The 72089-nt window shown below is 40.8% G+C and overlaps 1 protein-coding gene and 2 long non-coding RNA genes across 3 annotated transcripts; 1 reads left to right on the top strand and 2 right to left on the bottom strand.

Moving 5' to 3' along the window:
• Positions 1-39992: 39992 nt before the first annotated feature.
• LOC130434606 (uncharacterized) lies at positions 39993-40694 on the top strand. Its single transcript, XR_008908697.1, has 3 exons — positions 39993-40037; positions 40158-40228; positions 40500-40694. It is a non-coding gene; the product is annotated as an uncharacterized LOC130434606 (long non-coding RNA).
• A 5597-nt stretch (positions 40695-46291) lies between these two features.
• On the bottom strand, positions 46292-49834 carry LOC130407181 (uncharacterized). Its single transcript, XM_056729903.1, has 7 exons — positions 49793-49834; positions 48908-49036; positions 47113-47173; positions 46909-46999; positions 46619-46824; positions 46439-46532; positions 46292-46352 (listed from the first exon to the last, which is right to left on the bottom strand). The coding sequence occupies exons 1-7, from the start codon at positions 49832-49834 to the stop codon at positions 46292-46294; spliced, it is 684 nt and encodes a 227-aa protein (XP_056585881.1).
• Positions 49835-50577: 743 nt separating this feature from the next.
• LOC130434603 (uncharacterized) lies at positions 50578-59577 on the bottom strand. The gene is made up of 3 exons (XR_008908695.1): positions 59522-59577; positions 50713-50772; positions 50578-50622 (listed from the first exon to the last, which is right to left on the bottom strand). It is a non-coding gene; the product is annotated as an uncharacterized LOC130434603 (long non-coding RNA).
• Between the last annotated feature and the right edge of the window lie 12512 nt (positions 59578-72089).

The raw sequence follows: 72089 nt of genomic DNA, 5'->3' as shown, positions 1-72089 counted from the left end.
GAGTTCCGTCCCAATGCGTGCGCGCGCACAGACACGTGCGCTCCGCTCACACACAGGTAAGCGCAGTCTCACCAGCGGACAGAGAGCTCGTGTCGGACAATATGGCTAGGTACAGAAATGACGGACGCCCTGCCCCTGACGAGCAGCAACAGTCCAGTCACCACCGGATGAAAGGTTTTTCTCCAAGCTCGGCTTCGTTCCATCCGCACCACGAAACAGAATGAACCATTCACATCATCAGACTACTTCTGTATTTTAGATTGAGCAGTGCGTCTACATAACTGGGCTGTACATATCACGCGCACTCAGGGAAATTTATGGTGAGTATAATTTGCCGATAACTTCTAATATCTTCATATAGCGCTAAACAAACTTCATTTTAACCCTTTCCGCTCCGTAAACGCTGAGTCTCCCGCCAAAGACGCGTCGCAAAAAAGAAAGACCTGCAGACAACACCAGGAGAAGGGAAATTAATGGAAACTTTTACTGTAACGCTTAAGTAAACGAAATGCAGCAGTAATAAACTATATTCAGCTGTGGCTTTAGCTAGGTTTGTGACATTATAACCATAACGTCTTCTATCCACATTTAGCATTAATGATATAAATAATATCAATTTCATGAACAAGCAGCATGTTAAGAGCATTACATAAGGAATCATGTTTTAATTGGAGATTATTTAGAATCAGTTCTATTACAAGTTCTATATACAATTTATTTGAAGAAGTATTGTCCGGAAAATAGGGGAAACACTGCAAACCCCATTTACTGAAAAAAAAACCTTCCAGACCCCCCCGCGCCGCGTATGGCTGTCACCTTTTTCACCTCTTCAGAGTTTCCAAGTACATTGTTCGATGGTATTTGTCATAAGCTTTACACTCTAAAACTGAAATGTCATTAAAAAAGACTATTGCATTGGAGATATTCATATTGTACATGGTACATGGCCTTACTAGATGAAAAAGTGAACATTCCTTATTCAAAAATAACATTCACTGTAATTTTTAAATTACAGAGCTGCTGTACTTGTTGTCATGCAACAGTTACAGTTGAAAGAAAAAGTGTGAACCCTTTGGGCTTACTTGGATTTCTTCATAAATTGGTCATAAAATGTGTTCTGATCTTCATCTAAGTCACAACAATAGAGAAACACAGTCTGCTTAAACTAATACCGCACAAACATTATACGTTTTCATGTTTTTATTGAACACAACATGTAAACATTCCTATTGCAGGGTGGAAAAATTATGTGAACCTTTGGGTTTAATAACTGGTTGACCCTCCTTTGGCAGCAATAGCCTCAACCAAACGTTTCCTATAGTTGCAGATCAGACCTGCACAACAGTCAGGAGAAATTTTGGACCATTCCTCTTTACAAAAGTGTTTCAGTTCAGCTTCTGTTGAAGCCATTCTGTTGTTGATTTACTTCTATGCTTTGGGTCGTTGTCCTGTTGCATCGTCCATCCTCTGTTAAGCTTCAGTTGGCGGACTGATGGTCTTAAGTTTTCCTGCAAAATCTTGTTATCTTGATAAACTTTGGAACTCATTTTTCCATCGATGACAGTAATCCGTCCAGGGCCTGAGGCAGCAAAGCAGCCCCAAACCATGATGCCCCCTCCACCATATTTCACAGTTGGGATGAGGTTTTGATGTTGGTGTGCTGTGCCTTTTGTTCTCCACACATAGCGTTGTGTGTTCTTTCCAAACAACTCAATTTTGGTTTCATCTGTCCACAGAATGTTTTGCCAGTAGTGCTGTGGAACATCCAGGTGCTCTTTTGCAAACTTCAAACGTGCTGCAAAGTTTTTTTTGGACAGCAGTGGCTTCCTCCGTGGTGTCCTCCCATGAAGTCCATTCTTGTTTAATGTTTTCCTTATTGTAGATTTGTCAACAAAAATGTTAGCATGTGCCAGAGATTTCTGTAAGTGTTTAGCTTACACTCTAGGATTCTTCTTCACCTCATTGAGCATTCTGCGCTGTGCTCTTGCAGTCATCTTTACAGGACGACCACGGCTAGGGAGTGTAGCAACAGTGCTGAACTTTCTCCATTTGTAGACAATCTGTCTTACCGTGGACACATGGACATCAAGGCTTTTAGATATACTTTTGTAGCCCTTTCCAGCTTTTTGTAAGTCAACAATTCTTGATCGTTGGTCTTCTGAGAGCTCTTTTGTGCGAGGCATGGTTCACATCAGACAACGCTTCTTCAGAACAGCAAACTCAAACCTGGTGTGTTTTTTATTGGACAGGCCAGCTTTAATCAACACATCCAATCTCATCACATTGATTGGACCCCAGGTTGGCTGAAGTCATTAGCCTAGGGTTTCACATACTTTTTCCACCCTGCACTATGAATGTTTACATGTTGTGTTCAATAAAAACATGAAAACGTATAATGTTTGTGCGGTATTAGTTTAAGCAGACTGTGTTTCTCTATTGTTGTGACTTAGATGAAGATCAGAACACATTTTATGACCAATTTATGAAGAAATCCAAATAAGCCCAAAGGGTTCACATACTTTTTCTTTCAACTGTATTTTAACTGTTTTCCTGGACACAAGAAGGTGTTTCAGTTTTTTAACACTAAACAAATGCTCAAAAGAATACAACCAATAGAACATTTATAACCGTATCAAAATGTTGATTGAATCTTAATTTAATTATACATGTACGATTTTGTGGTTACCTTCACACAGAGCATGTATTGTATAGCACACCTTACAATGTACGCTGATGGTTATGTTACCTCAAGCACACAGTGTGCCCTGATGGCACGCGTACATAAATGTCAGGTGTTTTTTAAGCGTCAGTTGGCTTTAGTTTTGTTTTTGTGTTCTGCACCTTTACCGGTTTTTGTCTCATTCTGCATGTTGAATCAAGTCCAGAGGTTGTCAGAGAGAAAAAGAACACTCTTGTTCAGCTTAGGGAATGAGCACACAAGAAAAAAAAAAACTGATGTAAGCAAACAAGTGAAGTCAGTGTAGGATCCATTAAGTGTGGGTTCTCCTTATCTGTATCTTTTTTTGACAAGAAAAATAACAAGGGCTGATAATGCCAGTGCAGACAGACATTTTGTGGCCATGACTGAAAAACCAATACAAATCTATCTGGTGATAAATGCAGCGGCTATGCAACATGTCTAGAGAGTGTAACTGCACCGTTTTAACTGTACTATGGCGTATCCGCGGTGAAAAGCAAATGTTCCTGTAGCAAATAGTAGCAAGGGATTTATACATTACTGTAGCAAGGTGTGTAACACTCAATCCTGGAATGCTATGTCTTTGTCACGCTCTGAATGATTCTCTGTGTCTCAGTCCAAAGCCGCGGCAACGTATTTTGAGCAGGGGGTGCTATAATACTTTATGCTAGGGCGGAAGTTATGACTGTGCTTTGGGTGAGCCGCTTAAGTTTAATTTTAATAAATAACGGAAGAAAACAATTGTCGCTGCCGAGAATAAAGATGAATGCCAATGTGATTATAAGATACAGCATAAAAACAAACACATAAACGCATGTTATATGCGAAACTACAAGCTTCGCGTTAGCAGTTAACGTACCCTGTACATTTAAAACCTACGCAACTTCTCCCCATCTCTTTTCCTTATCTATGCGGTTGTGGTATGTTTTTGAGGATGCATTATAAAGACGACCATGTTGTTGCCACAAGTTGTTCCTCCATCTCCGCTGTACAAGGTACCCTTGCAAGAGCTTTTGCTGTCGACATTTTTGAAGGTCTGTCAGTCATCTCCGTCATCTTGCAGATGTGTCTCTCATTGTCTGTAGTGCAATTACCAACGTCATCAACCCGATTTAAAATCCCAAATATCAAACATGTTTGATATGATCGGGGCGGCAAAGATTTGATCTGTAAACCCCTCACATTACGTGATAATCTGGGCCGAACCTCGGGACCGATCAAGGTTCTGGGCCCGATTTTTTCAAAGATTCTCAGGAGGGGAAATCGGGACGAAATCTGGCCGAGAATCCTCTAATCTGAGCAAGGTTTAAGTTTAATGTCATGGACTTCATGTGCCATCCTCCTACGAGATCCTGCAGATTTGACTGATCATCCCAGCTCTGGCAATCTCCATCAACAATCAAAAAGATGGGCCTCGTGTTATTTTAGTTCTCATATTAACTTTTTGTTTATTTTTGTCTTTCTTCCTGTAAAGCTGCTTTGAAACACTGCAACATTGAAAAAAGTGCTATGTAAATAAAATTAAAGTGAATAGTTCCTTTTCACTGTAGAAGTGGGTTATTTGCTGTGTTTAAAATCGAAAGTGCTATAAAGAAGTCTAATTCTTTGGAAATCTGCTTACATCGCTGTTTAGTGATGTGGAACCAACCTAAGGAAGTGTTGACATAGTGCTTGCAAATAATTTGTGTGCCCATACAGAAATTATGTTACAGGTGTGTTTGGATTAAATACATTCTTCTTTGTTCATAGAGCATGAAATATGTACATTTGTGTCTATAAATTAATAGAGAACCTCACGGGGCGGTTTCCTAGACAGGGATTAAATTAAGTCAAGATAAGGTCTTAGTTAAAGGAGGACATTTAAGTCGTTTTTACAAACATACCTCACATAAAACATTACTTGTGTGCATTCTGAGAAAAAAAATGGAACTGTTGTGTTTTAAGATGTGTCAGAAAAAGCTGTTTTCAGTTTAGACACCTCTACCACTTATTTTAGTCTAGAACTAGTCTTCAGACCTGTACGTGTGAAATGAAATATTAATTAATCCATTTGGTAGTTTGTAAGTCATAATATACAATGCAATTTATAATTTTCTTTATGACACATTTCTTTTCATCCCCTCGCATCATCTTGGATCTGAAAATGAGCAACGCCTGGTTGTTACATCACAGTGAGGCAGCAAATCGCATGCAAAAACCTTTACTCATTCGGTTCCCCTGTGGTGGAATGAACTGCAAGCTTACACTCGAACTGCAGCATCCTTCACAACTTTCAAAAAACAACTCCAAACATACCTGTTCCACACTTATTTGACCAACAAATAACTGTCTGTCTAAAAAATCTTGTGGTTCATTATCTCCTTTGCATATTACAATGTCAGCTAACTTGATGGTGTCACAATCGCTCTTCACCTCACAGTCATACATCACAAGTGCACTACATTTCCCATAATCCCTATGTCATATAACTTCATACAGTTATATATAAATAATAACTTTATTAGAACACAGCGTGTGTTAGGCTCACATGTCACATACACTCGGCTACAGGATCATACCCTCACTTAATATCCGTATGTGACGTATAACCCTGTTACGCTAAACAATTTGGGTAATGTAGTGAATTCCACGTCTTCCCTTCTTTCCAACTATTCCACCTGCACAGCACAGGGGGCAGCAGGCTCTCTGTCCGCTGTATTGTGTTGCTATTGAGAGTGGACGCTTGCAGCTCGAATCTTACAACTTCTTCTACGCCTGGAGTTCGTCTCCTGACCATTACTTTGATGTATATTATGCTACTTACGTTTTCTTATATTATTAAATAAAATAATTTTTTTTTTGCAAAGATTGGCACGTCTGGTCTCCCTCTTTGTTGCAGGTTTGAACCGGCTGTAACAAATGGGGGGGGGGGGTCGTCTGTAGGTTTCAAAACAAATGCGTTAATCGTCTCTGCTTTGTAGTTTTGTTTGGTTAATTCAATAGTAATGTTTTGGAATAAGTGATTAGGTAGAAGCAGACGTAATAATTTGGTTACATATAATAATGGCTAGTTGACATTTCATGGGTATGTTCTAAATGGTAGATTGCAAGATGAGGTTTGATTCGGTCTCCTATCGGCTTTAGCTGGTTAATTATTTTAGTTTGTTGTTTTTATGCAGGGTCCTGGGTTGAGTACACTGCCGTAGTTTGTGAATTGGGCAGAATTGATAATTTCACTCCCAGTGGTATTTGGGTGTTTAAAGACACTGGGCTCTGGGGAGTTGCATGAATATTATAGGTTTTGTAAGCAGTGTTGCCACAGTTACTTTGAAAAAGTAATCTGATTACTGATTACTCCTTTAAAAAGTAATTTAGTTACTAACTAAGTTAAATAAAAAGTTACTTTATCAGTTACATTCAACAGCTGCCGACAACACCCCCGCTCATCATGAAAATGACAACCTGTTTTGCCAACACTCACTTTATTGGAAGTTTATTTTTAACACTAATGTCAACAATTTATCTCCTGACATTTTAAGTTGAACTTAAAAACAATTTCCTGATAAAATACATGTTTTTATATTAGTGATGTGTCGTTCGCGAACGAGCCAGCTCTGAGAGCTGATTCTTTATAGCTATAGAAAAGAGCCGACTCCCATCGGGGAGAGCCGAATCTTAAGCCACAGGTAGGATGGGACTTTATTTGGATGGATACACCATGCGGCCAATCACATGTTAGGACAGATTAGGATAATAACATTATGTGAAAAGGAACGGCGAAGACGATCTGATTATGGTGAGTGTAGTGGTACAGGCCATGTACAGAGTGACAGAGAGAGGCGGGGGAGCCAGATTTAAGTGTAAGTGTGTTGTAAGAAATGAGCGAAATACAAAAAAGAAGATATCAGCCCATCAAAGCTGGGGCATTTAATATTTCTAAATGCCAACCTGCAATAAAGAAGTGACTTAAAGGGATAGTTCACTCAAAAATAAAAAAAAATGTTATAATTTACTCACCCTCAGGTTGTTTCAAAAGAAACAGAAAAATATATATTTGTAAGAATGTTAGCAATTTTCAGATCTGTGACACGATCCACTTCCATAGTAGTTTTTTTATATTTTGTTTTTTTTAACACAAAGTAGGATATTTAGGAGAATTTGGGAAAACAAACAGTTCTGGGGACCTTTGACTACCTTTTACTATTGATTCTACTGTAGTAGGGATCTTGTTCATTATTGCAAGAAACAAGGGCGAGTCAACCATGTTTAAGGGCAGTACTTGTTTAAGTTTGTGTCGCTGCGTGGTAGGGGCTATCACATGTCAATTGTCCTCATGCTGAAAACGTGTCTTGTCATATATGTGACTTCACTCCCTGACACGCAAGAAGAAAGCAAAAAATCGATTTCTTTAGTAAGGAAAATGACAAAAAATAGTAACGCACTGTGACTTGGATAAGTATCTTTAATTTGATCACTGGTCTGGAAATAGTGCCTTAGATTACTCGATACTGAAAAATGAGGTCATATAAGGGTAACCCATTACTAAGTAACGCGTTACCGGCATCACTGTTGGTAAGTGTAGTGGGAGGGGGTTTAGGAAGGGGAAGGAATTGATTCTCATCAGTATTGATTGAGGAATTTGTTAAAGGTCCGTCAGAGGAGTTATTAAACTTGTTACCAAAAGGTCAATTGTGGGATCTCATACAACATTGAGATTGGAGAGTTGGAAAAACATGAGTTAAAGAATGAGTTAAAAACTATTTTAAGAACTAAGTTGTCTGAGAATAACACTTTGTCCGTTTCAGAGAAGTTGAGTCAGGTGGAAGAGGTAAAGAAATCGGCGTACCTTTTTAAAGTCTTTCATTTGACCAAAAAGGAGAGATTTTGGGTATGCCAAAATAGCATGACAGGGAAATGGCAAAAGTAGCTTGGGATAGTGAATTTGAATTGGAAAAGTAAAAAATGGACGATATACTTAAACAAAGGGAAATTTAATTATTCCAGTTTAAACAACTCAACAGTTGGAATTAGAAAAACAGGCCCGAGAGTTTGAATTACAGATTCAACGGTTAAAGTTAATTAGTGAACGGAAAGTAGCTCCACAAGGTGCATCATTAAATGAAATTTTATTGCGTCAATTTGATAGGTAGGTAATTAAAAATTGCTTCATAAATTTAACAAATGCGATCCCAATGTTTTTTTCTCGTTGTGCGCAAGTATTGCAGAGGAAGGTAACTGGCCTATGTGAGATCGCACGCCTTACTGTCAATTTGTCAAAGTGCAAATTTGCCCAGGCCACTGTAAACTATTTGGGTAAGGAGGTGGGACATGGTAGAGTACAACCTCTTCAACCTAAGAATGACCTGTTCCTCCTCCAGTCTCTGAATTAGCATGACCTTGTCAAAAACCTTCTTCTTTGTTAAGAGATTGACACAGTCTAAATTGTGCAAAGAAAAAACATATCATGACATACCAGTATACTTATATGTTAATAAATAACCTGTAGTGTACCATGTACCTTGCCTTGACACAGCTGACACAGAGCGCATTGAAACGACGACACGTAGCTTAACTCATCCGACGACTTGGCACTTTCTCCACGCAATGCATAAAAAACACATAAATAGCGTTTCCCGTTCGTTTGAACAAGTAAAACCAAAAACTGAGCAAAACAGAAAATAAACCGCGTGCGAGTAATTGACTGAAAGTTTACGCGATTAGACACTTAACAAAGTTACAAAACGATACTACTGTGCATCATGGGTCTACGCTAATTTTTAGCACTCAAAACTACACAAAGATCACAGAAACTTTTCCATAGCACACCTTCTCTTTGCTATTTCTTCTCTGAACACTTTACGTCTCTCTTACGCAGAAATAAAAATGGCGGCGACTGTAGCAAAAACCAAAATAAAAGTCTTTTATAAAAAACAATTATTGTAGGTCCCCTACATTCCCCCCTACTAAACCCTGCCATACCTCGGACTTGCATTCAGCAGCTCAGTCCCTGAAGACAAAGACAGAGAATAGTAGGTTCAATTATTATCCTTGCACAACATCAATATGGCATTGACAGCATGTGAGGTAACAACATACACAGCAACGAAAATAATCATCTCAAGAATGAAACATTCATAAACATTCACATTGAAAGAAACTTTCAACAAGTTTATAGGTTCATAAAATTACTTCAAGACATAATCAGTTCAATACCTAACATTCAAGGCACCCCTGTTAAGACACACAGAACGTCTAAGCTCAGGAATACTTTCGGTTTCACTTTCAGCATCAGAAACCGCTGAATTATCTGACTGATGTATATTTTCTGACTGAGTTACTGACTCATCATTGGACACTACAACATCATGTTCCCTAATGCCCGTGTCTAACTCATCCCCATCTCTTCTACACCCTGTGCTTGTGTGTGTAGCAGTTGTAAGTGTACCTCTTGGGATTACAAGAACATCTGGATCTGAATCAGTGTGTTCCTGCTCTGTGTGTTCTTTAACTTTACGCTTAGATGTGCAGGTTTGTGACTGTATCTGAAAGGTGCAATGTTTAAGTTGGTCTCTGTGTACAACTTTACATTTTCCTCCTTCTTCTGGGCGAATAGTGAAGACGGGAGTATCATCATGGTTCTGTTTCACTACAATGTACGGTTGAGATTCCCAGTGATCCTGTATCTTACATCTTCCTCTGTGTGAATGGTTCCATAACATGACACGATCTCCAGATCTCATAAGTCCTTTAAGGGTTCTGCGATCAAAAGCTCTCTTTCTCTGTCGAGAAGCTTCTTGTGCTGTCTTCTCGGCCACTTGCACAGCTACTTTCAACTTGTTGTGATGCTTTTTTACCCAGTCATCAAGGTTGTCAATGTCACTATCCTCCAAGTCTCTTCCATTAAAGATGTCCAGGGGCATACGAGCATCTCTTCCGAACATTAAGTAGAAAGGTGCATAGCCCTTTGAAGTGTGGGTCCGGCTATTATAGGCCACAACCAATTCAGGAAGATACTGCTTCCAGTTATTTTTCATATCTGGAGGTAACGTCCTTAACATGTCATGCATGGTTCTGTTAAATCTTTCACACTGGGAGTTACCTTGGGGGTGGTACAGAGTGGTGCGACTCTTTCCAATTCCATAGACTTGGCACATTTCTTTGATTACCTTTGCTTCAAAGCACCGACCTTGGTCAGAATGTAATCTCGCCGGACAGCCATAGTGGGCGAACCACTGCTCTACAAGAGCTTTGGCTATAGTATGAGCAGTCTGATTCTTAGTTGGCACCGCAACTGTGAAGCGAGTGAACATGTCAGTTAAGACAAGGACATTTTCATATCCACCAACGGATTCCTCCAAAACAGTATAATCCATGGCTAAAACTTCCAGAGGTGCAGACACATTAGTGCATGTCATAGGGGCACGATGTTTGGGAAACACGTCCTTCGCAAGGGCACATCTCTTACATGGCTGGACCCAGTCTTGGACATCTTTGGTCATTGTCCGCCAGTAATAATTTCTTCTCAACCTCTCCAGTGTGCTTCTTTCTCCGAAATGCCCTCAATGATCATGTTGACTTTCGTACACTTTGTATCGCAAGGATTCCGGAATAACCAGTTGACAAATCTCTTCACTGTCTCTTGGGTCAAGTACAGTTTGAAGCATCACACCCTTTTCAAGACGGAGTCGCTGAAATGGTCTAGTAAGTTTTTTAAACTCCGGATTCATGGTTCGCTGGTCAACCAGACTCAAGTTCTTCTTGTACAGTACCGCACGGTAGACAGGGGCAATGTTTGGGTCGCTCTTTTGTAGCTCTTCTATACCACTCCAACCATAACTTGGGACATTACCGGTCACAGTCATTTGAATTAAAGCTTGGACTTTTGGCTGCTTTTCAGCGACAGGCCACAAACACGCACAAACTTCGTCAGCATTCATCTTGATGAAATCTTTAGCAGACTCCTCTTCCTCTGGGTCTTCACAGGTGGGGATCCTAGACAGCACGTCAGCATTAGTATTTAGATGTCCAGGTTTGTAGTACACTTCAAAATAAAAACTCTGCAAGTTGAGCTAGCCACCGGTGTTCGACGGCTCCCAAATTTGCCGTTTCCAAGTATCGCAGAGGGTTATGGTCTGTGATCACAGAGAACTTGTAGTAGATCAAATATTCTTTGAACTTCTCAGTGATCGCCTATTTCAAAGCAAGTAGCTCTAACTTAAAAGAACTATAGTTTCTGTCATTCCTTTCTGATCCACGAAGTCCTCGACTCGCATACACAATCACACGTTCAACTCCTTCCTGACGCTGACTTAATACAGCTCCCGAACCCAGCATACTTCCCTCAGTGGTGAGCACAAAAGGCTGGCTGAAATCGGGGTAAGCGAGAATTGGTGCGCACATCAAGCAGCGTTTGAGTTTAGTGAGTGCAGTCTGGCATTCGGTGATCCAGTTAAAGGGTCCCTTTACCAACCAAAGCATGAAGGGGCCGTGCTAACTGTGCAAACCCGGGAACAAACCTCCTGTAGTAGCTCAGGAATCCCAGGACTTGTCTCAACTCTCTGACATCCTTGGGCACAGACCATTCTTCCAAGGCTCGAGTCTTCTCATGATCAACTTGTATTCCTTTGGGTGAAACCAGGTGTCCTAGAAATTTCACTTCCGGCTTTAAAAGAAAACACTTGCTAGGCTTAAGCTTCAGTCCATGTTGTCTCAATCGATTAAACACAATTTCCAGTCTTTGACAATGGCTCTCGAAATTCTTAGAGAATACAATGATGTCATCCAGGTAGATGAGCAATATGTCAAACGTCAAATCACCGAGCACTACTCCCATCAGTCGCTGAAATGTTGCAGGAGCATTGCAGAGTCCGATTGGCATCCTGGTCCACTCAAACAACCCAAAGGGAGTGGTGACAGCCGTCTTAACTCCTCGCTCATGGCCACCTGAAAATATCCAGAAGTAAGATCTAGTGTAGAGAACAGCTGGGCATTTCCCAAGGCATCTAGTGATTCCTCCACCCTAGGGAGCTGGTAAGCATCTTTGCAGGTCACTTTATTCAACCGTCGATAGTCGCAACACAAGTGTACGGTGCCATCTTTCTTGATCACGATTACAGCCGGCGATGCCCATGGGCTGCAACTTTCTTTAAGGATTCCTTGTGACACTAAATCTCGGACATGTCTTTTCACTTCTTGGAACACATGGGGTGCAATCCTACGGTGTCTTTGCTTAATGGGAGGAGCGTCTGCTGCGGGAACTCTGTGCGTAACAGTCGTGGTATATCCAAAGTCACCTTCCGCTGCTGAAAACATGTCACTGTGCTTTGTCAGTAGACTTTGTTATCTTTCACGCTGAGCCACTTTAAGGTTTTCAAGGATTACCTGCACTGGTACTGAAAAATCGCAGGACTTACCTGATCAGTGATTGAGTGCAATATCTATTTCATGTCTGCACAAAGCGAACACTGTTTAATCAGACATTGCGAGCCAGAAGTAAGTTAACACCCTGGAAGTTGTTGTAATTGACACATAGATGCATGCAGAATAAGTCACAACAGTGTTTAACGATATTCACATGAGCGGTGGAAACGCATCCGCTCCGCCAACAAAATTGCCTGCGTTTTGGCAATAACTACATGTTTTCCCTTAAAATTGAACTAGACAAACGTGATGGCCGCGTATCGTGCGAATCCATAATTGTGAACTTTTGGTGACACTATCATTCACTGCGATTCTCATCAAGTGCTTGCTGTTTGCACTCTGCTTGCTAAACTCATCAACAGGGTTCTCAAAATTAATTTCAAGCAGTTCACATAAACCGTATCTCACTGATAAGTCTGAGAAGTGAGGAGATACATTTCCAACACTGTACATTTAATCTACGAGGGTGTTCCCTGCCGAATTCATGGATTTTGAGAGTTATACAATGAAATGTGTTCAGGTAATCGTGTGATCCTTCTGCAAGCATAGTAGGTCAGTCCTTTAATCATATGCGAGCGATCATAATAGTGAGAGATGACGTAGTGGTAAGCTATATAGCCAAAATTTTACATAATACAATGCAGTCACAATGTATATCTGCTTGTTAACACTTGCTCATTCATTCTGAATCACACAAACGAGACGTGTTGTGGCGAATCGGCCTTCCATCGCAGAAAGAAATCTCAGAGACAAGGGTTCCAGGTGCCAAGAGTTTAAACTTTATTTGCCCGGACAAACAAAGTGGGATATTCAGAGTTCATCTGAAGGGATCCCACGAATACATATCTGACTCCATCTTTTATACATTGTTTTCCAGTTGTTATCACAGTTTAAACCAATCATGTGTGCATGACATCGTCTTCTTCCAATCAGGTTTCATATGACATCACTTTTTCATTAGCCCGTCCCTCTGCGCTCATAGTTCCGTCCTACCATATTTAGATTTAATGGTTGCGTGAGCCTCTCAAAAACAAGTGCCTCTTTATCTTGACACTTTCCTGGGGGTTTCGGACGATACATGATTTAACCATGTTTTTATTAAAGATGAGCTCATGGTTTAGCGATAATGAGCTACCGGTGTCCTCGGTTGTATGCCATTTAATTAAACTTCTCTACAAAAGTGTGTGGGGAGTTCGTCTTAGTGTTAAAAGATATTTGGTGTGTGTGCAGATGTTCAAGTGTTCAGACTCTTGTTAAAATGAACTCACTGTTTAGAGATACCAGCGTCCTTGACTCTATGAGACAAACCAATCTTCCTTATTAAAACTTATTTGTGGTGTACGTGCAGCTAAGATAAAATGCTTGTTGTTCATGCAGGTGTTCATGAGCTCATACTTATACACGAGGCCCAATATTGTTTCCTAAGAATACATGAAACCTATAACTAACTAAATGTATTATTTTATATAAGAAAACTCAACACTATAATAGAAAAACCACCATATAATCCCCCCTTTGAGGCTGACAAGCCTCACACTCCAACAAAATGGTATCTGTAAAAAGGAAATTATATAGTAATATAAATTGTAATATCTAAAATGTAACAAAAATTCCATAGTGCTCAAATTGATTAATAATTTTCGTGTGCATTCAGTTAATGATAAAATAGTTAAGATAACTTACTATGTAAGTTGACATGATACGTAGGTTCAAATACTTAGGTTACGAGCAAGCAATATACATGTAACAATAAAAAAAATCCTTCCAGCATCTATAAATACTTCATAAAAGGAGTATTTCAGTTCTTAACCCTGTCTTAGACATCAATTTTGACCTCCTTTAGTCAATATTAGCATAAATGTGATCGTTATTCATGCAATGTTGTGATACATCATAAACAATAATCTGACTGGGAACAGTGGCTGCAGCTGTTCGTTGAAATAACTTAATGCATAGCGTCAATATAATGCATGCAATAAAGCAAGCCTCAATCAACATCAAATTTTTCATGTTATTAAACACACTTGTCATCCTGTCCCAATTCAATTCTTCTCAGTCAACCTCAGTTTTGGTGAAAGTCTCAATCATTAAAGAGATGATCTTCCTTCCTTGCCGATGAGATGTTCCTTGTTCTCTGGAATATAGGTACCACAGGTTTCTCCAATTACTGCACAAAGTCCTCCTTTCACTGCTCTGAACTGGTCCAAGATCAGGCGATTTTGCAAAACTGTCCGTCGTATTCCACGTAGCTCCTCTTTGATGGCTTTCATTAAAATTTTGTTGTCTTCATAAACTCAAATCTGGTGATCTCAACTTCATTCATTAAAGAGCTGTCTCCTAACATTGGACTAAAATCAGCTGAGACTTTCTCCTCCACAGTCCAGATGTGATGATTCTTTGGCACAGAGCTACCAGGAAAATCAAACAGTCCTCTTCGTGTCTTCTGTTGTCATGTCATTATTTCATGTGGTATGATGATAACTCCACCATTTAACTTTATTAGGGAACACAGTCCTGTCCAGTTCCTCTGTATAAGTACAATCAGTACCCACACAGCCAGTAGTTGTCTTCAATGATTCCAGTGCCGCTTTCGTCCAGAACATCTATATTATTTTTCTGCCCATCGCTCCTGTTCTTGCTCTTTTCTCAGACATCTCAGACATGCCTCTCTGGTATTGCGGTTGGTTTTCGTCTCCTCATAGACATGTGAACACTTTTGTCACATGGTTCTTACCAAGTGATGACATCTTGTAGACTAGTTCCAGTAGATTCTTGCCGTTCGATTCGTCAGTCTCCACCACATATTCATTTCATGAGGATGTGGAGGACCAGGGTGGTCCATCAATGTGTCAAAGGTAGCGCTTAATCCATCGTTGATCTATCGTTTCCTTCGAATTGTTGATCCTTTGCTCAGAACAGAAGTGTAGTGTCACTCAGTTTGTCAACGTTCTTTCCGGTGTCAATCGTTTCATCAAGCTTCACAGTGTCATTTGATGCAGTTCAATTCAGGGTTACATTGACCAGTTGTTTGCTAGTCGTGTCAGTAAATCTGGTTCTCTCTAAGAAAGTAGTTATATTCTGTTGTCGGAATAGTCATTCGATGTGGTCGGGAAGACTTGTCAAGATGCTTGGGTCCTTCGCGTTACATCGCCTTATACATGCCCTGGGACCCACTCAAACTGGCCCAGATGAAAACCGTCTGGACGATGCTGTCTTCAGATATAACACTCACTGGCGCCACCCCTTGCTGCTATTTAGATCAGGTTCTGCTGCTCACTTGTTTGGCAACTTCTCATAATTCGGGAAGATACAATGACAAATACACATATGTGCACCCGGTGCACTCACATAACAGTTTTGATTATATCAATAAAATAATAAATGGAAATTACATGCTATATGTTTTAGATGCAAAAACAATAAACAAAATAAAACAAAACAAAATAAAATTCACACATGTTCACCAAGTGCACTCTCATAATAGTGTTTGATTATAGAGCACTAATGATTAACTGAAACATCAAACATTGAAACGTGTTGATGTCAAAATAATAAAAAGTAAAACAAAAATCAATCTAACTACCTGCCTAACAATGTCTAAGGTAATATCTAAAACTATTCCCACGCATGATTATACAATTCTAAGCTCTTCTCCCTTGCTGTCCAAAAAAAATTTGTAATTCATGGGACACTTGTCTTTCTCATCCTGTTCCTCATATTTGCTTATAACAGCTAACATATTCAACATATTTTCTTCAGTGTTGTATTATGCACTTAATTCCGTTCTCAACATCATCTGTTTATCTGTAGCTGTCACCACCATAGCTCTTATAACTGGTAAAAGACAGCAAAATATTACAGAAAATCTAATAAATCCTCTTGCTTCAAAAACTCCTATCTTAATCAGCCATGAAGTCCATGATCCAAAGATCTAGTCCAGCCATGTTCCAATTTCTTTTTCTGAGCCAACATTGACTGTCATGTCATCTCTTAAGTTTCTCAATTTTTCCATAGCTTTTGTGAACGACCCATAAGGGGCAATATTTTTTCAAATTTATTTACAACAGTCCTCTCCAAATATTATGCATACGCCTCTTTTTTCTGCTAAAAGTCAATTCAGTCCTTGTCTATTTTGTCAGGCCATTTTACTTGTTGGTGCCAAGCATTTTTGGCCTTAAATTCTTATCCCTACATACTCAAAAATAATCTGCTATGGGCACACCCTGCTTTTCATATCGTAAGATGGTATGCTAATGTTTGATTCTCACAATTTTCCCAACCTATGATTTTTAAATGGTCAGTTATTGTGGCTGAGGCAAACCTGTTATTCAAATATCTTGCTGTTATTTTTTCAGCAAACATTTCTGTATTAAGATGCCAAATCGTTACACAATTTCCTGGGAACAAGCCCATCTGTGCCTCATTATATTTACTTATTACTTATTTTGTTCAACATTTATTTATCCAGAAATCATTTAATTGAAATTAAGAATCTTTTACAATCGCATATGGTACACGAATGGTTAAGTTTCATTTTCTGCAATTTGTCGTCAATATGATTGGTTTTGCCTTCTCACTTAAACATTAGTTGTTAACTCTATAAGGATAGCTGAGTATAGTTTAATGTTATGACAACCGATTGTTTCATATTCATTTATTATATACATATTTTACATGCATTTTTCCAATTGATCTAAAGATATTGCCTCTTTCTAAACGTTAGTGATTAGTTCTGCTGTTTAGGGGAATATAAAATATATATCAGGAACATGATATCAATTTAAAACTAACTAAAGTAAGTCACTTAAAAATGTTCTCAATTTCTTTTGTTTATATCATTTATAATGATTTCAGTATGCTATATCTAAACCATAAATGTGCTCATATTAAATTTATCCATACTCTAGATGCCTTTAAACGTACAGTAATACTGAGTGGCTAATTGCATATTCTTTTCTATGAAAACTGATCTTTCTGTGGACCGCAATAGACATTGTTCTTCATTGCTGTCACTGTTATCGACACAGTGTATAAAACTATTTAAAATAAAAAAATATTTATTGTTTAAAGTCAAACGGCGCTAAACTTTAGTAACCCAGTCTATTGTAAACCACTATATTAAACACTCTCAACAAATAAGACTGACAGCTGCCCAAAGATGATTTAATCAACAGTTGGACACTTTTGCCTGACTGGACAGTCAATTCAAAGACATCAGGTCTTGGAGCTGTGAGGCCAAAGAATAATGGATAGCACTCACTTTTTCAACAAAAATGTAGTAAATTTCTCACAGAGCTCAGCTGACAGCTCCCTAAAAATCTGCAACTTTTGATTAATTACAGAATCTATTGTAAAAAATAAAATCCTAGATCTATGAAAGCATAGAGATCAGGTCAGAAAAATATTTTATATTAAAAATTTGATAAAAAAGTCCTGACGTGAAACATGACGTCCCAATATTTATCAATACCTTTATCACATAATAAATTAGATCAAGTGGACTCACCATTTACTTTCATCATTAATTTCAGTCGGTTACTGTCTTTCATACTCCTTCAGCTCCCAACAGGATGTTTCAGTTTGGTGGTGTCCACTTGACAGTTGAGAAGCCGATTGTTAGTAAAGCTGACTCAGGAGCAATTGGTCATGCAACCGTTCCAAAAAATGTCCTTCATAAGAGCCTCTTAAATAACATTGTAACACGATTCAAGTATGGAAGGAAGGAGTCGGGAACCGGAAGACATTTAAACAAACATTTAATAAAGTAATAATAGCCGGCGGCCCCTCACGGACGACCGCCGGCGCAATAACATTAACATAAACATAAATACAAACACAAGTTCGGGCCCGGTCCTCTCTCCTCGACGGTCCGGTCGCTCGGTCCTTTTATATGCTCCCATCTCCTACGTGATTCGAGGCCGGTGTGCGCACAGCTGGCGCTAATTCACAATTACTCACCGGACTCGAACCACGGTCTCGCCCCGCCTACTCTACTACATACCCCCATCACCCCTCACAGGCCGGGGGGTACCCCCGCGACTGTGCAAGCTCCCTCCCCCTCCCTCGGGGGGGGGGGGGTGGGGGGTATGCAGCGACGAGACGAGACAACGGAGACGGGAGCCCTCGGAGCGACCGGAAAGAGAGAGGGGAGAGAGGAAAAAAAAAATCCGGTTCCCCGACATGCTGCCGCTCGTTCCTCAACCAGCCGAGAGGCTCTTCCTCGCGGTGCTATGCGGTGGTGCTGGACGTTCGATGGACGGCCCGATCCTCCTCCGCCTCCTGGCGGTTGGCGATGGCTCCTCCGTGTTAGGGCACCGGGGCAGCGAGTCAGTCCGCCGTTTCCTGCTCCTCACCATCATGGCTGTTGGCAGCAGGATTCCGGCTCACGGCCAACGGCGCTGACTCCTCCCCTCCCTTTTGGACGGCCGCCATCCCACCTCGGCCCAGGAGCACGGCAGCGAGCTCTCTGTCCCATCCGAATCTTCGCTCCAGAACCACCGCCTCGGGCAGCCACTGGCGGATCGCTCGTCCGCGCTGCCCGAACTCCTCAGCACCGCGATGCCCCTCAGCAGCGAGGGCTCTCCGACAGCATGTCTCTCCTTCCTCCCGGGTTTCGGCACCAATGTAACACGATTCAAGTATGGAAGGAAGGAGTCGGGAACCGGAAGACATTTAAACAAACATTTAATAAAGTAATAATAGCCGGCGGCCCCTCACGGACGACCGCCGGCGCAATAACATTAACATAAACATAAATACAAACACAAGTTCGGGCCCGGTCCTCTCTCCTCGACGGTCCGGTCGCTCGGTCCTTTTATATGCTCCCATCTCCTACGTGATTCGAGGCCGGTGTGCGCACAGCTGGCGCTAATTCACAATTACTCACCGGACTCGAACCACGGTCTCGCCCCGCCTACTCTACTACAAACATAATGACATTAGTCTCCCTGTTCAATACAGTGTCTAGTTTTTAAATTTGTTGGTTTACATATGATGGTTCATTAAATAGAGATTTAGAAAGCGCACCTCTTAGATACGTTTACATAATAAGTGTTTGATTATTATTTAGACCATTATGATTACTAAATATGGGCTGTGGAGATTATTTATAAAAATAAAAACAAAATGTTCTCTTCCTTTGCCTATGTTTGTGTTCAAATCCAACCCATTATTATTTCAGGTAATCTTTAAATATCTAATTTTATCCTAATATATAGTAGTTATACTTCAAAGATCACACAACTAGATCAACTAATTCAAAGATCATTATCACTAGTGAAGCCCATAATTCATTTCCGACTTAATATTAATCATATTAAGCATTATTCATTAATTATATTATAATCTTATGATAATAAATGTGAACCTTCTTTCCTGTTGGCCACATATAAATGAAAAGGTTTCTAATAATCTAGATTTGCTTAGTGCTAGAACCCTCTGCAACTCTCTTTTTCTTAAGTTCAGCTTCATCTCGCTCTTCCTGTGTTGTAAAACACAGTGTACAATATATTCTAAAAATTGTTCATGTGGTTTATAGTTTAGTCCTACTACGTCTTCCCGTTTGGCTTTTACTGGCGGTGGGTCAACAATGTCATCTATGAATATTGCTGCCATAACCTGGTCTTCTTCAGTGTTTTTCTCCAGCTCTTGTTTAATTGTCATTGCACATAGGTGGCTTGATTCTCTTTATCTGTCATATGATCTCCCTTCAGTGCTTTTTGATCTATGCCGGTTGGGTATTCTCTTCTTAGGGCTTGCCACATGTCCTGTCTGTGTTTGTCAAATAGTTCTGCATCTAACTCTGGGGAGTCAATTGCATGGCTCAGTCTTAAGACTTTCAGCAATTCATTTAGTTTAGATGCACCCAGGCATTTAGCTAGCAAAGCTTTAATGTCTCCCAGAGCTAGTAGTTTCCCAGTCGTCTCTTCTTCCAGGACCCGTATCCATCTTCCAGCTCCCTCATTTAGATCAGGTAATCGAGCGATCAATCCATCCAAGTCCAGTGTGGCCCAAGGCACGTAATGTGGTTGTCGATCTCTTTTAATTGGTTGTTTGTAGCAAAGGTTGCTGATGCTGATCTTCTCAGTCTCTCTTCTCTGAGCCATGCTGGCTGTGGCTGTTTCTTATCAATGTCTTCTAAACAGATGTTGTCAGACATCCATTTGTATTCTCTCCTTGGGCAACCTTCTACTATTCTTGCTTCTTCCTGTTGTTTGGTCACCAGATGTCTCCCTCTGCTGTTGTTATCTGGTATTTCTTTTCTTCTATGCTGTCTTGACGTTTCGTCAATGTTACTTGAGATATGTCTATTTTCCAGACTGGGCAGAGTTGCGTCATCTTGCATGGACCCCGCCTCCGACATGACATCTGGCACCTTGCTTTATCTTATGTTTTTTCTTCTCAGTACTATGGATGTTTTGTCCGGCTCTCGAGCTGTTTGTTCATATCTCTGTCTTCTAGCCGCCTCTAGCTCTACAGATACCCCAGCATAAATTGATTTATAGGCGGGTTTAGCATTCCACTCTGCTTTCCCTCTCTTGTGGTACTCTGGCGTGACGAAACATTTCTCCTGCCGCCTCTCAGCGAATATCTCTCTTAGAAGTTCATCATCCCTCGACTCCTCTCTTTCTCCCCCTTGGAGGTCCAGCTCTCCTGTAAACTTAAATTCTCCTTTGACCAAAGGCATTTGATTATTCAGCTCATTATCTTCCACAATCAATGGCAGCTGGCTCCTTGATAATTCATATGGGGGTGGACTCATGGCCTTCCTCAATTTTTCGCTGACTATCTCCTCATCCTCTTTCAGTAGCTCCCTTGCTTTCTTCATGTTCTTGAAAAATTTAATACATCTTGTTTCCTTCTTCTCTTAACTTCTCTCTTCGTGCTTTTGTCCCTTGGTTTATGATTTCTTATCAACCCTTCCATTTCATCACACACTGTCATATCAAACGTACCACTTACTGGCCATAAATTCTTTTTTTTTTTTTTCTTTCTGCCCATTCCATTCCATTTTCTACCGCTTATCCGAACTACCTCGGGTCACGGGGAGCCTGTGCCTATCTCAGGAGTCATCGGGCATCAAGGCAGGATACACCCTGGATGGAGTGCCAACCCATCGCAGGGCACACACACTCACTCACGCACTCACACCCTACGGACAATTTTTCCAGAGATGCCAATCATCCTACCATGCATGTCTTTGGACCAGGGGAGGAAACCGGAGTACCCGGAGGAAACCCCCGAGGCACGGGCAGAACATGCAAACTCCACACACACAAGTCGGAAGCGGGAATCGAACCCCCAACCCTGGAGGTGTGAGTGTTCAATGTAACGGCCTGAAACTTTACTGGCTCTATTCCTCTCTGCTCGTTGGTTGTAAACAATATCTTACTTTCCCAATTTACGTATCTTGTTTCTGCATAAACCTGTATTTCTGGGTGACTGATTAATCTGTAGTTTCTCCCTCCACCTCGTGGATAACCTTATATTACTCCTTGCAATAATTAGGGTTCTACCAGGTTGTGGATTGGGATTTTTATGATCAGTGAGACATGCTGTAACGCAGTGCCTAGATTGCCAAATCTATTAATTCTATGGAAGCAAACTCCTAAGTAGTTTCTCAATATCTCTACTTTACAACACTTGCATACTTTATCTCTCCAATTTACGTATGGCCACTCTTGCTCAATTTGTTCTAAATTCTGAACTCCCACTAATTCGTTCAAGAAATAATTTTTCTTTTCTTCTGTCAGTGGCTTCTTAATGCCTGCTAAATCCCTATAAAATGATTCTCTCCAGAAATGATCACTAACTCCCTTTGTCTCAGTCAATATTCTGGCTACTCTTATTCTCTCAAAACATGATTGTAAGCTTTCCTCATCTAGCAGTTCAATTCTAGCCATATGTTTTTTAAAACATCAGTGGAACATGAAAATAATTCACAATCCAGCAATGCTTTTCACTTTTCACTTTTCACTCAATGTAAAACAGTTCTTTTCACAGCAGCACTCTGGTCTCATACGCTCACAGCACGCAGAATACTCACACACTCCAGAGGCCCTTCTGCTGTCTAATAAATCACTTCTCACAGATTCCAGCACACACACACTCAGGCCTTATGGTCTGAGATTTTGATTTTTTCTGGGTACATTCTAACGACTTTATACCATAAAAGTATCTCACAATTTTTAAAACACATTTATAATCAGCAAAATATATCTTCTATTTTTCCGTTTGACAATGCTCTTCGTGCTTTACTCAATGCAGCTCTCTTTTTTTTTTTTTTTCGGCTGCCGTTAAGTCTCATGTGCTCACTGTGAGCCAAACACACACACACTCTATGTCCTTCAAATCTTTATCTGACTCCACTCCTATCTTCTACACAAACACTCTTGCTTCTCTCGTGTTCTCAAATAGTTTTTCTATTAAACCCAAATGCACACTTTATTTTGCATTCATGTTTTTTCTCAAATACTTTTATTACCACATGAAACTTTGACACAGACAAACTGTAAAAACTTGCACCTAGTCTCGAAACGCATGCCTCTTTAAACATCAAAAACCTAACACTCCTTCTTCTCATACATTTTACTGGACAGACATTATACTGCAATTTTTATTTGTTCCATGTCCTTTTTCCCATTCACACATATGCACTCTCTCTCTCATTCACTTTTTCATACGCACACACTTGCGGGGCCTCCTAGCCTCCCACTCTTGCACACACACTCACAACCTCTTCTTCACACACACACACACACACACACACAGACACACACACACAGAGTCTCACAGGCTGAAGTTTTTTCTCTCTGTCCCTCACTCTCAGTTTCTATCGTCACAATACAATATACAACAACATAAAAACATATCACAGTGCATTCATACCCCCCACGTGACCTGTTTCCTTACAGGATTTTAATTTGCTCACACACATTATATGTATATACTTTACGTCCCGTTACCTGACAGGACCCCGCGTCCCTACGCGACACACCCACTGTGTGACTCACTTCCCAAAGTAAGATTTACTCCCGCGTCCCAACGCGACACACCCACTGTGCGACTCACTTCCCAAAGTAAGATTTACTCCCGTGTCCCAACGCGACACACCCACTGTGCGACTCACTTCCCAAAGTAAGATTTACTCCCGCGTCCCAACGCGACACACCCACTGTGCGACTCACTTCCCAAAGTAAGATTTACTCCCGCGTCCCAACGCGACACACCCACTGTGCGACTCACTTCCCAAAGTAAGATTTACTCTCCGTCTGCTCCACTGGCAGGACACCTATATACAATCTCTCATACACACATACACTTTTTCATACACACAATCACCCACACATTTCTTGAGATTTGGATACCCTTAAGACTTGGCAAACTAGTGCAATTTCTAACATTAAATTTTGTTCAATTTAGGAGAGGCTTTAAGAGGACCAACGACATTCAGAGTTTACCTTTAGCTGACCGCACAAAACTTATACTATAAAGCAAATATGCTCACCTTTTTTAGGGCCCTTTTTTGTGCGATCAGCTTGTCTGGTTCACCCGTCACAGCCGTCAGCCTCCTCCCCTCTAACCTGGATCACGTCTCGGGGTCACCAAATATGTTGTGGCGAATCGGCCTTCCATCGCAGAAAGAAATCTCAGAGACAAGGGTTCCAGGTGCCAAGAGTTTAAACTTTATTTGCCCGGACAAACTTATTAAAACTTATTTGTGGTGTACGTGCAGCTAAGATAAAATGCTTGTTGTTCATGCAGGTGTTCATGAGCTCATACTTATACACAAGGCCCAATATTGTTTCCTAAGAATACATGAAACCTATAACTAACTAAATGTATTATTTTATATAAGAAAACTCAACACTATAATAGAAAAACCACCATAGACGTTGAATAGTTCATCCGCGTATCTACGTCACTAGACAAACCGCCTACATTTTGCTGAGACTAGGGCTGCAACAAACGATTATTTTGATAGTCGACTAATCTAACGATTATTAGATCGATTAATCGACTAATCTGCTATTATTTCAATGACTAATCAGTACGTTTTTAATGATTATTCAGCTTTTGCAACTAGTTAAAACATTGAGTTAATTAGAGATAATTTAAATAATGAATAAAATCAATTCAGCTTTTGAAATTTGCTTTAATGAACTTGAACCAACTGGTTACTCTCTTTAAGTTTGCTGATTATGTCAAACTCGAATCACACAAATACTCCTTCTCTAAAAACTTTTAAATACAAATAAAAATAAATAAATCAGGTACATTAAAGGCATTTTTTATGTAAACAAATCTCTTGACAGAAGCATTAAGCAGCATTTATATGAAAACAGTTCAGTTTAACTCTATCCCCATCAGCCTTTTAAAAAAAAGTTGCCAGCCTACGCCAGCGTTTTTTTACATTTTAACCAAGCTTTGATGGCTCACAATACATTTTCTGTAAAGAATATATGGACAAACAATATGTCCAATGAAAGAACACAGTCTCTGCTTTTAAACAAAGGAAACCGTATTCTTTAATCTTGATTTGTTCTTTTTTATCACTCCTTAGATGTGGGTAGGTTTCTTAAAAAATGCATCACTTTGATTAAAAGATAATTTTGAGTCAATTAGTTTTTTTTGTCAAAGATTCATCACAGAGTACACTCAGAACAATCATTAAAAACCGATAAGAAATAAACTAAGGTTCTAGGATTCTGTATTTTCCCGAAAGGTGTGTAACAGCGCCACCTGTTGTACAACAGTATATCCACTTATTGCCGTTATAACTCGTCTGGCGGGGAACCGTTTTTTTTAAATGACGAGATAACTCATCAATCATGTCGGTGAAAGAGTTAATGAAAAAGAGCAAGAAACAGAAGAAAATATTTTAAAATAAAATCAAGATATAAGACTCCTATCACTTAACTTCCCTCTCTTACAAGGATTTTCCGCTCATTTAATACCTAATAGTGTTATAATAATCAAATCAGGCTTGACTTGAATAACATAACTGTAATTATATGATCATTGTTGTTATTATCATTACTATTATTATTGCATTCTCTCATAAAAAGATTTACCGCTAAGTCAGTTAGTTAGGTCTAGATTGAGAACACTCGCCTCTCTTCTGCTCATTCTCCGGGATGTTTCTTTTTAAATGCTCCAGCATGCAGGTTGTGTGAAAGGAAAGTTCCGCCTTGCTTGCATTACACCGCATTTTGTCGTTTTCAATTTGGTAAAGCTTTCCCAAACTTAAATTCGTTTGTACACCGCCATAATTCTCGCTGCGTGTCCTTCTACAGCGATAGCATTCGGGAAGGCTGCATTACACTCTAGCGCTACAATGCCGTAGCGGTCAAATTGTGATATTGCAGGCCCTTAAATTAAGTCACGTAATCAAACGACTACTCGACAATGAGGTTTATTACTGTTGTTATTACATATTTTATTACGTATTTCTTATGGTGTGAAGATATATTTTTGTTTCATACATTCATTCATCATATAGTCTGCAAGATTTAAACAGTGAAAAACTGTGTGCGATATTGATGTGCTTGCAACGCGAAATGTGATTGTGTGAAGAAGGGTGGGGGAGGTATGTGGAATGTTGTTTTTCAGGAATGTTTTGCAGGAACAAAAAGGACAAAGCAGAAGTTGATGATTGGTGGAAACAAGGGAGACCCCCGGCCCCTGCAGAAGAGAGATCGTCGTGACATACCATATATATTGTGTAACTATGTACTGTGGGGGTTGTTGGTTTTTTGAGAGGACAGAGGAGTGTTCGTCCAACAACCCAGCATGCTGTATTTTTTGTTATCTGGTTAATAAACCTCATTTTATTGGAAATCGTGTCCCTTCAGTTTTTGAATATGCAGGACGCCTAAAAGTCCAACAACAAGAAAAATATTTGTCGACAATTTTTTTCAGCCCTAGCTGATACTGCCGTGAATACTTATTTATCCTCCCCAAACACTGTCGCTTGTTCGTTATGCGTGTGTATCATGTCTAGAGCCTGTGCGGTGTGACACTAAGTCGGTCTTATTTCAACTACCAAAGGAACAACGTCTGAGGGAAAAAGGGTTACAATTCATTTTTTAAACGATACCAAAGTGGTTTAACCCCAGGGTTGTACTGTGCGAGTGTCATTTCACCTAAAATTGGTTTAATGATCTTGGCGCGTTCCCTGCAGGGTATGTGAAACGACGATCCTTGAAAGGGGGGGCAATACCAACTCTATTTGGACCTGTTAGCTCCACCGATTCCCAACCATGTAAGTGAGACTTTTGATTTTTGTTTTTAATTTCAAGAAATATTTTCGTACTGTGGTGATGCGATCGCCCGATCTACCTATGCTTGATGAAATGGTACGGTCCAGGAGTATAAAAGTAGGCAGCACTGGTAGGCCAGATAGGTGTGTCCTACTGGACCTCAGGATGTATCGTCATTTCCGGTGGGTTGGGCTACACGTCTAGCAGTGTGGCTGAGGAGTACTGCGGGCACTTTTGAATGGCTGGTTATTTTTCGGCGAGCTATTAGACAAGTTCCGCGTCCAGTGCGTGGTGCATTACGGGTTATTGGCTGCAGTGACTTGGGGTGTTGGAGGTGTTGCAGCAGGCTGAACCGGCGCCATTTAAAGGTTGAATCTATGTCAGTTAAATGCTGAACCTACGCTATTAGAAGGCTGAACTGGCTTCATTTGAAGACTGGGATTCTCCCTTATGGAGTAGCGCTATCATATTATCTGCACGTACAATGACTGTCTGAACTGGAGTGTTTCTGGACGGGAGATCAACAGTGTCACCACTATCCGTGCTGCTTTGTTCATTTACCTTCCCTCTCGTCTAACTTCGTAGCGGATGCCTGAAGCGGGTTGTATTCCTGACCGGAGACAGACAGCGTTACGATTGTTTGCATGGATTTGTTCAATTTACCTGCTTTCTCATCTAACTTCGTAGCGGATGCCTGAACCGGGTTATTCCCGGACGAAGTGGACAGTTCGCTGCTTTTCGGGTTGATTCACGTGATCTCTCTCTCTCTCTGCCGCGCCTGAGACCGTGTCTTTGTTCCGGGTTTTAGGCGAGTGATACTCTTACTTAAGGGACAGAAACTTCTAGAAATTACTAATTATTTTGTTTCCCTCGACGTGCCTATGTGAAGCGTTCCGCTTCTCGCTGCTGATAAGGCTATAGGTAACGACATTGAACTCTCTTTATTTTTTCCTCCCTCTGAGGACTTCGAGAGGGGTGATTACCGGACTAGGGGTGATATGTGAATTATAATCTGCTATTTTGTGGTTAATTTGTTTTGTTTAAAGTGATTTTGTTTGGAATTTGTTTGTTTGTTTTTGTTTGTTTTATTAATTTTCTCCTGTCCTAGAATTGGGGAATTGGTCGCGGCCGAGATCCTCTGTGTGTGGTGCTGTGGTTGGTCTGGTTGCAGTGTTCACAACAGAGATGTTTTGGCGTGTGGTGACGTGAGTGAGCACAATGGTTGCTGAGTGTTTGGATCCATCGGACGCCTTTTTCCCAATTCTGGGCTGGAGGATTTATGTTTGAGTGTTTTTAGTATTAATAATTTGATGGCATGAGTTTTAAGGCTTTAAATTAAATGTTAACTGGTATTTTATATTGACTGTGAAATAAATGGTTTGCCATCTCCCTTTTTGTCTGTATCCGTCCCAGCCAATAATGAATCTGTGAGCTTTGTGGTGTTTATTACTTGTGGGTCCCTGGACCTGATCCGGGGTGGCGTAGTCGGTTTTCTTATTTATATCTCTTTGCATCGCATGCCCTCGTCACAAATTGGCGTAGTCGGCAGGATAGCCTTGGCTGTTGTACGGGTACAGACATAGGGATTTTTCTTTCTTTTTTTTTTTCTCTTCTTGACCACATGGTGGAGACGCATCTTGTGATTACCCCTGATATTGTGTAGCGATGGAGGCTGAATTACAGGAAATGAGAGACCTTGTGGCTCAGTTGAAGGCTGATAATGATCGACTGCGACAGGAGCAGGCACCGGTTGAGTTGCTTGATAATGGAGCCGGCCCTGATAGTGCGTCACGGCCATTAACACCTATGTCCGTAGGATCCAATGTTAATACCGTTGAGCGTTTTGTGTTTGTTCCTCGCGAACGGCGCTGTCCAAAATTTAATGGTAGGTCCGGTGTAGGCATTGAAGAGTGGGTTGAGGAAGCTCAGGCGTGCATGCGCATGCGGACAATGACTGCTGTTGAACAGGCTTTCTTTTTGTTTGATCACCTTGAAGGAGAGGCTCGAGATGAGATTAAATATCGGACGAGCTCTGATAGAGAGAATCCAGCAAAAATTATCTCTGCATTGCGTGAGGTGTATGGCTGTCTTGAGTCCTATATTACGCTTCAAGAAGTCTTTTACTCGCGGCGACAGTTGGAGGGAGAAACGTTGCAGGAGTTCTCCCTGGCGCTTTTGAGTTTATTTGATAAACTTAAACAACAGTCTCCGCATGCCATTTTGGATGCGCAGGTGGTAGTTAGAGATCAATTTATTGAATGCGTGTTAGATAATGCTTTACGCAGAGAACTAAAACAATTGGTAAGGCATCAGCCTGCTGCAACACTGTTGGATGTGCGAGGGGAAGCAATTCGCTGGGAGAGAGAGGGAGTGCCAGGCGGCGTAAGGGGGCGCAGTCAGTCAGTTCCCCTGGTGCACGGACATCAATGTGGAGTTAAAGGCGATTCTGGGGTAAATCCTGAGCAGGGACATCATTCACAGGAATTTAGGGAGTTGAAGGAAATGCTGACTCGACAGCAACAGCAAATCAATCAGCTTTCTCAGACCTTAGCCCGTAACCAAGGTCCCCAGTCTCGTGGTCTGCCACTGCGTTCCAGTTCTGTGATTTGTAGACGGTGTCAACAGCATGGTCATTTTGCTCGAGAATGTCAGTGGCCGCCCCATTCGTCTGGTCCTCAAAATCATTCCCAGGGCAACATGGTATCTCGTGATGCTAGGTCCAGTTTCCCTAACCAGTCGGAAAACTAGTACCCACCGGACTGCAGAGTCTCAGTTCGGTTTGGGGTAAAAATGGCTCTTGTGATTTTCGTGCCAGCGGTTCTGTGCCTCGTTTAGTCTCCTCATGCCCACATTTAGTTGCAAATATTGGAGGTGTGCCCATACCCTGTTTGATAGACACTGGTTCCATGGTATCGACCATTACAGAGAGTTGTTTTAGGTCTGGATTTGAACCATGGGGCCAGCGTCGATTACAAAACTGTCACTGGTTACAGCTTAGAGCAGCCAATGGACTGGAAATCCCTTATATAGGGTATATGGAATTGGACGTGGAACTGTGTGATCGCGTGGTATCAGGGTGTGGCATATTGGTTGTGCGTGATCCACCTGGGGGTAATTCTAGTGTTCCCGGGATTTTGGGAATGAATGTTCTTGGTCGCTGTTATCGTGAGCTTTTCGGGCAGTATGGACCGACCTTATTTGAGCTCCCATTAGTGACCCAAGACATGGGAATCTCTCGGGCCTTTCAAGCTTGTCAAAAGGTAGATAGCGTTTTGACGTATGGGGGCAATGTAAGAGTCCGCGGGCATCGGGTTTGCCGCGTTCCAGGGGGCACTATGAAGTTTGTAACAGCCACATGCTCATCCATGTTTAGAGATAAGATTGTGTTATTCGAGCCCCTTGACACTGGTCTTCCTGCTGGCTTATTGGCCTCTCCGTCGTTAGTGTATGTCGACAGTGGTATGGTTTGGGTGCCTGTTGTCAATGTGGGTGTGCTCGACGCCGTTTTATACCCTAAAACCATCCTTGGGAAGTTGCGGGAAGTGTATCTCGTGGATTCACCTGCTGGTCTGACCGAGATATCTGCGGTTCCTGCTATCACAGTGACCTGTGATATGATGGCAGCCTCTGAAGCAGAACAGGTCGAGAACATAAAACTGTCAGGGCTGTCGGACGAGGAACAGGGGAAGGTTAGGGCTCTCCTTCGGGAATTCCAGGTGGTGTTCTCTGCTGGGGAGGGAGACTTGGGTTGTACCGACCTCCTGTCCCACGAAATTCCTTTAGTAGACGAGACACCTGTTCGACAACGCTATATACGGATTCCTCCATCTGAATATGAGTTGGTGAAGACTCATATTGGCCAGCTTTTAGACACCCAAGTGATCCGGGAAAGTTGTAGTCCGTATGCCTCCCCACTAGTATTGGTTAAGAAGAAGGACGGTGGCCTACGCATGTGCGTGGACTACCGTCAACTCAATGCTAAAACCCGAAAAGACTCATTTCCGCTGCCTCGAATCGACGAGACATTGGATTCATTGACAGGGGCTCGCTGGTTCACTACGTTAGATCTGGCCAGCAGATATAATCAAGTCCCTGTTGCAGAGGCTGATCGCTATAAAACGGCTTTTTGTACACCTTTTGGTTTGTATGAATGGAACCGTATGCCTTTCGGTTTATGTAATGCACCAGGCACCTTCCAGAGGTTGATGCAGCGGCTCTTTGGCGACCAGCAACATCAGTCTCTGCTGCTGTATCTGGACGATATTATTGTCTATTCCTCATCGGTGCAACACCATTTACAGAGGTTGAGGATGGTGTTGGAACGTTTGCGGGCTGCTAATCTCAAGGTAAACTTGACCAAGTGTGCATTCTTTAGAGAAAAGGTACAGTACTTGGGACATGTAATATCCCCCCAAGGAGTGGCGACAGACCCAGGAAAGGTTGAGGTTGTAGCTCAGTGGCCACGCCCTAAGACTGTGTCTGAGCTACGGACCTTCCTTGGCTTTGGTAGTTACTATCGGCGATTTGTGGAAGGGTTTGCTCAGATGGCAGCACCGTTGCACCGGCTGGTAGCTGAGGTAGGACAAGGGAAGAAGAGAGCTAAGACACAGGAGTTGGAGGCGTTATGGTCCGAACAGTGTGAACAGGCATTCCGGTCCCTGAAACAGAAGCTTGCCACCACGCCAGTCCTGGCATATGCTGATTTTAAGTTACCGTTTATCTTGGAGATCGATGCCAGCTATGTAGGGTTAGGCGCAGTACTGTCTCAAGAGATTGATGGCAAGGTGAGACCGGTGGCTTATGCCAGCCGGAGCCTGCGTCCAACAGAGCGTAACACTGCTACCTATAGTTCTATGCGGCTTGAGTTTTTGGCTCTAAAATGGGCCATGGCCGAAAAGTTTTGTGAGTACCTGTTGGGCCATCGTTGTATCGTTCGTACAGACAATAACCCTCTTAGTCACTTGGCGACCGCTAAGTTGGGTGCCACCGAACAGCGATGGGCGGCCGAACTAGCGGCCTTTGATTTCGAAGTACAGTACCGATCCGGGAGATCTAATCAGAATGCGGATGCGTTATCACGCATGACTTGTGAGGAACATTACGTGGAAAGGGATAACTCGTTGGGAACATTAGTTCCTGAACTGCTTAGGTGGGCTGGAGTGATGGATCAGGCAGGCTCCACCACTGTGAGGGCCATGCAGGTGATGCCAAATCGATCTAACCCAGAGTTGGCGCGATTACAGGAAGAGGATCCCATTATTAGTACAGCTTTTAAGTTTTGGCGTCAAGGGCAAGGCCCAGGGCCCCAAGAACGACGACAGTTACCCAAGCCAGTGTTGGTGTTGCTCCGGCAATGGGAGCGGTTGGAGGAACTGGGGGGCCTATTATATCGACGGGTTTGTAGTCCTGATGGTGGTGCAAAGGTGTTGCAGCTGGTCCTGCCTGTTGTGTTACAGACTGAAGTGCTGACCCAATTGCATCAGTGTCATGGGCACCAAGGCACCGAGCGCACCCTGGAACTGGTACGACAGCGGTGCTACTGGCCTGGAATGTCGGCCGATGTAGCCCGTTGGATACAGCAATGTGAGCGGTGTCAGCAAGCCAAAGAGGCTGCCCCAGTCCCCAGAAGCTACATGGCTCACCTGTTGGCTTCCCGTCCAAATGAGATAGTGGCCATTGACTTTACGGTCCTAGAGCCTTCGCGTTCGGGGCACGAAAATGTGTTGATAATGACAGACATCTTTAGTAAATTCACAGTGGCAATCCCTACACGGGACCAGCAGGCGGCAACTGTGGCTCGCGTCCTGGTGGACGAATGGTTCTTTAAGTTTGGGGTCCCGGGCCGTATCCATTCGGACCAGGGCCGTAACTTCGAATCCCATCTTATCCAGCAGTTGTGTTCCCTTTACCAGGTCGGAAAGTCCCGTACTACCGCATACCATCCAGCTGGTAACGGTCAGTGCGAACGGTTTAACCGTACCCTGCACAATCTGTTGCGGACTTTGCCCACTGGAAGGAAGAGGGATTGGGCCTCTTGTTTGTCCCAGGTGGTATTTTGTTATAATACCACCCCCCATCAAGCCACTGGGGAGAGCCCTTATTTTTTGATGTTTGGGCAAGAGCCTAGACTGCCTGTGGATTTCCTGCTTGGTCGGGTGCGAGAGCCAGTGGCCGGTGAAGTCCATCACTGGATGGAAGAGCATCAGGCTCGTCTTAAAGTGGCCTTTGAAGGTGCCCACGAGCGGTTGCAGGCTGCAGCCCAGCATCGCAAGGCGAAGCATGATCAACGGGTAAAAGAGGAACCGCTAGAAGAGGGCCAACGGGTTTATTTGCGAGAACGTGGGTTCTCCGGGAGGCATAAGATCCAGGATCTTTGGAGCTCGGTTGTCTATCAGGTAGTTCGAGTGCCACGAGAAGGGGGGTCGCTGTATACGGTAGCACCAGTGCACGAGTTCACTAACGTCCGTAATGTTCATCGGTTGTCCTTAAAACCCAGAGTTCAACGGGATCCCGTTTTGACCGAGTCCCTTAAGGATGGGCCGGTGTGGCCAGTACCTTCAGTGAGGGAGGAAGACTTGGAGGAGATGGAGGATGGGGATTTAGCCTTGGTGGTGACCCAGGCCCCATCAGCAATTCCAGAGGTAAGGGTGAGTCCCGAGGCACCGGGGGTGCAATTGGGGGAAGTGAGAGGAGTGTAAGCTTACCTGTGGACTTGGGATCTGGTACTATCGGACCGTCTAGTATATCCGAAAGGATCGTTAGACCCAGACGTGCTAGGGCCGGGCAACATACGAATTTGCACCACTTACCACGGCCAGTAGGGGCTGAGGCTCATTAGATTTCTGCCAGGTTTACCTCAGAGCTTAACCATGCTATGGCTTGGTTCAGACCTTAAAATTACGTTGTCCATCGTCGGGACTACGATGACTGGTGGGGGGGTAGATTGTGGTGATGCGATCGCCCGATCTACCTATGCTTGATGAAATGGTACGGTACAGGAGTATAAAAGTAGGCAGCACTGGTAGGCCAGATAGGTGTGTCCTACAGGACTTCAGGAAGTGTCGTCATTTCCGGTGGGTTGGGCTACACGTCTAGCAGTGTGGCTGAGGAGTACTGCGGGCACTTTTGAATGGCTGGTTATTTTTCGGCGAGCTATTAGACAAGTTCCGCGTCCAGTGCGTGGTGCATTACGGGTTATTGGCTGCAGTGACTTGGGGTGTTGGAGGTGTTGCAGCAGGCTGAACCGGCGCCATTTAAAGGTTGAATCTATGTCAGTTAAATGCTGAACCTACGCTATTAGAAGGCTGAACTGGCTTCATTTGAAGACTGTGATTCTCCCTTATGGAGTAGCGCTATCATATTATCTGCACGTACAATGACTGTCTGAACTGGAGTGTTTCTGGACGGGAGATCAACAGTGTCACCACTATCCGTGCTGCTTTGTTCATTTAACTTCCCTCTCGTCTAACTTCGTAGCGGATGCCTGAAGCGGGTTGTATTCCTGACCGGAGACAGACAGCGTTACGATTGTTTGCATGGATTTGTTCAATTTACCTGCTTTCTCATCTAACTTCGTAGCGGATGCCTGAACCGGGTTATTCCCGGACGAAGTGGACAGTTCGCTGCTTTTCGGGTTGATTCACGTGATCTCTCTCTCTCTCTGCCGCGCCTGAGACCGTGTCTTTGTTCCGGGTTTTAGGCGAGTGATACTCTTACTTAAGGGACAGAAACTTCTAGAAATTACTAATTATTTTGTTTCCCTCGACGTGCCTATGTGAAGCGTTCCGCTTCTCGCTGCTGATAAGGCTATAGGTAACGACATTGAACTCTCTTTATTTTTTCCTCCCTCTGAGGACTTCGAGAGGGGTGATTACCGGACTAGGGGTGATATGTGAATTATAATCTGCTATTTTGTGGTTAATTTGTTTTGTTTAAAGTGATTTTGTTTGGAATTTGTTTGTTTGTTTTTGTTTGTTTTATTAATTTTCTCCTGTCCTAGAATTGGGGAATTGGTCGCGGCCGAGATCCTCTGTGTGTGGTGCTGTGGTTGGTCTGGTTGCAGTGTTCACAACAGAGATGTTTTGGCGTGTGGTGACGTGAGTGAGCCAATGGTTGCTGAGTGTTTGGATCCATCGGACGCCTTTTTCCCAATTCTGGGCTGGAGGATTTATGTTTGAGTGTTTTTAGTATTAATAATTTGATGGCATGAGTTTTAAGGCTTTAAATTAAATGTTAACTGGTATTTTATATTGACTGTGAAATAAATGGTTTGCCATCTCCCTTTTTGTCTGTATCCGTCCCAGCCAATAATGAATCTGTGAGCTTTGTGGTGTTTATTACTTGTGGGTCCCTGGACCTGATCCGGGGTGGCGTAGTCGGTTTTCTTATTTATATCTCTTTGCATCGCATGCCCTCGTCACAGTACCTTATGTCTGTGTCTAGCTATTGCATATAACGCTATCATTAGCATGTATGCCTACCGTTATTTTTTGCGGCGTTACAGTTTGTTTATCTAGCTATTAACTTTGTATTTTGACATATTTGCCGCACCTGCACCTATATAGATCTATTTGGGTGAAACTACAATCATTTTTCATAACGTCGACTTTCTGAAATTCTCTATGTACCATGGCAACGCACAGTTAAGACAGAATAATAGTATTACTAACGTTTTAACAGTAATTTAAGAAGAAGAAAAAAATATTTCATCGATGAGCAAAAGCACAACATGCATGTTGTCACACTGGGAGTTTCTATGACAAGAGTTGTCACTTGCCACTGACAAACATCCAGTCGTGGTGGAGTTTGTTGTGGATTAGCGCCTTCTGATGCTTCCTCGTCAGACTCGGGCTCAAATTGGTACGGTAAATTCGCCGCCATCTCTAGCTACACATATAATATAAATGACATCCAACCACATGTAAACCTTAATCCTGTAATGATGGTAGGCGTTCCATTTGCGACAAATGATGAACGCGTTTGACCAATCACAACAGACTACACCATCTGACCAATCACATGACACAATGTTAGCCGGTAGGAGGGGATCTAGACGGATGAATCGCGGAACGAATCATTTGAGAGTCAGTCAAGAAGTAAGGTACGAATAACTGCTTATTATAACGACATAGTGTTTTTACACATTGTATTTACATAAAGTTGTTGTTGGAGACTCCATAAACCAAAGTAGGACCTTAAAAACCATATGCTATACGTACTCTTTAACACTTTTACTCTTGGCACACTTTATTGGGAACACTTCAGCACGTTCAAAATCGTCATCTGATTGGCTGAATTTTACAGTATTTCCGAGAGATGTGCGCATCGCGTTTTTACAGTCCGCCTGTATGGGATCAGAATCCCGCCACAACTATTGTGGTCATGGTTTGAAAAATAACAAGCGCAAATAAAAAAATTAAAAACACGTGTAAAAAAATAGCGTGAAAAACTGAAAAACAAATGGCAAAAAAATTGAATAACAAACAACGCGGTCACGGATCGAAAAGTAATAAGCGTGAATCAAAAATGTATATACGTTTAAAATTTTACCGCAGAAAACTGAAACATGAATTCAACATTTTCCAAATCACAAACAAAATCAGGTTTCCCGCTCATATTTTGTTTTTGTGTGCTTACGTTATATTTTCCCCTTTGCTCTAGTTTCCACGTTCTGCGCTCGCAATTCCAAATGTTGCGGTTAAAGTTTCATGTAAATTAGGTCGGACTCAGGGCGTGGTTCAACGTCACCATTGGTTTAACTACTTCTAGATTGACAGCTGCTCCTCTAGCCAATCGGTCGAAGGGGGAGGTGACGTCACTCTAATTCGACTCGTGTCGTGGCAGGTGTGTAAAGATGGATAACCAGCGTCAGCAGGCAAATGCCGGACAATCTCAGGTAATTAATTACGTTTCAATGATTCATTAGTGGGTGAAAGGTGTTATGTTTGTTTTGTGAATTATGCCAGTTTTGAGGATTTCGGTCTAGGTACAAATAATTAATTGATTGCATTAATTGTATATTCACAGGTAGTGTCAAGACTGCTTGTAGAGAGACTCTTGTCACGCCTACAGGAGGCGATGCAGCGCTTGCCTCTAGACCTGGATTATTTATATTTTATTTACACAAATGATTTTTTTTTATCTCTTCACATACAAGTCGTGAACATGTACCTCAAGAGGCAATGCAGTGTCTTTCAAACCTGTGTTCTGTTCTTTTAAATCACCTGGACACAAGATGTACCTCTTCAGTTGTTGTGAATAAAATTGCTGGACCAACGGGCCCTCCCAAAATCATGGTATCTGAGCAGCACCTCAGACGATTGATTGAAATTGGTCTGACTGTAACTTGCATTTCAAAACTGCTTGGCACGTCAACACGAACCATAGAACCCAGAATGCAAGAATTTGGCATAACAGTGAGAGGAACATACAGTCAACTGACTGACGAAGAGTTAGACAATCTTGTGGTTGCAATCAAAACAACATCACCACACTCAGGCTACAGAATGATGAGAGGACACTTGAAAGCTCTTGGTCATCGAGTTCAGTGGAGCAGAGTCTGCGACTCTATGAATAGAGTTGGTTCAGCTGGAATCCTTGCTAGAATGTCACAACTTGGACATGTTGTGAGAAGATCATATTCAGTTAAAGCCCCTCTGTCCCTAATGCACTTGGACACCAACCACAAGCTGATCAGGTAGGTTAAATTATTTTAGTAGTCACTTATTGTACAGCAAGATATCTTCTGTTATTAAAGGTGCCTGTGTGCATATGTTTTCTTTTTATATTCAGATATGGCTTAGTAATATTTGGGGGCATAGATGGCTACTCAAGAAAGGTTAGAGGTGGATCTCTTTGTGCGTGCGTGTGATACAATTATGGAATAATTGTGTAAGATTCAAATAACTTCACTAAATTATTTTATCAGGTCATGTATCTGGGGGCTGCAACCAACAACAAAGCAGAGACTGCTCTAGGTTTCTTTCTCGAGGCAGTAGAAAAGCATGGAGTTCCTTCAATGTGTGTCTGTCTGTCTTTCTACCTACCTACACAGACTGACTGACTGACTGGTCTTAAAACCCTTACTAAGCATTTAAAATGGCTTCAAACTTCAAGATATTACATTTAATTAATTTTCTGGCCAGGCTTTCTGAAGCCATAGGACGTTATGTCAAATCTTACTATGTAATGTAAAATTTACTGTCTCAATATGTAGGGTAAGAGCAGACCAAGGTGTAGAAAATGTGGACATTGCAAGGTGGATGTTCACTGTTCAGGGCTGTGGCAGGGGAAGTTTCATTTCGGGGAAGAGCGTTCATAATCAAAGGTAATTCATTTGTTTAACTTTTTGAATTGTTAGTGACTAAGAAATAAGGTTGTTTGTCTGCTACATTCAGGGTAGAACGGCTGTGGTAAGATGTGTGGATGTCCGTTTCAATCTTGTATTATGGTGTTCTACATAATTTGGAAGAGGGTGGCTCTCTTGACCCATCAAACACCATTCACCTCTTCTGTGCACATTATGTTTTTGTTACCCGCCTCCAAAGAGACCTAGATACTTTCACTGATGCATGGAATGACCATTCCATCCGAACATTCCATATTTTTTTTTTTTTTTTTCTCGTTCGGGAATCGGGGCTACACTCAAAACATCCGGGGCTGAAGCCCCGGCAAAATCGGCTGGCTCCGCCCCTGGTTCCCACCCAGCACTAGACGTCATTTGGACGTCTTTTTTTGGGCTAAATCAAGTCGGCCCGTCCTGGCCGTCTTTTAGCCCAAAAATCGACGTCGAAATGTGGTCTTTTTTTGGTCCGTCGAAATTCGTTCGAAATTAGCCCAAAAATCGACGTATATTACTAATATTGACATGAAAAGAAAATCACATTGCAGTAGTTTCTTGATAAAAACGTGTGTTGCGACTATTTCTTTAGATATAATTTAACTAGTTCAACAATGTGGCTAAAGCACTCAAATGTTTATATATTGAGCCGTGCTTATAACGGAAGCCGTAATATATTCAATATAAAATATCCATAAAAATAACGTTGTGACTGCTAATTCAATATTATAAAGTGTTTTCCCCGCTTCTTCATGATGCCCATACCTTTCAGACGATTCTTAAGGTTGGTCGATTTTTTGTTAATAGTTGCTCATAATGTTGCATTCGTGAGAGTTTCCCTTATTTATCACGCCACCGTTCTCCACAATTTACAGAGTGCATTAGTTTTTTCCGGTTTTTGTTATACAAAATTACAGCTTTTACAGCGTCAAAAACAAGCATTAATGTTATGCCTGATCATCATTGTCAATCAATATTGACAAAGTCGTTGACCAAAGCACAAAAATGATATTTTCTCATCCAAAAGCCATCTCCTGAATCTTTAGTTGCTGCACATTAATGGAACTTAACAATAAACTGGGTTCTATGTTTAGATGAAACTACAAAATAAGCTTCTTTGAGGCAAATTCAGAATGGTTAATCCAAAAATTATGATTCTGTCATAATTTACTAATAGTCCCAAACCTGTGTTAATGTCTTTCTTCTGCTGAACACAAAGGGAGATATTTTGAATAAGGTTTGTGACATGGCCACGATTGCAGTGGATTTGAGAAAATGAAAACTTGAGTTTAAACAAAGTTCATTTCAAATTTCATAAACAATGCCTTCATTCTGCAACAAGTACATTTTGATGCCATTGAAGAAAAAGATCATTGGATGAGAAGGTTCTTCAATGCACATCTCATTGAAAAAAGGTAAGATTTTTAATCTCATATGTATGTGATAAAAATTAAACATTATTTACTGAATGCTAAAAAAAAACATAATTTAAAATGTATTAATTAAATTTATATCTAGCCTAGTCAGATGATAGAAAGTACACTTACATTATGTACTTATAGTTCTCTCCTTTTGTACACTAATTTTATACTTTTTAGTAATTATACAATTTGTATTAAATGTATTACTAGCCTACTTAAGATAATCTTAAAAACATAAGTGTACTCAGCCAATCTAAAATGTCTAGGGCACAAACACAGGCTGGGTCGGCCCTGTTTTAAGACACCACGAATATGAAATGTGATCAAATTTTATTTAGTTAGCACTTAGTTACAGGTGGTAATTAAATACATTTTAAATATGCCTACATGAATAGTATTTTAAAAGCACATAAATCAATAAACAGTAAGTGTGAACTATAACTTCTCCCGGAGCAGGATAGCTCCGCTACATCAACTATGACTAGATAGAGCGGAACTGTTACTATAGCAACGATTTCAACTTAAGAGTTTATCTCTGAGGAGGCTTAAATACTAAAGGCTAATTTTTATAATACAACTATACATTTAGTGTGCGGAAAAGAGCAATTTAAGTATATTTTGAAAGTGTACTTTTTAGCAAAGAGCCACACACACCACTATAGTTAGCCTAGGCTTACGGAGACGCACTGCAAATTTTTTCTAATCTATCTACTTTTTTTGTCATAAGGTAGTATAAGGCAAGTTATGTTTCCATAGATACACATTAAAAATGTCATATATAAAAAATATATTAAAATAGTACTTCTTGGGTGCTTGCTCGTGCCAACCCCGCGAGACCTGGAATATAAAGGTCTGTGACCGTCACGCGCAGTGCACCCGACTCACTTCTGAGTGGACCACACTACAGCCGTTTTTCTGAGGTAGAAGCTTTTTACTTAGCCGTTTTATTTAAACTCAACCTAAAGCATAAGCTTACAACAAAAGAAAATTACATATTATGAAGAAAGTATTAATAATCATAGTAATAATCATCGAATAAGGACACAGACAGTGAGGGGAGTTGCTTTCACGCTTTCACACAACAGTTGACGGACCGTCTTTTCCGTTAAAAGTAGGCTACTGCATTAACTGCTCACACATGGTTTACTGTCTTTTATGTGCTGTTTACATCTGAACCGTATAATGTTAATGGCCACTGTCGTATAATGTAAAATACCTTTTTCGGGTCCAATGTACGGAAGGCGACGTAAATCTATATTCCTAAACTGTGAATCGAGGCATTTCATTTAGGCTATATGCGAACTGAACCATCTTTACAACAAATTAATTATTCCTTTTGAGTAACAAACTGAGAACAAATGTGTTTTTCTTTGTCATTGCAGATGCAGTCAAAATGTGAAACAGCAAAGCCACCGATCACATCATAGTCAAAGCCATGGGAGACGACACGGCTCCTGGGCGATCTGGCGATACCGGGCACCGTGCAAACTAAAGTGTTCTTATTACATTTTGTTATTCAAATGTTTCGATCATTTGTATGTTATGTAACTGACAATAAATGTTTCGTAGTACTTTTAGTCAGTTGTCTTATTTTGAGATATATATTGAATACATATAAATGATTTTATGCTTAAAATTAAGTTAAATTCAAGTCTGGAAAAAGACAAAAAAATTTATAGACGTCTTTCAACAACCCGAAAAAGACGTCTTCTCAAAGACCGGAAAAAGACGTCTTATCACGACGCGAAAAAGACGTCGTTTCACCTTTCACTTTTCAACCACATTTCGACGTTGTTTGGACGTCTGGCACTGACGTCTTTTCGACGTCTTTTCGACGACTTTTTGCTGGGTGGGTTGGAACTAAATCTATCTCTGTAGCTCGATGTGTTTTAAAACATTTAAAAAAACCCATACAGCGTTTCACAAGACACATTGTCTTCATAAATTGCCTATTTTCCTGCAGGCAAAAGCCATTTTTAGTTTATTTTAGTTTAGTTTGTTAGAACTTTTTTTAAATATAGATTTTTTTACACGTAAAAGATATTCTTTAATGCAACCACATTTTACCAGTCATGTTTAATGCACAATCCAGCACACACACTGTCAGATCTGTCTGGCAAAGCATTTAACACATACAGGAAAATACAGTGGTACTTAAAAACTTGCTGTGGTCTTCTCTTATTATTATTTTTAATACATTCAGATGGTTTGTGTCAGAAAGGGAATTACATGAGTAGTTAAAAGCATGCAACATAAGAAAATGATGACAAATATACAAAACATGCCCAGTTGAGTCAACTTATAATTTGTTTGTGATATTTAGATCTTAAGAGAACCGTTACAAACATGTTATCATTTACTTAACACTTACAAATATAGGCCCTTAAAACAATGTGAAATGGAAACACTATCTGTTAAGACTTCTTTGCTATGTACAACCTGAAATAATGGCGATGAAGAGGGATGAAATGAAAAAGAAACTACTATAGTCTCAGACTGAGGCAGTCTCATGACTTAAGCTGTGAAAAGTGTATGTAGGGATGTTTGTCTCCCAAAAAATTCTTTGACCTATTACCATAAACACATCCTTACCTACAACTCCATTAACAGATGCTACATTTAAAACCCCACTGTTGTGACTCTCAACATGATGCCAAGTAGTTATAGGACTATTCTACATTTTTTAAAGAATACACTAATAGATCTTTCATTTTGAAAGGAGTGCTAAACAATTGTATTTTAACCCATGGTTAGAGCTATAAGGGGTAGCACCATCCTTCTTGAAGATCATAAGATATCATCTGAAACGCAACATTTATTAAATAAAACAGTGTAGACCTGTTTATGACAATTGTAGATGAAGATATTGACTAGATTTTTTTTTATTCCTGGATTTAAAAGTTCCTTTTTTTCGGGGGGGGGGGGTCGTGGTCTTAAGACTATAACATTTATCAGAAAGACACCCCTTGGAGGTACTAACAAAAGACAATCCCCCATTCCTCCATGACCAGAATGAACATGGTAGGGCATGTCATTGAATCAAATAAATATATTTATGACACAATTTTAAAAAATCGACCCAAAAACGTTAATTATTTATCAGATAAAAATTTTAAACCTGGAATCAACTAACTCTTAGATGAAACAACACATAACCATTATCTATCACAAATTTAAAAAGACAACCGTCAGGTTTCAAACTGTGATGTGAGAACATCAGGGTGTCATGCCAGCAGGCAGTAAAACATTGTATTACATGATTTTCAATAATCACTACTATCTCAAACACACATACAGGCCTACGTACCAACGGCTCATCTTAAACATCCGGAGGTTTTGCTGTGTTGTGTTGTTACAACAGGGGGGCGAACCTGTAGATACAATTAAAAGCACTTATTCATTATATATTTTAATTAATGCTATGACCCTTATAAATGTAATATGTCCATATTTACATACCGCTTGGTCCATTTAGTTTGTTCATTTCTTCTATAAGCCAGGAATATCGGGGTCGTTCAAAGCACCTATTTCATTACACACAACCTGTTTTAAACAAAGGCACCAATACCGTGACTACATACACTTATTGTTTTTAAATGTTTTCAAAATCGAAATCGAAAAATACATACCATTAATGAATCTTGCCATTTTAGAAGATTGGGTAGTTTTTTCAAAACAACAAAGAGCTGAATGTCTGTTTACCTCAACTCTGTCCGACCGTCTTGATACACAGGATTCCGTAACGAATGAACTAACTTTTTTCAACCCCTATAAAGACTTACAGAGCACGGTGTAAAAAAGTTAGGGGGTGACCCCATTAACATATCCAAACACACACACACACACACTAACACTAGACTACCTGTTATAAACATAAAAGACCATTCACACTGTCTCTAACAAAACCCCAAAACTCTTTATCATATTGGATCATCGTAGACCCTTGACATCCTCTCAGGCATAAGGTGGTACTTAATTTTAATCAACGTACAGGTGACGGACATTTCAAAGAATACTCTTTTAAACAGTTTGGTTCACATAGACACATTGGCGTCTCACCAGTCATTCGGTAATCCATGACACGACTCAGAAAACCTTTTTTTTTAAATTGGATTATTGCCTTAACTCTACGTTACAAATTTCGTTAGAGAACATCCTGTTTAATATGAAACACACATCCATGCCGAACGATACTAAACGCCTGCTAAAACGTAACTGACTATTGTTGACATTTTTCTTATTCTGTAAAATATTTATAACACACATTAGAAGAAACAGTACAGAGACATATCCTTGAAGCATATGTAATTTATGCCTTATTGATGATAATAGGAACCAGATCGCTTTTAATCATTATCATATAAAATCTTAAACTATTGGTACCAGTCAATCTTAGGTGAAACAGTGCATTTAAACGTTAGGACGCCACTCTAACACACCCCCTGCCAGGTTTTCACGCGTTTAATGAGAGATCAAATGTTGCCTGACCATCAGGATGTCTGGACAACAGGATGAGGACAAATACACATTAACACAGCTATAAAATGTAAACTATCAAACAAGACTACCAGATCATAAAAAACTCACTTACTTTGATTTACTGATTAAATGACTTATTTAGGGGGAAAGTGGGGAGACACACAAACATTCAGAAGATTTCAAACAACAAGCACTAACTCACTCATTTGCATGATAAAAACCACAAAGCAAGGAAACAACACTCTTAGAGGAAAAACACTTATACTACATTTAGTTTATCTCACTAGTTTACAAATGTCATTCACTAATATCCTGCAGTAAAAGCTAAACAGGATGAAAACAAGCCTTTTTTGATAAGAAAGTAGTGAAGGGGGGTGAGCTAGCTAGACCCACTAAAGGAAGGGTTGGGGTCAGAGGATACCCCCAAAAACAACCATAAAATATATGTCATCAGGGCTGTCATGCCATAAAACACTCAGTTTTGAGTGACCGGTGTCAAATTTGACAGGAAGGTCATAAATCAATCAAACTTTTGACACACAGTATATGATTTTACTACTAGGTATGATTGTAATGAATAAAAAAAAGCACAATATATATTTTGTCTTTACTGTTCACTTATTAGTATTTTTTCTTTTCTTTGTAATCCAAGACCTCAACATTTTCGTGCAAGATGGCACTTACCCACTGGAGGAGCAAAACACTGGAGTAGTGGTCCCTCAGGTGGAGTGTCTGCTCTCAGAGTATGAAATGGCTCGACTCAGGATAACCATTAATCCGGTTTCACAGTCTACAGACTTCAGCCAAGATATTTGCTTATCAGTGTTAAATTTTGTGCAGCAGCTTCTAGAATAACAATATGTGGAGCCCAAAACATCAGACGTAAAGTTGATCAGGGTTAACCACACAGAGATTAAACTATTTAATTATTTATTGTTAGCTTAAAACACATTTGGCATGAAAATAAAACAAAAGCAATGACATTTAAAGGTTTTTTACTATTGTAATTTACAATGTCAAACCTCTACATCAAGGTTCTCTTGGAAAACACGTAACTTATAAACTAAATGCAACATCTGCACCTTAAAACAGATATAAAATAAGTCAAATTGAGCTCTACAACAGCGCTGCATGATTTGAACAGCAAATGCAAGTTACATATCTTAAATCAGATATAAACTACAGAAACTGCACTCTAACATTTAAAACATTTCACTATAGAAAATTCAACAAGTATCTTAATGTAGAAAGAAAAGTACGGCAGACCTCCAACAGGTTGTGATAGGAAATGTGTTAAACTGTAAGAGATAAACTCAAATACTCAATACTTAAAGATATTCAAACCCTGCTAAATGTTCCCCCTGATTTTATGGCTTGTACAATGATGCATTTAAAGTCTTCATATGTTGTCATGTGTGCTACTGGAAAAGTTATAGTATAAGTGCAAGCGCTTACTATTGGGTAGCATATGGTGTGCTGTGGCATTCTGACTTTACAGTCATGATCAAATTTAAAAACTATCTGAAAAGCCATCTTTTCTGAAAGCAGTAGTGGCTTATGCCCCTGGCCTGTGATCCACTGCATGATTTTAGGGAAAGTGAGGTAGGATGATGGATCAGTTTCCTCTTCTGCTACATCCTCCGCACACTCTATAATTTTGTGTAAAGAAAAAAAATTACCGCAACAAAGGACTGAGAGACTCCGGTTTTAAAGCAATACTTTGCTGTTACACTGAAAACACTGGACAATTCTTATTTTCTAAAAGTCTCTTTTTCTCTATCCCAGTTCAGTATCCCATTTTTAATGAAGAAAGTCATATCTTTCAATTTTGAGAAAACCATCCCATTAAGATTAATAATGAAGTACAATACAATGCAAAGCCCACCTCCACATTCAATTTCTTGAAGGAAGTCCTGAAAGTAGTTTATGATTTTGCTCTCAATCGAAGCCCTTGAAGTTCCTCTCTCACTCATTTCAGGAGCAACATTGCTGAGAATATAGTCAGCATCTGGCTGGAAAAAGAACAAATTGTCAGTAGAACAACAAATGTGTTTTTAATTAAAAAAACAATGTTGTTACAAACATTAAACTTACTGTGCAAACCTCCCCAGGAACAAACAGACTCTTGCAAAGACTTGGATGGTCCTTAACTATGTCCAGAAATCCATACAGCTGGAGCCCTTTACGCAAGTCTCCAAGCATTGGTGTTACTTGAAATGCTGCATGAAGAACAATTGCTCTTGTGGAGAAAAATAAAAGTAACAAATTTAATAATAACAATAAAAACAGCTGTAAAGCAAGTACTACAGCATAAGTTTGTTTCAAGTTGTAATAAGGCCATTAAGGTTAACAAGTTTTATCCATATTTACCGAATTATGGCATTTTTTTGTTCTATGATGAGTGCTCCTGTGTATCCACAGCTGATAATTTCATCTGTGAATTCTGTCAGATCAGTTGCCTCTTCAACCTAAAGAAAAACATTAAGTGAAAACAGGATGCCAAATTAACTCTTTGTTATCACTTTGTGGTAATTGCAAACCAACAATGCAATATTCTGCTGGTAACTATTAGGCAGTATTCAGAGTGAAGTCACCTTTGCGATCAATAGAGAGTATTCAACATCATCTACATCATCCTTGCAAATTCTGGTGACATCAACTTCCCTAGTGGTGAGGTAGGAGGAGCACCACTCTCTCATAAAACATGGGCTGCGCCACCTTGAGCTAGGCTGACAGCGAAGAGCTCTCCAGCAGTCCTGTTATTCAAAAGAGATGTTTAAAAAAGTACTCAGTCATTGGCATTACACATGTGATTTAAAAATTTAGCTAGAACATCACAAACCTGAAGAGACCATTGTCAAGGTCACTGTTGGAGTACTGTGGACTCTTTGCTCTCTGACCCAAGAAGAGACGTTTTTCAATGCCACTGATCATTTCTTTGAATAACATTGAGGAAAAGCAGTGTGTGAATTACACAGATAAATAAGATTTTTTTTAACAGCATTTCCACTTAATAACTTACCTGTAAGAAACTCCTTTCGTAAAGCACCAGAGTCAACTTCAGCTTCACCAATAAAGGTTATCTTTAGCTGGTTGGCTGGATTTCCTTTTTTCTGTCTTTGCCACTGCTTGAGCCCCCTCTCTAGGAGATTGTCCAGTGAAACACAAATGCGGAACTGATTCTCTGCATTTACTCGGCCAGCAAGCAGCTCCAGAATATCTTCAAGGCTGTGGCAGGAGATAATGAGATGGTGAACACTATATACACTATGACACTTATTGATTTTTGACTCTGCTAAATGAAAATTTTACCATAATACTTGTCGACAGCTTGAATTGGCTGTTTCGTCAGCAATAGAAGAATCATCATTGTGGATAAAAGAGCTGTGATCAGGAGACTTCACTGTAATGTGGAGACAATTTTTACAGTGGCGCAGGTGGCATTAAAGCACTTGGGGTTGATTTAAAAAATATTGGTTTCCAAGATCAATGTTTCCCAAAGTTTGTGTTACTCACATATATTTTCTTCTCCACACAGGCTGGCATGTAGCTCTAGACTGTCCACAGGAAACTTCAGCTGACATATTGGGCATGGTAAAACAGACTACAAATTTTTTTTTAATGATTTTTTTTAGTCATTTGGCAGACGCTTTTATCCAAAGCGACTTACAGTGCACTTAATACAGGGACAATCCCCTTGGAGCAACATGGAGTAAAGTGTCTTGCTCAAGGACACACTGGTGGTGGCTGCTGGGATCGAACCAGCAACCTTTGATTTACCAGTTCAGTGGTTTAACCCACTAGACCACCATCTCACACTACATTACATACAAATATATGTGTGATACAAATATACATACAAATGATATAAAAGCACAATAGAAAAAATCTTGATACGGGCTGTAGAATTTTAATGCCACATTACCTCAGATGGAAAGTGTTCTTGTTTCATCTCATCCAAATTGTTTTGTGAGACGAACTTAACTTCTGTCTGCTCCAAAAACAAAGAAATTTACCAATAACTGTATCATACAAAGTAGGTCATCATAAGTATGTAATTAGCTACCTGATGACATTAACATACAGAAAAATCCTATTGAAGGTAACTACACACAGTAATCAATATTTTTTTTAATCTAAATGGAATGTTAAATTAATAAAAATAAACAATCAGTCAAAACATGCACGAAAACCCATCATGAATTCATTAAATAATTAGACCGCATTAATCAATTACCTCTTCATTTGAAGATGTTGAATCATTTGACTTGCAAACCTGAATGTGGAGAGCCAGCACTTGCAAGGGCATGCTTTTGTTGCATATTTGGCAAGTTGCCTTTGGCATTTTAGTAAATTCTCTGGCATCATTAGGGAGAGGATTAAGGTCCAGTTCCTCTTGTAAAGAAACTACATAAAGCATTGTCTTTCCAGATGCAGAGGCAGATCTGATTTGGGATCCAGTGTAACCTTCGGAGTCTGGAGGAATAATGTTTATCCGTCTTGTACCGCACCCCCCTATAATCAAAGATCAAATTAAGATGACAATTTTTTTTATAACCCAAAACATACTGACTCAAGTGGTAATGAAGAAAATGTAAAAAGTCAATATTGGCCTTATTAAGCATCCATCCTCCACTCAAACACTCCATTTTTGGGAATGCTTCGTACAACGTGCTGGAAAACTATTGTAAAATGCAGAGAAACTCAAAAATTTTGAATATTTGTTTCTATTACCTGTACGTATGATTGTACGATACATTTATTTTTTTCAGTTGTTCAAAAAGACAAATACACTACCATACCTCTGAATGCGTCATGTCCATTGCAATTGAGATGGTCCTTTTGCCAAGCCCTGCTTGAACAAGCTTGAGTTTGTGTGCAGCTGAGGGGGTAGTCTCAGAATTTTTATCTAAAAGATATACATTTAATCATAGGGTTTAAAGGCTTTTGCAGTCCTGGAATGTGTTCTGGATGCTATATTTATTCTTTTTTTCCCCCTGATAGCATGTCTCCGGAACATGCTGGGAAAGGCCCTACGAGGAAAAGAAAAAAACAATCATTTATATTTGTTTCCAACATAAAATTAATGCTAGTAGGTATATAGTAATTTAAATGTGTTCCTTTTTAAACTAAGTTTGTTTAACATAAAAATGTCAACTTTAATAGTGTAGGGGTTTGACTATGTAAATGACAGGGTGCCTGCAAATTAAAGCTTTGAACTATTAGATTGGGTATCCATGAACTGTATGGCCAGCAACATGCACCTGGCCATGTCCTGATCAATGGTGGTATTTGTCTGTCTTTCTTGTACCGCTGTCTGCTGCCCGTGACCTTGCACTTGAACTTGTGCACATGGTGGTACAGGACTCTGATTAAGAGTCTGTGTTAGCACAGAGACAAGGCTCTGTGCTGCACTGAGCACTTCCAGGTACTCGGTCTGCTAAAAGTTAACATTAAGAGTTAAATCTAGTATAATGAGAAAACCTTTATATTGTGCATTCAGAACGCTTCACTCTTTATAATGATGTAATTGTATGGTCAATTTGTTTACTGATATTTTTTAGGGTTTTACATTTGCCAAAACTATTATCATTCATCACAATAGGTACTGGGAATATATTGGTGAGGTTAAATTTGTGTGTGAACAGTTTCAATTTAAGACTGCACCATTAAATGTGGGCAAAATGAGTCTGACTACTTTATGAATGCACTGTTTATAGGCCTAACGTTACAAGTGCTTAGTTGGCATACTTAATCTGGTTCTGTTATGTCCTCTATTTCTAATATAAACGGTAACCAGCTAGACTTCTCAATGCTATTGGAACTGCTTGATTGTCTTAGTGAGTTAGGATCAATGCATAAAACCTTAATGATCTTCATGGAATAGCTGGTCACGCTATGGTCTCGAGGCTACACTGTTAAAGATGGCAAAATCATGCAATTTGAGATATAATAATAATAAAACCTACAAATACAATAGGTTTCTAGCCCTACGGGCTCAAACCCTAATTACAGCCAACAATTGAAATACTGCCATGACATAAAAGATTCCTAACTAAACCAAACGAACCATACACGTGTTAACGGGCTAGATATCGGTCTACACGGACTACATAGAGCTTGCAGAAAATAACATAACACACAAAAGAAATGTATCTGTCACCCACTAATGAATCATTAAAACGTAATTAATTACCTGAGATTGTCCGGCATTTACCTGCTGACGCTGGTTATCCATCTTCACACGCCTGCCACGACACGAGTCGAATTGGAGTGACCCTTCGACCGATTGGCTAGAGGAGCAGCTGTCAATCTAGAAGTAGTTAACCAATGGTGACGTTGAACCCCGCCCTGAGTCCGACCTAATTTACATGAAACTTTAACCGCAACATTTGGAATTGCGAGCGCAGAACGTGGAAACGAGAGCAAAGGGGAAAATATAACGTAAGCACACAAAAACAAAATATGAGCGGGAAACCTGATTTTGTTTGTGATTTGGAAAATGTTGAATTCATGTTTCAGTTTTCTGCGGTATAATTTTAAACGTATATACATTTTTGATTCACGCTTATTACTTTTCGATCCGTGACAGCGTTGTTTGTTATTCAATTTTTTATGCCGTTTGTTTTCAGTTTTTCACGCTATTTTTTTACACGTGTTTTTTATTTTTTTATTTGCGCTTGTTATTTTTCAAACCATGACCACAATAGTTGTGGCGGGATTCTGATCCCATACATCTGATCTAAGAAGGTTTAAAAGGTTGCAATAGGAACTCATCACTCGCTTCCTTCAATCAAGGTAAGATTCGCACTTACTGTTTTCCTGGCGCCCGTGTTCTTGATGTCTCTGTGCAGGTAACTGCGATCCTAAAGGACAATGCTTGAGTGGGAGCCGTAGTTTTGCACGCAGGGGTGGACGATGTGAAGATGCGATAGTTGGAGATCCTGAAGAGGGACTTCAAGAGTCTGGTCGATATTGTACGCAACGCATCGCCAATGGCGAGGATCATCGTATCAGGGCCGCTTCCTACTTACCGACGAGGGAATGAAAAGTTCAGTAAACTATTTACGCTTAATATCAGACACTGTAATATTCTCTGGCCCCCTTACTGCTTACCGTGGTGATGAGATTTATAGCAGATTATCATCACTAAATGGCTGGTTGTCTGAGTGGTGCCTGCAGAATAATATAGATTTTATAAATAACTGGAAGAGTTTTGAGGGCAGACCTGACCTGTTGAAACGAGATGGTCTCCATCCCTCCTGGGATGGGGTTTCCCTCCTCTCTAGAAATTTGGCACACAGTCTTAATAATGCTAAAGCCTGACTACCTGGGGCCCAGGTCAGGAAGGAGACAGAATGGCTTAACCAACTGTCTGCTTGCCGTCTCACGTTACAGAATACACAAACTATACAACATGTAATAATCCCTTCTCACAAACAACATAAAATAGAGACTGTGTCTGTCCCCCGGATAAGCAAACATAAGATATTGCGTAAACCTCTTGAAAGTAATTTAATAAACATTAAACAAATCAAACATGAACAAAATACAGATAATCAACTGTTACGACTTAGATTGCTTAATATTAGATCTCTCTCAAAAAAGCACTTTTTGTTAACGATTTGATAACCGATCATAAAATAGACATGCTTTGTTTGATAGAAACATGGCTAAAGCCAGATGATTATATTACTCTAAATGAATCCGTTCCCCAAGATAATTACTATAAACACGAGCCTCGTCTAAAAGGTAGAGGGGGAGGTGTCGCTGCACTTTACAATAATTATTTTATCACCTCTCAGAAGTCTTTTGAAGTCATGGTACTTCACGTATCGACACCTAATACTAAGGACAAAACATTTTTTAAGTTTATTCTAGCTATTGTATATAGGCCTCCAGGGTGGGTTCTTATCAGAACTAGTACTGGCCGCAGATAGAGTCCTTGTCGTCGGTGACTTTAATATCCATGTAGACAATGATACAGATGCCTTGGGACTGGCTTTCAAAGACACTCTTAACTCCATGGGCGTTAGTCAACATCGTAATCATACTTTAGATTTAATACTTTCTTATGGTATAAATGTGGACGATGTTAAAATCGTTCAGCAGAGTGAAGATATTTCGGATCATTATCTGATATTATGTTTGCTTCAATGGCCTACGGCTGCAAATCAAACTCCTTGTTACAAATATGGTAGAATGATTACTTCAACTACCAAAGATGCGTTTCTCGATAATCTGCCTGAATTGTCTAAAATATCTAGCATGAGTAAAAACGTTGACGATTTTGACACTACTATTGAAAAATAAATTAAAAATAGCAGCCCAACACCGTGGTATAATGAACACACTCAGACTCTAAAAAAGCGTCCCGGAAAATGGAGCACAACTTTAAGAAAACTAATTTAGAGGTATTTCGTATAGCATGGAAGGATAGTACTCGAAATTACAGGAATGCCATAAAAATGTCTAGATCCACCTACTTTTCAACACTAATAGAGGAAAACCATCACAACCCTAGGTTTTTATTTAACACCGTGGCTAAATTAATAAAAAAAAATTGGTCGTCATCGACGTCAGATTCTGATTATCAGCATAACAGTGATGGATTTATGAACTACTTAACGAGTAAAATCCAAGATATAAGAGAAAAAATTATAACAATGCAACCTGTAGTGAAATCGGCTGAACAAACTAACAACAGCACCCCTAAGGAGATATTGCAATTATTTTCTACAGTAGATCACGATGAACTGTCTAAAATCATTAGATCATCTAAATCAACAACATGCATGCTAGACCCTATACCTACAAAACTACTGAAAGAAATGCTCCCAGAAATTATAGATCCTCTTCTATGTATTATTAACTCATCTCTGACATTAGGACATGTGCCTAAAGCATTTAAGGTGGCTGTCATAAGGCCTCTTTTAAAAAAAAAAAACTCGACCCTAAAGAGCTAGGGAATTACAGGCCTATATCGAATTTACCTTTTATATCTAAAGTTCTGGAAAAAGTAGTTTCAACTCAATTATGCTCCTTCCTACAAAGGAATGACATTAATGATGAATTCCAGTCTGGATTTCGAGCATGTCACAGTACAGAGACTGCTTTGATCAGAGTTACAAATGATCTGCTTTTAGCGTCTGACCGTGGCTGTATTTCATTATTGGTGCTGCTAGACCTCAGTGCTGCATTTGACACCATTGACCACAGCATACTTCTACATAGACTCGAAAATTACGTCGGCATTAACGGAATTGCATTGAAATGGTCTTATTTATCCGACCGTTTTCAATTTGTAGCAATAAACAATGAGGTGTCCCGCAAATCACAAGTCCAGTACGGTGTACCACAGGGCTCAGTCTTGGGGCCTCTGCTCTTCGCATTATACATGCTACCTCTAGGAGATATAATAAAGCGACACGGAATTAGCTTTCACTGTTATGCTGATGATACTCAACTTTATATTTCCTCGAAGCCTCATGAAACCCAGCAGTTCCATCGAATAAAGGATTGCATAGTTGACTTAAAAATGTGGATGAGTAACAATTTTTTACTACTAAACTCGGACAAAACAGAAGTGTTACTTACTGGACCAAGAACTGCTATGCGTAACAACCAAGAAGACTGATTTACGATTGATGGATGCCCCATAAGATCCTCGTCATCAGCTAAGAATCTTGGCGTTGTATTCGACAGTACTCTGTCATTTGAAAGCCATGTCGCCAACACCTGTACAATTGCATTTTTCCATTTTAAGAATATATCCAAATTACGTCATATGCTGTCACTGTCAGATGCAGAGAAATTAATTCATGCATTGTTGACATCAAGACTAGATTACTGTAATGTACTTCTAGGTGGTTGCCCTGCGGGCCTATTACAAAAACTGCAACTGGTTCAAAACGCGGCAGCTTGAGTTCTTACACGTACAAAAAAGTATGAGCATATAACCCCGGTTCTGTCAACCTTGCACTGGTTACCTATAAAGCATCGCATTAACTTTAAGATCTTGCTTATTACCTATAAAGCCCTACATGGTCTAGCGCCGCAGTATTTGAATGAACTTCTATTGTATTACAGACCTCCACGAACATTACGCTCTCAGGCGTCCTGTCAGTTGGTAATACCTAGAATTTCAAAATCAAGTGCAGGTGGTAGATCCTTTTCTTATCTAGCGCCTAAACTTTGGAATATTCTTCCCTGCACGGTCCGGGAAGCAGACACACTCTGTAAAAAGCGCTATATAAATAAAGTTGAGTTGAGTTAATAAATGGTTTATATCATGGTGTTTTGAACAGAATCTGCTCTTTGTAAATAATTTTGATCTGTTTTGGGAGTGACCAAGGCTTTTCCACCCCGCCGGCCTGCACCTATATGCAATAGTGTCCGTCTGCAAGAGTGCAAGAGAGAGGCGTAACTGGGAGTGGGCGGAACTTGTAATGGGCGGAACCTGTAATTGTCCAAATCACATGGAACAACGCAAGATATCAAAAACGAGATGTCAGCAAGATCACCTTCTTATTTTATGCCTTAATAGTATGTACTGGTTTGTGACGGGAAAAGTCGATATTTTTGACACCAGAGCAAGCACCTCATCACTTCCTGTTCGCTGAGAGAGCGTGGTTTGAGACAGAGCTCCGTCAAACTTTTTCTAAATATATCGTTTATTCCTGTTATTTCTTAATATTTATATTGTAAATTGATAACTCACAGAGGGTTAAACCTATCCTTAAGTGTATCCCATACCAAATATCGTCATATAACGCACAGATAGATTTGTTTTATACGATCATTCGCTATTAGCACTCAGGCTGTTAGCATTCCCAGCCTTTAGTTTCTGAATATTGCCTTTACTGCTTAACTCACTGTTCTCATTATGACACCACTAATGGCTAATGATTCAGATATGTGTTTAACGTTACCTCTGAGTGCAGATGATGAATCTTTCTTCGCACTTCAGTCAGAACTGGAAGTATTGGAGAAGCAGATCCACGATCTACTCGAGAGGCAAACACGTCTGCGAGAACGTAAAACGGCGATGGAAACATCCCGGGCTGACGCTCGCAAAGCTGCGGTAAGTGTTCGACGTGATTGTAATACTCCTATCACTTCTACTCCGTGTGTTTCTATGCACAGAGCCCAGGCTTCAAGATCACGACGAGCCGAAATGAACTTCACTCCTGCACCTGCCCACACACGGCGGAAGGCGAAATCCAGGACCGGAGCGATGACCTCTCCCCCACCGCCGCGACCGGTCTTCGAGATTTCTACGAGAAATCGCTTTGCCGCCCTCTGCGAGACGAAATCCAACGCTGTGGTCATCGGAGACTCAATCGTCCGGAACGTACGCGCCTCCTTCAATGAAGGTAAGGTGCGCACTCACTGTTTTCCTGGCGCCCGTGTTCTCGATGTGTCTGCGCAGGTAACTGCGATTCTGAAGGAGGATGCAAGAGTAGGAGCCGTAGTTCTGCACGCGGGGGTGAATGATGTGAGAATGCGGCAGTCGGAGATCCTGAAGAGGGACTTCAGGAGTCTGGTCGATACTGTTCGCAACGCATCGCCCACGGCGAGGATCATCGTATCAGGGCCGCTTCCAACTTACCGACGAGGGAACGAAAAGTTCAGTAGACTATTTATGCTTAATAATTGGTTAATGTCATGGTGTATTGAACAGAAGCTGCTCTTTGTAAATAATTTTGATCTGTTCTGGGAGCGACCTAGGCTTTTCCGCCCCGACGGCCTGCACCCCAGCAGCATTGGAGCGGAAATTCTGTCTGACAACATCTCAAAGACGCTACGCACCATTTGACTAGTAAGTACAAATTTTAACTACAGTCTGTGTTCTTCTCACCCAACTGTTAAGAATGTTACTGCTTTCAAATGCATAGAGACTGTGTCTGTCCCCCGAATAATACAACCAAATAATAATTTATTTAAAAGTCAGAGAAAAAATCTTATCATGATTAAACCAAAAGACAATATATTTAATGAGCAAAACCAACGCCTAAAGTTTGGGCTACTTAATATTAGATCACTAAATCCAAAAGCAGTTATTGTAAATGAAATGATCACAGACAACAGTTTTGATATACTTTGCCTCACTGAAACCTGGCTTAAGCCAAATGATTATTTTGGTCTAAATGAGTCTACTCCTCCAAGCTACGGTTATATTCATGAGCCACGTCCGGTTGGTCGAGGTGGTGGTGTCGCAACAATCTTTAGAGACTTTCTTACCGTTACTCGGAGAACAATGCATACATTTAAATCATTTGAAATGCTTGCGTTGAACATAACAGTTCCAAACAAAAGTAAAAAATCATTGGTCTCTCTTACATTGGTTACTGTGTATAGACCCCCTGGGCCTTACACTAATTTTCTGATAGAGTTCGCAGACTTCTTATCGGATCTATTGGTTAACGTCGATAAAGTACTGATTGTTGGAGATTTTAATATCCACGTAGACAGTGCTAACGATCCATTAGCTATGGCGTTTAAAGAACTACTAGACTCTTGTGGTGTAACACAATACATCAATAGACCTACTCATCGCCTTAATCATACCCTAGACTTGATTATATCTCACGGAGCCGATCTAACCAATATCGATATTATACCTCAAAGCGACGATGTTTCCGATCACCATCTTATAATATGTACACTGCGCACTGCAGAAATCAGTTGTATATCTCGTTATCGACAAGGTAGAACAATCACCTCAACTACTAAAGATAGTTTCGTAAAGAACTTGCCAGATCTGACTTCTCTAATAACCTTTCCAACGAATATAAAATTGCTCGATGACATGACCAGCAACATGGGCACTATTTTCTCTAATACATTAGAAGCGGTCGCACCTATGAAGTCAAAAAGGATAAATGAAAAGAACATAGCACCATGGTATGATAACACCACTCGCGCCCTAAAAAGAGAAACGCGTAAACTGGAGCGAAAATGGAAACAAACCCAATTAGAGGTCTTTAAAATTGCATGGAAAGAGAGTGCAAGCTGTTACAAAAAGGCACTAAAAGCAGCAAAAGCCGAGCACTTCCGTAACCTCATAGAAAATAACAAAAACAATCCAAGGTTTTTATTTAGTACAATTGCTAAATTAACAAACAAACAGACTCCACCTGACCTGGGTATTCCGCCGCACCTTGGTAGCAATGAATTCATGAATTTTTTTACAGAGAAAGTCGAAATAATACGAGACAACATAGCTAAAACCAAACCTCCAAGTTTGTCGGAAGAATTAGTTTCAACCGTCACCCAAAAAGAAAAGCTAGAGTGTTTTTCTCCTATAAATCAGGAAGATTTAATTAAAATTATTGCAACATCCAAACCGACGACATGCTTATTAGACCCCATTCCGACTACTTTATTAAAAGAGTTACTACCTGCTGTAATTGAGCCCATTTGTAACATAATCAACTCGTCTATTAATCTAGGACATGTCCCAGGACCCTTTAAACTGGCTGTAATTAAGCCTCTTATCAAAAAACCAAATTTAGACCCAAATGAACTTGGAAGCTATAGACCGATTTCAAATCTCCCGTACTTGTCTAAAATACTAGAAAAAGTAGTGTCAACTCAACTGTGTACCTTCCTACAAAATAATGACATGCACGAAAAGTTTCAGTCTGGCTTTAGACCGCATCACAGCACTGAAACTGCGCTCGTTAGAATTACAAATGACCTTCTTATTGCTTCAGATAAAGGAAACATCTCACTCTTAGTCCTGCTTGACCTTAGTGCTGCTTTCGATACTGTAGACAATAAAATACTACTAGATCGTTTACACCATTATATCGGTATTCAGGGACAGGCACTGCAATGGTTCAGATCTTACTTAACAGACCGATATCAATACGTCCATTTAAATGGGAAATCGTCAAATCTTACGCAAGTCAATTATGGATTACCTCAGGGATCGGTTTTAGGACCCTTGCTTTTCTCCATATACATGCTGCCCCTCGGCAACATTATTAGAAAACATGGAATTAGCTTCCACTGTTATGCAGATGATACTCAGCTATATATCTCATCAAGACCAGATGATTCCTTTAAGCTATCCAAACTGGCAGAGTGCATCGAGGACATAAAACATTGGATGACTAGTAATTTCCTCCTTTTAAACTCTAGCAAAACAGAAATATTACTTATAGCACCAAAATTAAGTAAACCGAATATCTCCGATTACAGCCTGCAAATTGAAAGCTGCACTGTTACTCCAACAAATACAGTTAAAGACCTAGGCGTTATATTAGACGGCAACCTGTCATTTAAAAATCACATCTCAAATATCACAAAAACAGCCTTCTTCCACCTTAGAAATGTTGCCAAATTACGAAATAGTTTATGTGTTGCAGACGCAGAAAAGCTTATTCATGCATTTGTGACCTCACGGCTTGACTATTGTAATGCTCTACTTAGTGGTTGTCCTTTATCATCGATAAACAAACTACAGTTAGTTCAGAATGCAGCTGCCAGAGTTCTTACTAGGTCAAGAAAATACGATCACATAACCCCAGTTTTATCATCGCTTCACTGGCTACCCATTAAGTATCGCATTGATTTTAAAATTATTTTAATTACTTACAAAGCCCTGAACGCTTTAGCACCTACTTACTTAACCGAGCTTTTATCACGTTACAACCCATCACGCTCGCTGAGATCTCAAAACTTAGGACTTTTGACAATACCTAGAATAACAAAATCCACCAAAGGTGGACGAGCTTTCTCATACGTAGCACCTAAACTCTGGAATAGCCTTCCTGATACTATTCGAGGGTCAGACACACTCTCCCAATTTAAATCTAGATTAAAGACACATCTTTTCAGCCAAGCTTTCACTTAATGCATAGTTAATGAACAGCAGCTACGCTAATTATTCTCTTTATTCTCTTTCCGCCTCTGCCTCGGGATGCCCATCCCGAGGTAGGAAGAAGTTCCACCATGTCCAGACGACCGACAGATGCCCATCCCGAGGTAGGAAGAAGTTCCACCATGTCCAGACGACCGACAGATGCCCATCCCCAATTTGAGATTACACCAGATACAGCTGCAGACTGACTGACCATCCCAGCTCCATCTAAGGCAATTCCACCAGCTGCCAAGAGAAATATGACCATCGGACCATCCCAGCTCAGACCACTACATCCCCAACCAAGAGCAAAGACGGACTATTTGTCTTATTAATGCTGAAGTTACAATATTTGGTATTAAATGCTAAACTAAAATCACATGTCACCAGTCTGAGTGCAGCTATGACACGTCAGAGGGGATCTGGCCCTCCCGGTTGAGCCTGGTTTCTCCCGAGGTTTTTTTCTCCATTAATCAATCATTGGAGTTTGGGTTCCTCGCCACAGCAGGGCAGTGTTGGCCTGCTCACCGGGAGACTGCATTCATTCATTTATTTATTTAGAAATTAGATGTTATTTATTAGAATGAACTTACTCGTTGTATAAATACCATGCACTGTGCTGTGTTTTAACTTTTCTGTTTTTCCTGTTTGCCCCTGTAAAGCTGCTTTGAAACAATACACATTGTGAAAAGCGCTATATAAATAAACTTGAACTTGAACTTGAAACTTGAAGTGTGTGCACTGATACAAACGCGAAACTAAAGTCACGACTGTTTTCTTCGGACACTAATTATTAACAAAGAAAATCAGCAACTTGTTTTTACATTTAAGCATTTTTTTATTAATCATTTATAATATATTATTAACTGTTTAGTTTAATTAATTCAGCGATGCATCATTTGGCCTATTTGTTAATTTTGTGTAGCGCAAGTAGACTCTGCCCTCGTGTTACTACTCGCTCTGCACCGGTAGCAGTTTTTAATTGCTTATCTTCTCCAGATGTATGCGTGACATCCTTTGTGACACAACCATTACGAGACCGGAAGGAAATATTACCTCTGGGTTAATTTACATGTGGAACATAGGACCATCTGTGACGTCCAACACCCGACTTCCACCGGGAACACTTTTCAAGGTTGCACAGGAGAACAGAATGACTTGTTAGTAAAATACGCACTCTGCTGGCCACCTCCACCATACAACACAACATTACTACATCATGTCACAGTTAATATGTGACACAAATTCAATTTAATAAACAGATAAATGATAAGGTTACGTTTGTTATACACAATTTCTTAAGATGTTAGAGTTCTGAATATTTCAGCATAATTTAACAAATCTTCATTTAAGAAACACACAATGCATTCAGTTATTATTTGCCGACAATGTGACGCTTTTGATATCTCGTGTTGTTCCGTGTGATTTGGACAATTACAGGTTCCGCCCATTCCCATTTACGCCTCTCTCTTGCACTCCGCAGACCGACCCCACTCCCTATATGGGGTGTCTGCAGACCTGGAGCATCCAGTTTTACGTCCCTGCTGTTCCTTATTTCGCCAGTAGGGGGAGGATGCAGTTTTTTCGCCCTGCTGTATAATTAAGACATGTTCAGAGAGATTTATTTTTCTAAATATTTTTAACAAGACCGTACAACTGCATGATCATTTAATATTTTTTTTATTTTGTCCAAGTATTATTACAAATGAGATTAATAATATCACAACATAAAAGGCCTAATTAGCCAGCCAACAAAACTTTAATAAAACAAGATTAAAACACGATTTATTGAGCACTAACAATCACAAACGTGATAAAACCCACAGAAGGTGCACATACATTTTAATCGAGATCATTAAGTTAAAATATTTAATGGAAAATATCAAAGAGGTATATAGTATGTACAATAGATAATTGGATCATCTCTTAAACAACTCAAATCAAGATCCATATGGGACTTACGTTTTCAATTTGAGTTTGAACATGTTTGTGGTTGTTGGTGCTCAATTATAGATATTTTAATAAAAAACTTGAGTAGCCTACGTGTGCAGCTAAACTGAAATGGTTTGTATAGTGTATAATATATAATGCAAGTTAACAGGGTCAGAAGAATATCTTACCAGTAAAGGCCATCTCGCATTGACCACAGAGACAAAATGAAAATAAATTATAAAGAAAATGAGTAAGAGATATCGCGTTGGCATACACGTGGTTAGCTAAGGTTGATCCAGACACAACATTGACCTGGTCACCAATTAGTATTTATTGTATTGTCTTTGATTTTAAATTACACACACACATATCTATATATATATATATATATATATATATATGTGAAGATGTTTAAATTAATTAATAACAAAATCAATTAATTGTTAAAAAACTATGCATGTTGGACCATTTCTTAGTAACAAAAACGATTATTTACCATACCTCTAACTTGCGATAGACGACAAAGTTATCTGTTAGGTCTGTACTGGTGGTTCATAATGAACAGGGAACCCCTACTGGAGAAATAAGGAACAACAGGGTCCTAAAATTGCATAGGGGTAAAACTGCCTGAGGCGTAAACTGCATGATCCAGGTCTGCAGACTCCCCATTCTCGCCTGCACTCCAGCAGCATTGGAGCGGAACTTCTTTCTGACAACATCTCAAAGACGCTACACACCATTTGAATAGTAAGTACAAACTTTAACCATAGTCTGTGTTCCCCTCACTCAATTGTTAAAAATGTTACTGCTTCCAAATGCATAGAGACTGTGTCTGTCCCCAGAATAATACTGTAACACATCTCAATAAAATGGAAGGAAGGAGGCGGGAACCGGAAGACATTTTATACATTTAATAAAGTAATTTAACAGCCGGCGGCCCCTCACGGACGACCGCCGGCGAACAAAGCATGAACATAAATATAAATACAAACATAACATAAGTTCGGGCCCGGTCCTCTCTCTCCGACGGTCCGGTCGCTCGTTCCTTTTATATGCTCCCATCTCCTACGTGATTCGAGGCCGGTGTGCGCACAGCTGGCGCTAATTCACAATTACTCACCGGACTCAAACCACGGTCTCGCCCCGCCTACTCTACTACATACCCCCATCACCCCTCACAGGCCGGGGGGTACCCCCGCGACTGTGCAAGCTCCCTCCCCCTCCTTCGGGGGGGTGGGGTGGGGGGTATGCAGCGACGAGACGAGACAACGGAGACGGGAGCCCTCGGAGCGACCGGAAAGAGAGAGGGCAGTGAGGAAAAAAAATTAAAGTCAGGTTCCCCGACATGCTGCCGCTCGTTCCTCAACCAGCCGGAGTGCTCTCCTTCGCGGTGCCTTGCGGTGGCCCTGGGGCTTCGGTGGACGCGGTGGCTCCTCCTTTATCTGGGAGTCGGGGCGGGCTCCCCGTCCCCTGCTCCTCCCCCTTGGGCGGACGGACGCAGGCTCCGGCCTCTGGCAGGCGGTGGCCGCACTCGGCACTTCCGCCTCCTGCTCCTCCCCCTCGGGGGACGGACGCAGGCTTCGGCCTCTGGCGGACGGCGGCAACCCCCCCGCTCCCGCTTGGACGACAGCCACCCCACCTCGACCCAGGGGCGCGGCAGCAAAGGTCGCCGTTCCACCGAAGCTTTGACGGTGGCCGCACTGTGCACTTCCGTTTCCCCAGAGCCACCGCTTCGGGCAGCCACTGGCGGACGCCCTTCGTCCGCGCTGCCCGAACTCTCCGGCACCGCGAGGCCACTCGGCGGCGAGGACTCTCTGACAGCATGTCTCTCCTTCCTCCCGGGTTTCGGCACCACTGTAGCACACTTCATTAAAAGGAAGGAAGGAGTCGGGAACCGGAAGACATTTTAAACATTTAATAAATTAATATAACAGCGGGCGGCCCCTCACGGACGACCGCCGGCGAACATGACATGAACATAAATATAAATACAAACATAACATAAGTTCGGGCCTGGTCCTCTCTCTTCGACGGTCCGGTCGCTCGTTCCTTTTATATGCTCCCATCTCCTACGTGATTCGAGGCCGGTGTGCGCACAGCTGGCGCTAATTCACAATTACTCACCGGACTCGAACCACAGTCTCGCCCCGCCTACTCTACTACAAATACAACTAAATAATAAGCAAAATAATACCAAATAAGGTATAGGAGATAAGACAAGGAATGTTTAGCTTAGAAGAATCCCCCCCCATATGGACAGAGGGAAACCCTTCCTCCAACTATCTAGCCAGGAATGTATTCAGTGAGCTTAACGACTTCACAATTCATTAGTTTCCATGTGTATATTCATTTGTGCAAAAATTAAATCTAACAGTTGCCCTCTTTAAGTCATTAATGACTTACCAATTCATTTTCCGCATCCATGATAAACAATCAAAGTAAAAATGCTAAATAATAAAGAAAATTCCTAATCTAAGAACCATGTCCGGTCGGAGCAGAATTGTTCATCTCTGTCCTTACATTACATCAGGATTCATGGTCATCTTATCTCCTGTTCTTGGCTGAGCAACATGGTAACCTTTCATAATCACACTTATGGATGATTTTAATGCACGGCGAATCATATCCATAATACAGGGCCATAAGCAAAGCAAAACCAGAATGCATGAAATAATTATGACAATTAAAATTAACCAATGTTCGATTTTACTGAAAAGGCTGGAAAAACTCAAACCCCAGCCCCATTCATCTCCATTCCTCTCTCGGCTGGTCATCTCAGCAACTGCTCTTGTGATGTTCTTAATTCCTTGGTCAATCAAATGTCCATCAGCATCGTTATCATGAATCATCTTCTTCTATTAATTTAATTGCTTGTGCAATGGCCAGGATCAATACCAGAAATATGACTGACATATTGGACAATTTAGACCCAAATGTGTAACAGGGAAACCTTCAGAGGTGATCGGGAAGCTATAAATGGGGCAAAATTTGCCCAGGCCCTATGTTCAGCCGACAGATGGCCTCCTCGCCCGCTACTAGAGCAAGGATCTTCTGTCTGGCGCAAGCCCTCTCACCAGTGCCCTGTCACACACTTGGGCAGGCTTCTTAGGCCCTACAGTGTCAATTGGTGATGCGGATGTTGGCAGATGCTTCAGCCTGGATGCGTGAATCCACTGCGGTTGATGATCCGTTAGCACTCCAGTTCTCGTTACAGCAATAACCACAGCTGGGCCAAGATATCTCGGTTCCCCCACGGCGACTGGTTTCAGACTCCGAATCTGCACCTGTTGGCCTGGAACGAAATTATGGGTGGGCTTATCTGATGGTATAGGGAGAGAAAGAGAAACATCAGCACACACAGAATTCAGTTTATCAATAAGGGAAATCACGTGGTCATCCAGGATCACCTCCATGTCACCTAGGGAAGAAACGCCTGCGCGACCTTTGACCCATAGATCGGGAAAGGTCTACCCATCAAAATTTCAAATGGTGAGTATTTTGTCGTTGAGGATGGGGTCATTCTCATTTCTGCCAATACGGCTGGTAACACATCTGGCCATTTCCTGCTTGTTTCCATACAGGCTTTCGTGATCTTATCTTTGATTGTTCGGTGTGTTCGTTCCACCACCCCCGACGACTGCGGGTGGTAGGGTATATTATAGTGCCAATCTATGGCTAACGTTTTAGCCAATAGTTTGGTAACTTTCGATGTGAATGTGGTCCCATTTACACTTTCTATTGTCATTGGTATACCATAACGAGAAATAACTTCTTTTGGTAGTATTTTTACAACCGTTTTAGCATCTTCCTTCGCACACGCCAATACTTCAGGCCATTTTGTAAACCTATCGACAATAGTTAATATGTATTTTAGATTTCCTACTGCTGGCATATGAGAAAAATCTATTTGAAGGCACTGAAAAGGTGCTTCTGGAAACGGTAATGCGTCGTGTGGCGTTTTTCTGTGAGTGTTTGTTTTAGCGCATATCAAACACGAGAATACTATTAGTTTGACCATTTTTGCTGTATCCTGTATACAATACATGCGATTAATCATCTGTGTAACTTTAGACGCGCTGTTGTGCGAAATACCATGGTAATGTCTTATCAATATTACCAAAGAAAGCTTTGGTAATGCGATTCTACCATTTTTATCTCTTATCAAACCGTCAGCATCTGGTGTGCATCCATTTTCTGCCCAATGTTTCACGTCTCCCTGTGTAGGTTGACTTTGCAAAATTTTCAAATCTATATCAGGAACGCATGATACATGTGCAAACATCATTGTTTCTACGTCCCTACTCTGTGCTCTCTGATATGGAGAAAACTCTGCATTTGGCCATTTCATCAGCATTTCAGTTGCCAACAGCGTCTGTTTCATCTCCTGAAACATGTTCCTTGACTTTCACTACAGCTAGTTCAGATGGCAACATTACAGCTTGTAATAAATCTCCTACCTACTCTGCATGTGATATTGGTTTGCCCTCAGATGTTTAAAAAATTTAGTCTAGCCCAAGTCTGGGCGAAGTCTTGAACGACCCCATACGCATATTTGCTATCCATATAAATGGTAGCTCTTTTGCCTTTTGTTAATTCGCAGGCTCTTGATAATGCAATTATTTCTGCAGCCTGTGCTGAGTTATGGTTCAGGCGGTATGCCTCCACCCTCTCACCCTCCTATGTCACAATGGCATATCCACACAGATACACTCCATCAGATGGTCTTGAACATGAGCCATCTATATATAAATGCTCCCCCCCATCCAGGGGCGTATCTTTCAGATCGACCCTGGCCGCAGTGGAGCGCTCAATCTCATTCATGCAATCATGAGGTACAGTTTCAGTTATCAATGTGGATAAGCCAAACAGTGACTGAATTGCTGGGCTAGAAACCGAAGTGGGCTTAATGGTTAAATTTTCTGTGGCTAACAGCGTTGCTTCATAGCCAGACCTCCTCTGGGCAGTCATGTGCTGTGTCTTTAAATTATGCAAAATAACACCCACCTGGTGAGTGGTGTATAAAATCAAAGGATGTGATAAAACAATTTTTTCAGCCATTCTTACCATCTCCGCCGCTGCAGCCACAGCACGAAGACATGCAGGCATTCCATGGACTATTGGGTCGAATTGTCTGGACAAATAAGAGACAGGACGTGGTTTGCCACCATGCTCTTGGGTCAAAACGCCCATTGCGACACCCATAGCCTCCCCCACATACAAGTGAAACGGCTTTGAATAATCTGGCAGCCCCAAGGCAGGAGCACGCGTGATAGCAATCTTCAAGGCATCAAAATGTTCTTCTGCATCAGAAGTCCACTTCAATGAGTCCCTCGGACTCATGCCATGTTGAATGAGACATCGTAGATTTTTGTCATGATACGCACAGTCAGGTATCCATGCACGACAACAGTTCACCAATCCCAAAAAACTTTGTAGCTGTGTCACGTTTTCAGGAGTTCGTATAGTCTTTATCAGCTGCACCCTCCATCCTACCGAGGGCCGGGAATTTCCCAAAGGCAGTGAACTTCGAATGCACAAGGTAAAACTTTAAAACGTCAGTCAGAGAAGCAAACTCATTTCTTTCGGAAATTTATCAAACATTCAGAGACAGTTACATTAGCATCATATCAGCTGCCATGCAATATCGCGCGTGTTAAAAAGAGGGACTTCATTAAAAAGTGCCTCAATGTAATGGATGTTTTTTGTCCCGAAAACGAACATTTGAAACGTTCGATAGCGGACGTTCAATTGTCACGACACACTAGTTGTTGAAATAAGAATATCGGACATTAATAACGCTGTTGAAACTAATTTATATTCAGATCTTCAGAAGTGCATGTATTTCAGCATTGCTGTTGATGAATCCTGCGATGTTCAGGATAAACCACAGATGGCAATATTTGTTCGGTCTGTGTCAGAAGACTGCACGATTAAAGAAGAGCTCCTTGACATTATGCCACTGAAAGACAGCGCCCTCTATGGTCGGATCTAAGAATGGCCTTGTAGGGTTGTGTAAAACTGATGACCGTTTTCCCGATTTTTGGAAGTTTCACTGTATTATTCACCAGGAAAACTTGGTGTCTAAAAAACTAAACTTAGACCACGTAACAAAACCTGTTCTGGAAATTGTCAATTTTATACGCACGCATGCTCTCAATCACAGACAGTTCCGAAATCTCATTGCTGAACTTGATGAAGATCTTCCATCTGATGTGATTCTGCACTGCTCTGTGAGATGGCTTTCAAGAGGCAATGTTCTTTCCTGTTTTTTTGAGCTTTTGAATCCAGTGAAGCTGTTTCTTGCGGAGAAAGAGAAGGACTATCCTGAGCTGCATGACCCCCAGTGGATATCGGATTTGGCATTTTTGGTCGACATGCTGTGTTATCTGAATGGACTAAATGTGGATCTGCAAGAGAGGTTGAAAATGCTGCCTGACTTGGTGCAGAGTGTTTTCACATCAACAAACTCAAGCTGTTCAAGACACATCTACAAAAGAGAGAGCTCACACATTTTCCCTCTTTGTTGAAGGCAAGTGAACAAGCAGCAGAGGTTGTAAAAGCGAGTGCTGAACGGTATGCAACACTCCTTGAATATCTTGAGCAGAGTTTTGAAAACAGATTCTCTGACTTACGGCAAAAAAGACCTGAGATTACATTCCTCATCAACCCGTTCACTGCTGAAACAGATTGTTTGAAAGCCCTTTAGTGGAAGATGAAGCAGCATCTCAGCTCGAAATGATTGAACTTTCTGAGGATGACAGACTTAAGTGTACTCTGAAGGAAGGAACCGTGGAGTTTTGGAAGGTGGTGCCAACTGAGAGATATCCTAATGTCAAACAGGCAGCACTCAAGCTGTTGTCAATGTTTGGGTCGACTTACATCTGTGAATCACTTTTTTCCACACTGAAACAAGTCAAATCAAAGCATCGCTCTGTTCTTAGTGACAGACATGTGAAAGAGTTACTGCGAGTGGCAACAACTGAATACAAGCCAAACCTAAAAAGTATTGTGGAAATGAAAGACTGCCAGGTGTCACACTAATATTAAAAAGGTAGTCTTATAAAGGCTTTTATGCATAATTTTTGTGTAAAAGTTCTTGTTAATATTTTTTTCCGTATATGTGGCTCTTTGCATTGATAAGGAATATTTTTTGGCTCATCATGCCAAACAGGTTCGCCACCCCTGACCCAAGACACCGGATATTGATCAGCAGAACCACTGCCATATAGTGGTGCTTGAGTCTGGTTTATCTGTGGTGCTCGAGGGAGACGTTCGTTGTCATGTTTCTGTTTCATTCTACACTCCCTTTCCCAATGGCCTGGTTTACCACAATAATGACAAACTCCGGACCTTATAAGACCTCCCCGAGGCGGGCCCCGATTGTATTGAGGTCCGCCCCTTTGGTTCCCTCTGGTACGCACCGACACTGCAGCCATTTGCTGTTGAGAAGCTGCCAGTATAACTTCCTGTTTCTGCTTGAACAAAAAAGAAGAGAAACCACCAGATGCATCTAACTCACGAATGCGTTTACAAAAATCTTCAACAGTTTGTTGCATTAAATTAGCTGTCGTTACACGAACCAAACGTGCCAAATCAGGATTCATATTATTTAAGCATGTATTTATAAACAGTGAAGACATTTCACCGCCTACTGGAATATGAGCGTCTTCTTCCCATTCACGTTTAAAACGAGAAACAAAAGCAGACGCGGATTCACCCTTATTTTGTTTGGTATTTGTGTCATTGGTCAGATCTCTACAAACATGAGCACGGACATCTAGAAAACGTTTGACCTGCTCGAAAAATTTAGTGACATTATCGGGATCGGCCCACCAAAATTCATGAGGGTCTCGCTGTATACCGGAGCCCTCCAAGTCATCATTATGTAGTACCTGATACCGATCAGACACGCATAACATATTAAATTTCTTAAATATTACAACAACACCCCTCACCCCACCAGCAAGCTAGTCGGTTGGGGGTCTACCCCCAATCTGTAACTTACACCAAGAGCAGGAGAAGATCTCTGGTGAACATAACAACTCACACCAATCCATCAAGATAGAGTATTTTACGACCGAATGGAATGTAGGGAGCTGAACTCTCTTTACTCACTTTTGGGACAGACATACAATTCTAAATGCATTTATATGGAAATGTACATATATTCATTTATACCATTTCCATGTATTAATGTTCTTGTTGTTGCGTCTGTTTTAAACATTAATCCAAAGTATCCATGGATGTGTGTTTAACTACTGGAATTATTAGATTTGTAGTAACTCATTTAACCAAGATGATATTTAGATCATGTTTGGTGTCTATGAGCTACATTTGTTATTTCCTTAATTTTGATGTTTGTTGTGTTTTGTTAACTCTTTTCATATTAGTTTTATCAAACTCTTAGAAATCTTCTTAGTGAACATCCAAATCAGCTCTCACATGCAAAACACCATCTGAGAGACAAAGACAATTAACTTTCCCTCCAAAGTTGCCATCTCCTGATTGGATCAGTCACGTCTGTAGGATGTGACATCCTTACAGTTTAAAAGAGACCACGAGAAGAGTCTTTTTGTCTTTGGTTCTTGTGTCAAGGTTTTAGGAGTTGTTCTTCAGGTTTGCAGTTTGTGGGGGTTTGTTCTTTCTCTCCTTGCGTTCTGCATCTCCAAAGGATGAACTAGAAGAAGACTTCACCTTTGACCCATAAGTTTGTGCCAGGCTGCGGCCTCGTCTTTCCAGATACAGATCCTCTCCATAAAACTGGTTCTCTCTGATCACTTTCAGCCAAGATCACCTGGAGCCTTAAGAAATTGCATCAGGACACTTTCTTTCTTTTGATGGGCAAGACGTGCAAGTATCAAACTTAGTCTTATTAATGGATGCATAGGGCATTATTAATCCTTTTAACAAAGGTGCTTTACAAGAAGAAACTGATGTTTAGTTCAGGCTATTGATCTTCTGAATATCATATACTGCCATAAATCCATACTCTGTTCTTCTCTCTGCTTCAACTTCAACCTTCTTCCAATGCTAAACTGTATGTGTGTGTGTTAGATTAGTATGTGCCTAGTCTAGGTAATAAAGTCCTGTTTTATTTCACACGTGATGTTGTTTGTAGTTCATGCTCATAATCCGGAGTCCCTAAACATGCCGATTCTTGCTACCTGCTCGTAATGCTAAGTGATTTCCCCAAATCATGAATTGGATCCAGATAATTATAATTGATCATTATTAATTAAATTCATCCCAATTTGGGTTGATATTTGTTTCCCTTACAAAGGGTGGTGGAGAATATATTACTTATAATTGTGATCAAAGCTCATGATGATTCTTACATATTTGATGAAGAATAGTGTTTAAATAATACTGTTCCTCATTGAATTCACTACAATTATCAAGACTCAAAGCAGGGATTTCCACAATTAAAGACGATTCAGTAACATCATCAGATAAAACTCGTAATAAAATTGATCTATAATCCGCTCCAGCCAATTGTCCATAGCGGGTATGTGAGCGCAAAACATCTACAAATTTGTTAGAATTATTCAGGTTCGGGAGAGTTTTACAAATAGTATCAATGTCTGTCATTGTTGCTGGTTTAAGAAAAATTCTCGGGCCCTCCTGCACCCACGCCATTGATGGCTGTGCTGCAGGTCGTAAAGTTTCTTTGTTTGATTCTGTAAGGGGAGGGGGAGGGGGTTGTGGAGTGGAGGGAAAAGCAAGCAAAGAGGGATACAAATTTGAACTGTTCTGAGCATGATTTTGGACAGAAATCACTGCTGTATCATAAGGTGGCGGTGTCTTTACTGTTGACGGCGCAACGATCGATATTTTGTTCGATTTATTATCACGCTCGGGACCTTGGTTCCATATTTTTTTCATTTTTTTGCCAAATTTCATACGATTCACGCATATATTTATAATCCAATTGGGGATCACCCCATCTACCATTAACCATGGATTTCATTAGCTCCATATCATGTTTCTTAAAAGAACCGATTCTGGGATATTTATCAATTTGCGGTCTGGCGCTTTCAGACCATCCAGCCAAATCATCAACAAAAGGTTGAGTCCAAAAACCCTTGTTATTTCTAAACATAAAATCTACCGGCGTTTCAGCTGGCAGTGGTTTAGATATTTCTTGTCCCATACTCAACGAATGAACAAAGCAAATGTTAGTAAGAAGAAAGTAAAAAAAAAATGAAAACTTCCCCCACAAAATCCAACTCCTTTTTTTTCCGTTATTTATTACAATGATGTATGTAATAAAGTCGATATTTCAAAATACGCGTGTCGTGTGCCTCTCGACTTCTAAGGACGTAACCTGGCCCCCGATTAACGTCATGGAGCGTCACACGCAAATACAGAAACCCAGCACAAAAGTGTGGCAACTGCCATCAACAGTATATCACAGGAATGTTATTTAAAAAAAAACTCTTACCTGTGTTATACTGCTGGAACCCGTAGAACGTCTTTCAGTCTAGCACGGTCTTCAAAACACAGAGTTATCAAGTTTTCCCGGACTGCCGATGAGTATCCCGGACGAGCCCCCAATTGTTAAACTTCTAGTTCCTTTCGAACACTAAGTTTCTTTCTGTGTTTTGGATTACACTTAAAATCAAATCAGAAATAGTTTGGATGTTGTGAGAGAATTCTTCTGCAGATCTGGGAGCACAAGAACTAGACACAAAGGCATCCAGCTTTTGAACTCATTTATGTTAGAACAGTGGCGGTTTTAGGCACGGGCGAACCGGGCAGCCGCCCGGGGCGCCAAATTTTCACGACACGTGGGGGGCGGCACAAGCACTTGAAAAAGAAAAATAATCCGCGCCGCAAAGCAGGTTTCTATTATGTATAATATAACTGTCTGTGTGGGGAATTGGCAAATCGCCGCCCCTGCTTGCTGAGAAGCGCAGAAGCTGTGTGAAAACTGTAAAGGGGAGGGGCTGATCCCCTGATGGACAGTTCACCTCTCCCAAATGGAGCGGACAAGGAGGGGGGCCCATTTAGTGGGCTAAAATCAGTCACACCTTGACTTTCTTCTAAATAACGCACATTTCATTCATAATTTTAAAGCACAGGCCTATTTTTCCACGTTTTTTTCTGCATTGTGTGTGAAATGGCTAATAAAAAAAGTTAATCCAAAACGATTATGTGGAGGTGAAGTGGTTTAGTCTTGATTGTCGAGTGCCAGATAAACATGAAAGCGATGGAGAGAAAAAGGTTTAAGCCGTCAGGTGCCCAATATAAGAAAAAATCAAAGTAGAAGCGGAGAAAGGAGCAAAAGATAAAGGTATGTAACTACGTTCTCTCTGTATGATTACGGTGACGTTATCCATCATCAATGAAGGGCTAATGTTAATGGGTGGTAACGTTAACTCTTACGTTTGTTAGCCTTCTTGCTATGATGCTTATACAACAATAATTCGGTCTTAACTCAACAAACACGAGATCTAATTTCACCATAAGATTGTGCTTTGCAACAAAACTGTTACAAGTAAAGTTATTATTTATTTCCATCATTGGGGTTAATGTTGGGCCCTGTAATTAGCCAACGAAATTAACATATGTCTGGATGTGTTCAAAGGCAAACATTTGCTATAACTCTGTTGCGTGACAAAGAATATAATTTGAGGCAGTAACCAAGGAGCTAATTGTTCCTCCCTTAGATTAGATTAATAAAGCGTCTAAT

This window comes from Triplophysa dalaica, chromosome 2 (assembly GCF_015846415.1).
Source record: "Triplophysa dalaica isolate WHDGS20190420 chromosome 2, ASM1584641v1, whole genome shotgun sequence".
In the NCBI taxonomy this organism is placed as follows: Eukaryota; Metazoa; Chordata; class Actinopteri; order Cypriniformes; family Nemacheilidae; genus Triplophysa; species Triplophysa dalaica.
This window is presented reverse-complemented; position numbering and strand designations above follow the sequence as displayed.

Bases quoted from the DNA above. Each gene is read 5' to 3' on its own strand.
- LOC130407181 (XM_056729903.1), bottom strand. From the start codon at position 49,834: ATGGATAACCAGCGTCAGCAGGTAAATGCCGGACAATCTCAG. The intron at 49,037-49,792 runs GTAATTAATTAC...GTTAACTTTTAG, and splicing joins TAAATGCCGGACAATCTCAG to CAGACCGAGTACCTGGAAGT. The intron at 46,533-46,618 runs GTAAGTTATTAA...TGTTATTCAAAG, and splicing joins ACGAAAGGAGTTTCTTACAG to AAATGATCAGTGGCATTGAA.